The following is a 66,693-nucleotide window of genomic DNA, read 5'->3' on the forward strand; positions in this document are numbered from 1 at the left end:
TATTAGCTCCTCACCTGTCTGCCTGGCCTCGTTCTTGCCCACTGGTAACCAATCCATTCTCCACATCGCCAGAAAGGACTTTGAAAGAGGAATTTTGGATCTTGTCACTAACCTGCTTACATCCTCCGGGGGTGTCCCTTTGGGGGGATCTAAACTCCTTGGGGTGGCTCAGTCGTTAAGCGTCTGCCTTCGGCTCAGGTCATGATCCCAGGGTCCTGGGATGGAGCCCTGCATCGGGCTCCCCGCTCAGCGGGAAGCCTGCTTCTCCCTCTCCCACTGCCCCTGCTTGTGTTCCCTCTCTCGCTGTGTCTTTCTCTCTGTCAAATAAATAAATAAAATCTTAAAAAAAAAAAACAAACAAACAACCTCCTCCCAGGCTCACAGAGCCCATGTCAGCAGGCTCCTGCCTGACCCCATGCCTCTCTCAGCTCCTTCTACCCACTCCCCTCCAGTCACACACAGTTCCCCAAACACACCAGTCCCTGCCTCTGCCCCCAGAGCTTCCTATGCCTGGGTCCTCCTTATTATTGTTTTGTTTTAAAGATTTTTTTAAAAATTTATTTGTCAGAGAGAGAGCGCGAGTACACAAGCAGGGGGAGGGGCAGGCAGTGGAAGAAGAAGACCCCCTACAGAGCAAGGAGCCCGATGCGGGACTCGATCCCAGGACCCTAAGATCACAACTTGAGCGGAAGGCAGACGCTTAACCAACTAAGCCATCCAGGGGTCCCAAGGGTCCTCCTTATTTAGGTCTGGACTGACATAATCCCTCACACAGCCCAGGAACCCCAATCCAATCATCTTCTCTCACATTTCCCTGGATTTCCCTCTCCAGACCACTTGTCTGAATTATCTTGTTAGGTACTGCTTTCTTTATGTCTGCTCAGGGCCTCAAGAAGGTAGGACAGGCTATGCTTGGGAATTTGGGGGTGCTGGAGAAGTGTGGACATGCTGGCCTGGAGCTCCATTCTAACCACTCGCTCAGATCTCCGGCCTAAGCCATTTGCAGGTGTGGCCTCTTGAAGTCTTCACAACATTCTGAAAAGGTTGGTATTCTTTCTTTCTTTTTCTTCTTTTCTTTTCTTCTTTTCTTTTTTCTTTCTTCCTTTCTTCCTTTCTTCCTTCCTTCCTTTCTTTCTTTCTTTCTTTCTTTTTCTTTCTTTCTTTTCTTTTTCTTTCTCTTTCTCTTTTTCTTTCTCTTTCTTTCTTTTTCTCTTCCTTCCTTCCTTCCTTCCTTTCTCTCTCTTTCTTTTTTTTTTAATTTTTAAGTAAGCTCTATGCCCAGTGTGGGGCTTGAACTCATGGCTCTGAGATCAAGAATCTCATGCTCTACTGACTGAGCCAGCCAGTGCCCCAGGTTGGTATTCTTATTCCCCTTTTACAGGTGAAAAACTATGACTCAGAGATTAAAAAAAAAAGTTTGGGGTGTATCCTTCAAGATTCCTTTCTATGCATGCAAAGGTACACCCAAAGCTTGTGTGACACAAGTGGTCAGTGTTAAGTCAGCTGGATTTTGAATCCTGCTCTGATGGCTTCAGAGCAAGTGGTCTTAGCCATATCACACTGACCCCCCTCTCTATGTGGAGTCCCCAAGCCTCAGTGTCCCAAACCAAGGCCAAACTGCCAATGTGCAGCAGAGCCAGGATTCTAACACAGATTTGTCTCACCCCAAATGGAGCATCCTGAACTGGCACCAGGCTCTCTCCCTTCTCCAGGCACCATCTGGGAAATGAGGAACGGGAAACTTCCTGGGCTCCCAGCCCTGAGGCTACAGAGAGATAAATACCCGACCGAGCTAAGTCTGGTGGCCAGGCCCACCCTGCTTCCTGTTAGAGCAGTCTGGGGTTACTCGTGGTCATAGCTGAGGAGCCAGCCAGGCCTTGAGACCTCCTTGGCTGGTCCTCTCCTCTGAAATCCCCTCCTGGGGTCAGGTGGGCATGGGCTCTTCCTCTGTGGAGCAGGCCCAGCTAGGATGAGTGAGGAGAACACACCCCACAGAGTAGGTAGCATAGCTTAGCCTCTAGTACCTGTGCTCCAAGTTTAAGACCCATTCCAATGATCTAAACTCTCCAGGCCTCAGCTACCCTAGGTGTACGTGGGGGTACATAATAGCAGTGGGAGCTGCTCTTACTATTTTTCACCTATCTGGCTTGTGTTTTCTAAATTATGGGACCAATTGGAGGGAAGTAGAGGTCATCACCCCATTTTATGGCTGGGAGGCAGAAAGAAATCAGAAATCTGAGCCCTCAGTTACATGTCTGGCCCTAACTCAGCCCCAAGTCCAATCCATTTCTGTCTCTCAAATGCCTCTCAAATCCATCCTCATTTTCTCTCAGCTCAGAGGTTCTGCCTTCATCATTTCTTGCCTGGATCCACAAGGCCCCTCAGCCCTGTTTCCCATATTCTCTCCTCCACACTACAGGCTGCCCGAGCCAGCTTCTTACAACAAAAAAACAAGTCTAGATCATCCTCCTGTTCAAAATGTGTGAGTGGCTCCCCTCCTTATTCTGCTCTACAAGACTCTGTAAGATCCAACCACTACTGGCCTTCCAGCTCTTGCCCCCTGCCTCTCTCGAATCTCAATGCAGCCAGATGGAAGTACTCACGGCCTCTGCGGGTACCACATTCTCTGTCCTCCAGGCCTCTAGAGGCTCCCTCTCCATGGCCCCTGCCTAACTCAGGGCAGGATGCATCCTGCCTCTAGCGAGCCTCTCCAGTTGCTGTCACAGTTCTCATCTACCAGATTTGTGGCTGCCTGTGTCCCTGGCTGCTCCTTCCTCCACCTGATCTTGGGCTTAGATGGAGGCTGAAGAGGGGAGGGCCACCAGGAGCTCACTGCTGGGTCCAAGCCTGGTTTCAAGCAGATTGCCCCTTAACATTTGGGGACTGAATGAATGAACTACAGTGTGTCCAGGGTCTGGGAGGTACGAAGCTCTGGAAGCGGTCTCTGTACCCAGGGCAGTTAATGTAGTCAGAGACCAGCAATAACTAGCTAAGAAGCTAACCGACAACAAAAGGCTTGGAAAGCAGCTTGGGGGAGAAGCTGGGTCTAGCACAGTTTGCAGTGAACTGCTCCAAGTCACTCCCTCGGCGAAGCCTTTGCAGACACTTCCTTCTCAGTGCTCAGAACTAGAGATTCCCAGGCGGAAGACCTGCTTGGTCTAGTTCTGGCCGCCTCTCTGGGTGTTTTTGGAAAAATGGGACTCACTGCCTCTGGGCCTGATTTAGTGGCTAATGAACTCAAGTCTGGGGGTACACTAGAGGGCCGTTATAGCCAGCGCTCATATTGTTTCCTCTCTTCATTGTTTCTTCTTTTCTTCTGCTCGCGCCTTCCTCCTTGCCAGACCAGCCCGGGCTTCCCGCCCCGCGACCTCCCACTGCCTTTTCGGGGCCCCTCTCCCTTTCCCTCCGCTCCGCCCCGACCGAGGAGGCGGGTCCAGCCGCGCGGCACACCAATCCAAGCGTCCTGAGCCCCCTCTGCCTCCCGCGAGTCCCGCCCCACGCCGCCGTCCGCCAATCGCGCTCCGCGCCTGCCCCGCCAGGCCGCCCAATTGCGGGCAGGCTGGGCCGCCGGCGCCCCGCCCCTCCCGCGCTTGGCTGCTGCTCCGCGGGCGGCCGCGCTGGGCCTCAGCATTCTCCCAGCGGCGCCGCATAGCGTCGGGCTCGGGCGGCTGTGTCCGGCGCGCAGAGGGCGGCGCTGCTGCTCGCGGGGTGCTGGGCAGAGGCGGCGAGCGAGGCGGGTGCCACCGGCCGGCCGGAAAGGCGCCTCAGCTCCGCCGGGGCCCGCGGCGCGGGACCCAGGACTGAAGAGAAGGCGGCGCCCCGGCTGCCTGGGCCCGGTGTCCGCCCGGAGGGGGCCGTGGCCAGCCGTTCCCGGGGCGGACTGTCCCCGCCGCGCCTCCCGGAGAGGCCCCCCAGAGCTCCCGGTCGCCCCCTGGGGGTGCCCTCAGCCGTCCCGGACTCACCTGCGCGGGCCGCCGGGCGCCCAGGTGCGGGGGCGTGTGCGCGGCTAGGGCACGTCCCCCAGCCGCCAGCGGGGCGGGGGCGGGGTCGCCCGCCGCCCTCGGCCTCACCGGTCCGCCAGCCGCGCCCGGTAGCGCGGCCAGAGCTCCCCGGAGACCGCGGTGCGGGATGCTGCCCTCCAGCGCGGCCGCTCGCGCGCCGCCCGCCACCCCTGCCCCTGCCTCCTGGGCCATGCCCCGCTGTTTACATGCCGGTGAAGCCCCCGGCCACTCCGAGCCGCTCCGAGCCCCGGCTCTCCGACGGTGAAGGCAGCCGGCCCGCGAACTGGACTGGTCGCTCAGACCTGGGCCCTCCGGACTTAGATCCCCGCCTGCTCCGCCGCCTTCGCCACCATCTGGGCGGGATCCGGCTCTGATGTTTTGAGGAGGGGGTGTGGTATAGGGAAAGGAATCCTGGGGATTTCTGGCTTCCCCCCCTTTTTTGGCCTTCGGGGCTTCAGACTCAGGGAACTCGCTCATGGCTTTCTTGATGAAGAAGAAGAAATTCAAATTCCAAACCACTTTCACCCTGGAGGAGCTGACTGCTGTCCCCTTCGTGAACGGAGTCCTCTTCTGCAAGGTCCGTCTGCTGGATGGCGGGGATTTTGTCAGCCTGTCGTCAAGGTAGGAGCTGGGGCAGCCGCGCCTGCAGGGGAGGAGGGCGATGATGAGCTAGATCTAGCCACTTGGCACGTGGAAGCGCCCCTGTGGGCCCAGGTAGTCCTGGGGATTATGTGTGTCTGGGGCAGGTTTACACAAGGCAGGGCTGAGTGATCTGGGAGGTCTGGGCCTGAGGAAACTGGCAGGGTGCAGGGCTGCAGGTGACCAGCTGGATAGGTGGGGGTTTGTTCTTTCAGCCCCCTCGTGGGGCCCTGCACACAGGCCCATTCCTCAGACTTGCACAAAGAGCCCACCAGCGTTTGTGCCTGGAGGGGCTGAGATGGGGAGGAGTATTCCTGGCCACCTTGCACCCAGCTGGCTGCTTGGGCTGTCATATGATTTAGAGCCTGGGCCAGCCACAGGTTCCCAGGCACCCCCGGCCTGGCTGGAGGGAGGTGGCTGGATTTTGGCCTGCCCAGCCCTCTCTTAGTGTCCGTCCTCTTCTGGCTGTGGCTGGGCTGCTTTGCATTGCAAATGGCCTTGTCAAGGAGGCTGCCACCCTCTCTGAAAGAGGCTCAGTCCAGTTTGGCTAATGGCTTCTTCCCCATCCTGCAGGTCCAGCTGTCCAGCTCATTGCCGAGGGTGACTGAGTTCCTGAGCTGCACCCACTGACTGTGCCCACCTGGGGTCACATGGTTGGGGCTTGCTGGGGGAAGAGTGTCTTGGAGTCGGACAGATGGGGGTTCAAGTCCTAGCTCTGTCACTTTCTGGGCCCAATACAGGTCTGTCAGAGTTGTGGAGAAGTTTCAGTAGATAGAATGCAGTACAGGGCCTGGCCCAGTGCCTAGGACATGCTGGTTCCCTTCCCTGGTCTGTCCCTTTGCTCCTCAGGACTCCTTGTGGGCCCAGTTAGCTGGAGCTGCCTCACAGTTCTGAGTTGGAGAAACTGAGGCCCAGAAAGAGGAAGTAAGTGGCTTTCCAGGGACCTCACAGGAGGCAGTTGTCAACAGAACTTGGCCTATTTGGAGACCTGTTGGATGAATCTGGTGGTCTGGGAGGATGCGGGCAAGGGGATGGGGGGTGGGTGGGCATACAGCCTAACCCAGATTTAGGAATCTCTGGTGCAGACAGGGTGGGGTGCCCTTTCTCTGCACTTGGGCCCACTCAGGCCTGGAGGCTCCCCAGTCTGCCGGGAACTGCTTATCTGAGGAATTCAGAGAAAGGCTGCCCTTTGCTGTGGGGGCTGGTGGCAGTCCTCCGCTGCCTGGGAAGGCTGTGATCCCGATCCCATGGCCACCCACAGAGCTGCCCAAGGTTTTGGGGAAAGGTTGTGCTCAGAGCTAGGGTCTGGGGTCAGCCACTCACTGACTGGGTGACCTTGGGCAAGTTACCTACCCTCTTGGATTCCAAGAACCAGCGACTGTTGGTGCGGTGCTTTCCATTTTACTAACACTTCTTCCTTAATTCCTGGACTATGCCATGGAGTGGGGTGGAGGTGGGGTGGGGGGAACTGTAGGATTATTATCCCCATTTTACAGAGGTGAAAACTGAGGCTGAGGGAGGGAGTGATTTGCATGAACTAATACAGCAGAGCCCAGATTCCTTCAGGGTGTGCTTTTAACCACTATCCTGTTCCACCTTTGCGCCTTCGTTTCCTTGTCTGTGAAATGGGAGAAGTCACACCTGCCCCTAGAGTTGTGAGGAGAATGGATAACGGCTGTGCCACATCTGGCTCAGGCAAATTGTTGCAGTGGTTGTGGTTACTATGGCAGAGGGGTCCAGGCCCCAGGCCTCCCATTTCTTGGAGGGACCAGCCAGAGTCAGCAGAGGGCCCGCACGTGAGCTACGGGTGGAACAGGGTCTTAGATCCCACTGAGGAATCTGTATCTAGCCCCAGACTGAGGCCTCCTCCCAGGCACGGGGGCCACTGTCACCCTACCTGTCCGCCTTTCCATTGCCCTAAACCTGCCCCCTCATCTGGGAAAGTCTGGAAAGTTCCAGGTTTCGGCCCACAGTGGATTTCACCTTTGCCTCCCCTTCTTCCCTCCTGGCAAGGGGCCATAGATTCCCTGAACCCAGCTGAGCCCAAACAGCCTTTCCCAGCGCTCATCCTGGTTGAAACCTGACAGGGTTGTGGAGGGAGGAGCTGACATTGAGCCCCCAAGGCTGGGCACTTAGTGGGCTCTGGATACCTGTCAGCTGCTGGGCAGGTGTGGCTGGAGGGAGCACATAGGGACATTGGGACCTGAGGCTGCTTTAGAGCTGCTTTGGCTTTTGCCCAGGAGATAGGGGTTCCTGGGCTCCTACCTCCTCCACGCCCATCCCGCCCATCCTGTTCTGCAGCCTGGGAGCCTCGCCTCACAGCCCACCCCTCCAGATGGCCAAGGCCCCGTTGTTTTGGAGTTGGGGTAGGGTCAGGGGTGATGACACCTGCTTAGACCTTGGCCCAGATCCAGTAGCATACTCTTCCCAACCCCAGGGATCCCTGGGATGGCCCAGAGACTGCTGGTGGCCGCATAGGTGTTGTCTGAGTAAAGCAGGCCTGAGGCCCCACCCCTGCAGCACCCGCCTTCCTAGCTGGAGTGTTTCCTTGTGTTGGGTGCCATGGCAACAGCCGGGTACACAGCTCTAGCCTGACCCAATTTGAGCAGGTAGAACAGGTGGTATGTTGCACTGTTCCCCAGCCTCATCTTTTTGAGGCCTCCTTACAAACCATAATCCTCACAGCTACCGTGTTCCGAGGGCCCAGGCTCTGTGCCAGGGTTTTGCAAGTGGTATATCCATTAATCCTCTTGGCCATGGGGCCGGGGGGTTGGGGGGCGCCGAAGCCAGAGAGGTGAAGCCATATGCCAGACGTCACCCAGCTGGTAATGTAATTTGGAAGATAACCTTTTTATCATTAGGGTTTAAACTGCCTTGATGTGCACTTCCTGGATGCTAGGGACCTGCCGAGCACCTCGGACTTGTGATCAGTTGAGCCCTGGAACCACTCCATGAGCTGATGAGGACACTGGGCTCAGGAGAGCTGAAGCGATGGGCCCATTTCTCTCAGCTAGGGAGTGGCAGGGCTGTGATTTAAACTGGGTAGGCCTAGCTCCAAAGTCCTGCCTTGCCTTGGTGGCAGAGGGCTGGAAGCAGCTACAGCCCCATGGGATGCCCCAGACGTTTGAAGGTTCTTTTTATTGGGTGGGGTGGTGCAGGAAAGTCCAGATTTGAATACTTTTGAGGCATCAAGCTAGATCCTGAGACAAAGGGGCCCTAGGGCCACAGGTGGGGGTGAAGCTGAAATCACTCCCGTGCATCTGGGGCCAGGCACAGGCTGCCCCAGGGGCACATGGGCGTTTGCCAAGGTCCCTGCTTGGGGGCCCTCCAGGCACATGCATCCACATGGCATCTGGGAGGCTTTCCCAGGGGTCCTGGGAGGGAGGCAGACGTCCCAGCCAAGTCTGGTGAGTTGGGAGGCAGCAGGTCGGGCATTAGTCTCTCAGGGCAGGCTGGGTGCAGGCTTCCAGCTCTGAGCCAATCTATCCTTCAGGCAAGAAGAATCCCAAACATCCCGAGAGGTCTCTGTGCCCCACTGGCATGAGTCCTGTGGCCTGGCCCATGCATGTGCTGGTGGTGCCAGGGGAGGGAGCGAGAGGGAGGCGTTGATATACCTTCTAGCAAGTCCTCTCAGGAGACTGGCGGCCAGTGCGGTAGGGAGGGACTGGTGCAAATGAAGATGGGGGGTGGCCAGGCCCTGGCCTTGGGGGCCCAGCTGAGGGGCAGGGGCAGTGTGGCCTAGTTTGCCCATTAGGAGGATGGCTCTTGGCTGCTGAGTGGAGAAGAGGCAGGGGGGCCTGACCAGCACCCCGTAAGGGACAGTGGGAGTTGGCTGGGTGGGTTTTGCCAGCACGGCTACGCGGTGACAGGCAGAGGGAGAAGAGCGGGCAGCCTGGAGAGAAGGTTGGCAGGCAGAGTGGACAGGTGGGTTTCCTGGTCCTGATGCCCCTGGCACCACACCTAGTGCTTAGTGGCTGCCAGAAGATGGAGGTTCACTGGGCGCACAAACGTAGTGAGGATTTTGCTGCCCCATACTGTGCTCTAGTAGTTTTTGACAGAATAAAAATCTAGACTTTCGGTTTCTTTTAAATTGGGTATCTGGCAGCAGTGCACATGGCAGCGTTTGGCCCCAGGGGCTTTGCAGCTGCCTTCTCCGCGGGATGCCCGCTCTGGGCTCCGGACCCCACTGCACACCTCTGGATCTCCGCCATAGTCTGCCTCCCTCATTTTACCAGGTCCTGCCTGGTCCCTGGGGCCCCTGTGGAATGCCTTCTGCGTGCAGGCTGAGGAGACAGGCAGCTGTGGAGAAAAGTCCTGCTGGCAAGCCGCAGAGGCCACTGCAGGCAGCCAGGGGGGCACCAGGCCAGCCGCTGGGTCCCTGTGGGGTCAGACTGTGCTGCTAGTGCCCGTGGTGAAGCCTGAAGCTGCCCAGCCTGGGCCTGTCCTTGACGTCTGCTCCTTGGACCTGGCCTTTGCCGCCAGCTGGCCGCACCTTTGGCAGATGCCACCCTGGCAGGCCCTGCCACCTGTCTGCCAGTCTAACAGTGGCAGAGCCTGACCCGAGGTGATCTGGTTCTGTGGAGCTGAGGCTATTCCCTGAGGCCTGTTCCTCCTGTTGAGCTCTGTCCTGGGAGCCACTCTGGCCACAGGTTCTCAGCAGCAATGACATCGTGTGTCTGAGCTCCGTGAGTGCCCTTGAACTCTGCTTGCTCAGTACCTGGAAGTCCCGACTCACATTTGGGAAGCCGTGCTGAGCCTTGTGACGGCTGTTAGTTGCCTGCTCTCATGTCTCAGGAGCTTGGGCACTGTGTGTGTGCAGTCTGGTGACTGCCGTGTGGTGACCCTGCAGTCACCTGCCTGTTGCTGGGGATGGGCAGTCTAACACCCTGGCAGCCAGGGGAGGTTTATCTTCACCTGCCAGACAGCTACAGTGAGGTTTGAGCAGGGGAGAAACATCAGACTTGCTCAGAAAGAGACCCGGGTGGGGGCAATGGGAGGTGTCTCTCTTCATCATCCAACTTGTCTGGCAAGTGCTTCTGGTCATGGGCACACCAGGCCAGCCCCCATCGCTTCAGATGTGCTCTGTGACCTGAAGTCTGTCGTCTCCTGGGCCTCTGGCTCTCCGTAGGTCACACTGAGCCAGTGGTGGCCTTGGTGAGACCTGAAACTGCCCAGTGTGCCTGCTAGTGGTGTCTGTTTAGGGCTATTCCAAGACCTTGGGCTTGGAATAGCTCTCACATGCAGGCTTGGAGCCGCTGACCCCTGACCCTGCCCAGATGTCAACCGAGAGCCGCCAGCCAGCAGCCCCCTCCAGCCAACTTGGTTCAGCAGTTGGGAGGAGGCAGCTCTGATGGAGGACTCGCTGCCTAGTTGGTCCGGCTGGTGCCCTGCCCCGGCCGTAGGACTGGGAAGGACGTTCCGTCCTGCTTCTTGCTCCCTGTGTGACCTTGGGCAAGGAACTTAATCCCTTAGATCTTACCAAGGGGCCTGGTGGTGCCTGCCTGTTCTTGGGAGGACACGGTGAGATAATGCCTGTTAAATGTCCAGTTTGGCTTCTGGGACATGCTAGAAACACAGTACACACTGTGGTCCATCCTTCCGTCCCGGGGCTGAGTCACAGCGGTGGGCTGGGTGGCACACCTCAGCTCCCCCCGATCCCCCACCTGTCCCATGGCAGCTGGTACTTCTCTGTGAGCCAGGACTGACTCTGGGGCGCTGTCTCCCTCTCCTGTGATTCTGTGGGGTGCTGTGGGGAGAGGGCATTTTCGCCATGGGACTCTCTGCCCTTCAGAGGGGTGGGAATGGACCAGGAGCACACTTACTGTCTAAGAGGACTGTTATCTTGATGGAGCACAGGGTCCCCAGTGCTTTTTTTTGCCCCTACTGCTTTGAACCTGCCCCACCTTGGCGTGCTTGGCCCTGAGCCAGTCCAGTCTGGGGCACTCTCCCCAGGAGGGCCTGGGCTGGGGGCGGAGGGTGAGGTCTGCCTCTCCACAGCCAGCTTTAGGACCCACTCTGACAGGCCGACAGTAGCCCCCTCACTTGAGGTGGGGGGCCCCGGTGTCAGACTCTGCTGGGGACAGGCGGGTGGAAGCCAGGGGCCCCTCAGTGGGTGGGAGGCCCCTGCCTCTCCTGGTGCCCCCCTTGCTTCCACCACGCCTTACTCTTCTAGTTGTTTGCTTCTGCAGTTACCTCGACCTCAAGCTCCCTTCCCCCACTGCTTCACTTGGCTGAACTCCTGCTCAGCCCAAGAGTTGCCTCCTCTGGGAAGACGTCCCTGGACTCTTTTGCCTTCTCTACCCACTGTGGGCCCTCATGTCAGGACACTACAGTCTCTGTCCCTGCGTCTTAGCTCCTTCCCCAGACCGTGGGCAGGAGTGGCCTCCGTTGCATCTTAGTCCTGGGGCTTCTGCTGCCGGTTGGTGCTGGCACGGGGCGGGGACTTCTCTCCCCTGGCAGTGAACCAGTGTGGGCACTGGTGGTGCTGGATCGTGTGCCAGATCGTGTGCTGGCCACTGCCAGCTGCTTGGGTCTGGCCCCTCCCCACCCTGGGGCCAGAGGTATCAGTCCGTGTCAGGAGCAGCCCTCACCCGCACACCAGGCAGCTGGGCACCGCCATGGGCTCAGAGGCCGTGATTGAGAGGCAGCTGGGGGCACCGATGGCTTGTGTGGGGTGGACCCTCTGTGGGAGGTGGGGATGCTCCTGGTGGGATGGGGAGGAGGAGGGGGCTGGGGCTCACCCCGGGCTCTGCTGTTGGGCCTTGGCAGCTGCTCGCTGGCTCTCTGACAGTGGCCAGAGGCCTTGTCCTCTCAGCCTTGGCTTCTTCCTCCATCAGATGGTGTGGGGGTGCTCATGTGAGGGTGGGAGGGGTACCTGTTCAGCACAGGCCCTTCCACCTGGCAGCTGAAAGCAGACCAGACTTGCTGAGCGGGGAGAAAGTGCATAGCCCAGTGCCGGGGAGGGTTCTGGGGAAGGCAGGCAGGGCATCCTCTCCTGCTACCTCTTCCTCTCTGAGAGCAGACATGCGGGGGCAGAGCACACCTGCGGCTCCCGGGCCCGCAGGGGACAATTTCCTGAACACCTTCCATGTAGGGGGCCTGTGGTGGCTCCTGGGTGCAAAGCCCTGCCATCACAGGACCCCTCCCTAAGAAGCAGTGCTGGGTTTGGTCCCAGTTAGGAGTGGGCAGGTGATGGGGAGAAGAGCAGCCTGGGGCAGAGGGAGGGCAAGGGTGAGAGGGCTGAGCAGGCTGGAGCCCAGCGGCCCCGGGGGCCTGGAGTGGCAGGAGGCCATGGGGAGGGGTTTGGACCTTTTGGAGAGGGGAGCCCCAGAAGGGTCAGATTTGTATTTTAGGACCACCAAGGGCAGCCTTGGGGTTGTCCACTTGGGGCTCCAGTTTGCAGAAGGGGAGGTGGCTGTCAGCTGTCATGGAATGGTTCCAAACAAGGCTCGAGCCTCCTCCGCAGTGGGAATGAACAAGCCACTGCTACTCACAACCAGGACGGGCGTCACAAACAACGTGAAGGGAAGGAAGCAGACAAGAGTATGCTGTGTGATGTTGTTGATATAAAGTTCAAAAGCAATCTGATTCAAAAAACCCACCCTAATATGAGTCAGGATGATGGTATCTCTGTTGGGGTGGCAGTCATGCCTGCAAGGGGCCTCTGGGACCTGTCCTGCTTCTTGGGGGCTGGTTATAGGTTCTGAGAATCTGTGAGCTGAACACTGACAACGTGTGCACACATGTGTATCAGCAACAGCCGTGAGACATCCCACGCCCCTGGGAGTGCTGGGCACCTCTAGACAAAAATGAGGCACTTCCTTGGCTGCCTAGAGGTCTGGAGGAGGTCCTGTCTTTCCAGGGTCTTGCTTGGTGGGGCAGTGTGAACCGTCCTGACCTGATAAGCATCGCTCCTGTTTATGAGGCTGTAACTCATCTTGGCAGCTGCCAACGGTCTTCTCCGGCAGCAGATTTTCCTTCTGCTGCTTGCGAAAACCCCAGCAGGGGCTGCTGGCCTGTGGGGCTTGGCAGTTCAGAGGGAGGATGGGCTCCTGAGGCTGCCAGACCCGAGATCTCTCTGAGCCGTGCTTTCCTCACCTGTGAAATGGGGTGGTAAGCTGCTTGGTGTTTGGATTAAGTGGATTAACACCGGTTATGTACCCAGTGTAGCCCCTGGCACAAAGTGCTCAGCGAAGGCTAGCAGTGATTGGTATTAATCCAGGACGGTTATTGGAGGGAACCCAAGGGCAGGAGCAGAAGGGAAGGGTCCACGTTCCTGTCTCTCCTTTTAATTGTTTCTCTTCTCTCTTCCTGCGGTTCACCCAGTCAGCAAACATTTGTGATTAGAGCCAGGCTGCTGCCCTGGCCTTGCATTGGGCACTGGGCCCAGCAATGACCAAGACAGCTATGGTCCCTGACCTGGGGCCCATGGGCGGGGTGGGGTGGGGGGAAGCGGGGGTAGACACCATTAGCTGCATCCGCTCTCAGAGTTCTGAGCACCATGGGGGAGGGGAGGCATTGGCTTATCCCACCTGCTCTGGCCCTGACCCCTCTCTTTGGAAATGACTGACTGGGTACTCTCCCTGAATGCCAAGAGAAGGCTCCAGCACCTCCTAAAGGTTTTGAGTTGGCTAAAGAGAAATCACATGGACGTGAATGAGAATGGCCACATGCATTTTGGATGCAGACAAGAGAGGCCCTGGCTTATTCTGGATGTATCTCCAGGGTCCTCCTTGGGCCTGGCTCAATGTAGTAAATGCTCAGTTAATATGTGTGGCATGAGTGAATGATGGAGGCAGTGATTGGCCCAGGGTCCGCATGAGTCTGTAGGAGAATCAGGTATGGAGGAGGCGGTAGAGATTGGTGAGTCAGGGCCTCATGGTCCCACCTGACCCTGAGCCCTTTGTCCTGTGGTTGGAATCTTGGGGAGATGCTGAAGATGGCTGGAAAAACACGTCTGAGTCTGTGAGGAGATGTGACTCTGAATGAGCAGTCTCTGAGTATCCCTCAGTCACCTCAGAAGACCAGGGAGCCATGTGTGGGGCAGTGGGAACATCTGGGGACAGATCCAGAGGTGGCAGTAACCCTTGACCCCTTGGACTCTACAGAGAGCCAGAGGACATGGCCCAACCATAGCTGGAAGAGCCCTTTCCTGGAGAGGGAGGAGCTTTGTAAGAAGGCCTATAGCAGCCCTTGTTGGGAGCAGGGCTGTGCAGGTCACTAATTTAATCAGACACTTCCTGAGTACCTACTATGTGCCCGGTGCCGTCCTCAGGACTCAGAAGCAGCAGCGAGTGAGACAAGGGCCCTGCCTCTAGGAGCTCCATGCTCAGACACGGGAGCCTTGTTCTGTTCTCGCCATATACCTAAGACCCAGGCCCAGAAAAGGAAGTGATTTGTCTAGCTGCAGTAGTTGGGGGAGGGGTGCTTTCTGGAAAGGCCTAACGGGGTTGGGGAAGGTCCCAGAGGATAGGGACATCACCCTGGCTCGCTTAAGACCAGCCATTCAAGGAACAGGGCTCTGAGGATGGGATTCACTCCAGCCTGTCTCTTTCCTTCCTTGGATGATTCAAATGCCACCCAGATGTGAGTCAGCCAGGAGCGGCCCAGACGTGCCTGCCTGGGATAGCCCAGCCAGGTTCAAGGCTGGGGGAGACATCCAGATTTGTGGTCTTGGGGTGGGGAAGGGAAGGCTTCATTAGGGGCCTGGCGTGCCTGGCTTCCCACTGGACCATCTGAGTTACTTCTGATGGTTGCAGCCACGTCCTCCATTCAACGTGAGTGCCCTCTGGGGGTGGCTCCTGAGGTAGGGCTTGGGAGGACAGATCAGCCCCTCATGTGTGACCAGTGGACTGCGTGCGAGTTTGCTCATCTGTGAAGTAGGCGGTGACCATGCCTACAGAGTTAATGCCTGACATATGGGCCAGGATGCCTAGGAAACAGGAGCCCCGCTGGGACACACTGGGTACTGGAGGCATCTTTGTCCAGGTGCCTGGGATTGGACCAGTACTTGGTCAAAGCGAGAAGTTTACTTTGGATCCTTTCAATGGCCTGCTCTCCTCTTGGGCTATATGAGCAAGAGGGAGTGACCCGTTGTTGTCAGCTGAGAAGAGCAGCCACAGGCCTCCCCTGGGTGGTGGGGAAGCCTCGTCCATGGCCTGACTGGGTGCAGAAGGCCGAGCAGGGAGGCCATGTAAAATGGGGAAGCTGGCACCTGCCTACTATGGGTTTTCTGATACAGCTCAAGCTTTGGGCTGGTGAGCGGCAGGATTCAAACTCAGGTGCATCTGACTCCAGAATCCTTACTCCTGACCCTGATGCTTCCCCACCAAGCCTGAGTGATTGGTTGGCCCCCTATTCCTTTTTCATCTGGAGTCACTGCAGCCCCCAGTGGACTGTCCACTTTGTACTTCCACGGGTCACTCGCTGATGCCAGGAGCAGGGGAGCAGAGAAGGGAAGGGGTCTTGGGGTGGCTGGTGACACCCCCCCAGCACTCCCACGTCAGCACAGAGTGGCCGGCTTCTAGGAACCGACTGCTGCCTCATCCTGTTGCAGGAGGAGTGGCTGGCTGTGGCAGAGCTGCAGCAAGATGCTTCCCTTGCGCGCGGCCCTGAATTCCTGGCAGGAGCCAGATGCTGCTGGGCTGCCACGTTGGCCACGTCGCTGGGATGGAAGCTCTACCGCCCCACGGCCCCTGGATGGACGCCTTGGCTGGTCCCCGGGGTGGGCCCCTCCCCAGGCGGCTGTACTCTTTTCTCTTCGGGGAAGCACAGGCAGATGTTGTCGATTTAAATTGTTTCCTTATTAGACTCTTGCCTCTCCCGGCCTGGGCTGGGTTTCATCAGCCTGGAACCTTGGCTGCATCACTGGGACTGACTGCTCGCTCTGCCAGGAACCCAGCCAAGGACTGGAGATCATGGAGTGGGTGTGGCTGAGGAGGCACTGGCTGGGCTCTGTGACAGCCCCCTTTGGCCCCCCAGGGCTGCCGGACTAGCTGGGAGGGACTTAGGGGATGCAGCCTCGCTCTGGTTACCTGCGTTGTAGGGGCCAGATGGGAAGAATCCAGGGACCAGCCCTCTCAGAAACCCAGGAGCACAGCTGGGGCTGGGAGGTCCCTGGGGTGCCCCTCAGTGCTCCTGGGTATGCCCCTCTTTGAGCTGGGGGCCCACCTCCTGCATCAGAATCCCAGGTGAGCTTGTTTAAGAAGTTTGGCCCATGGGGTGTCTGGGTGGCTCAGTCGGTTAAGCGTCCTACTCTTGATTTCGTGCTCAGGGTGCCCCCCAAAACCTCCAGAATTTCCATCTCCAAATGTCAGTAGCACTAAGGTTGAGAGAGACACCCTGCCCTGTAGTCTAGTTCTGGCAGCGCCTGGGAATCTGTGTGATGAGCCAAGGGTTTTTCAGTGTTCCCTCGAGTCTGAGAAGCCGTGTTCTGCTGGGCCTTGCTTGTGGCCACGACTGAGCCACTTGCTGCCAGACCAGGGCTCCGTGCTGGGCAGTGGTGGTAATGAGACAGGCGTGCAGACAAGGCCATTTGGCTGGGAGGGTGAAGTGAAGACGTGGGTGTGGGGTCGCGCTGGAGCCCGTTCCAGGGGCTGCCCCACTAATACCCTGGGTTCCCTTCTCCTAACTTTTTGTCCTCTGATGACTGCAGGCCATGCTGCGTCTCCACTCTGACTGCAGGGAGAGGCACCAAATGGCCTGTTTAGTCCCTGTCTGCAGGGATCCTGTGGGTGTGGCAGCCTGTGGCCAGGAGGTGGCTCCCACTTGCACTGACTCCTTGTCACCCGAGTGATGGAGACCCTGGGGGTGCTAAGGCTCTGGGATCTTGTTGCACTTTCTGGGTGGTGATGCCGGTCTGGGCCAGGCGCTGGGGATATGGCAGTGGGCTGACCTTGGGGAACCACGGAGCCTGGACTCTGGGGTGGCTGCTGCCGGGGATCCTGAATTTCTGATCAGCCCCTCAATGTGAGAGGCTGAGGATGGTGGCTCACATCAACCTGCCCATCCTTCACAGCCTTCGAGGCTCTTTGATTGATGGGGCATGGGAAGAAGCGTTTCCCTTCTCCCAGGTGCCCACTTACCTTCGTGCTTCTGAGGGGAACTAACACGGGAAAGATGCGGCCTGGGTGTCAGGTCGGCATCCAACCCTGTTCTGTGACTTGAGGCCCATCCTGTCGTCTCTAGATCTCAGTTTCTTCGTCTGTAAAATGGGAATGATAATGGCACACATCTCATAGGATTGTGGTAGAATTCAGTTGGTCATATATGTGAAACATTGATCCTGTAGCACGAGCCCAATGAACACGACCCGCTTTTACTGTTGATTAATTAAAGATGAGCTTGGGGGCGGGGAAGGTGGTCTAGAGTGAGAGTCCCACTCTTCAGCTCTGTCCTGGGCTCTGGGGACACAGTGGTGACAGAGGAGATGCTGTCTTCATCTGTGGGGCCCCAGTGGTGGCCAGCTGCCTTCCTTGGTCTCTGACACACAGCGAAACAGATACCAGGAAGACATGGCCACACACACTGTGTTGGCAGAATTCTTTGTGTTCCCCATCCAGCTCAGCAGGAGGGAGAAACCAGACACAGCACCACGGAGTTATCCTGACAGCCTCAAGTGATGGGCAGTGATGAAGAAGTGAGGGCTCCCTGAGATGGACCTCCTGGGGTCACTTGCCAGCCTGATCCACGCCCCACCCCCCAGGCCTTCTCTCACCTCTTTCTGGGCCCCACCTCCTTCCCTTGGGGTCTTCTTGGGCTATTCTCATTGCCTGGGACATCCCATCTAATCTGCACCTGGCCAGCCTCACCTTGAGGTCCCAGCTCTCGTGTCACTGCCCCAGACCAGGTCAGGCCCCTGTCTGCACTCTCGGAGGCTGGTGGCAGTTATCAGTCACTTGTGAAGTGTCTGTCTCCCCCACTCAACCGGGGCCTCCTCCGGGAAGTCTGCCCCTGCCATGTCCCTACACCCACCTGGGCCCCGTGCCAAGCCAGCACCCACAGTGAGTCTCTAGGGATGCATAATAGAGGCCTTGGTTGGGATTTGGGGCCAGGGGTGCTCTGAGGGAGTTCTGCCGGCCTGAGGACATCAGCCTCCTGTGGTGCTCTGCCCTATTTTAGGACAACCCAGAAATAACTGAATTCTGCCACTGGGCGGGCCACAGTGGGCTGTGGTGGGTGGAGGGCTCGCCTGTCTCTCTGGGATTCGGACGTCTAATTGTATGTCTTAAAGCTAAAAACAAAACTCCCCTGAAAACGTAGTCTCTGTAATTACCTCTCCCTGGCAGCATGGAGCTGGGGACTCATGCCTGAAACCCCAGGCTGGGGCGCCCTGGGGTCCTAATCACCATTTCCTGGGGGTGGTGCCTGGTCCTGCGGGAGGGGGAGTCTGGGCCCAGGCCTTGAATCAGGGAGATGAGGGGTCACACCCCCTTTTGCTTTTGACTAGCCCTTCTAGCCTCACACCCTTTACTCATTTTTCAGTTTAAATTTCGATTATAGAAATGATTCTTGGACAGAAATGAAGATGGCCCTGGTGTCCCTCACCCTAGCCAGACCTACTGTGAGCTCCCTCCTTCCTTTGACCATTGTCCTCTCATGCCAGCGTGCCAGTGAACAAGCCCCTCGCCTGGGAGCCTGGGCTCCAGGGTTCTGGATGCCTCCTCTCTGGGCTTGGCTACATCACCTTTACGGTTCTGCTTTCCATCCTGTCCTGAGCCATATCGGCAGGGCGAGCCATGGGGACGCCCAGTCCTGTGTTTTCTTAACAAACGTCTTATTTATGATTTTTCTTCATAGATGCTCATTGGTTTTAATTCTTTCACGCTCCCCCTCTTTCTAAGACAGGCGCTCACTGTGCCTCCTGTCATTGCAGATGGACGTGAAGGCTGAGGGTGCCCAGGCAGGCCGGGTCCCTGTCCCCTGGGCCCACGGTCCATCGAGGTCACAGTGGTGTGAGGTGGCACTTGGCTTTCAGGGTCCTAGTCACCCTTCAGGTGGGCATGGGGCCGCTGCTATTCCTGGGGGTCGTTCCCCACAGTGGCTTTGTGGCCTCGGACCTCACGGCAACGTTGAGCCCTCCCACAGTTCATTTCTCCCCGAGTCGTGCTTTTGAAAGAAGCCATATTGGTAGTTCCAGTTCAGAAGGAAAAGAAAAGGACACAATTCCCCTCCCCTCATCTCTTCTGGCTCCCCTACCTACCTGTGCACCCATGGGGCGCCCACGATTGCTGGCACTGCTCCACAGTTTGGAGGCTGGGCGCCGAGATCCCCTCTCCGGCCTCCCTCCCAGCACCCACCCCCCTCGCTTACTCAGCTCCGGCCACACTGGCCTCCTTGTGCTTCGGTAGGCCTGTCGGGCCTCTGTGGGGTGGCTGGCCCTCCCGCCCGGGCTGCTTCTCCCCCAGGGCGTGGGTCACTGCCTCACCTGTTTCAGCTCTTTGCTCAGATGTCCCCTTCCCTGGTCACCTTCCCTCACGCTCTCCCCACCTGGGCCCTGCCTGCCGCCTTGCCTGGTTCCTTTTTCCTCCATAGCACTTACTGCCATGTGGTGTGTGTTTGCCTCATTTTGTCGGTCTCCTGCCCGCTGCCAGACTAAGCCCCTTGAAGGCAGGAATTTCAGTTTTGCTCGCTGTTTATACCTCCAGGGCCTTCAGCAGTACCTGGCAGCTACTAAGTGCTTAATAAAAGGTTCACGAGGGAATCAAGCTCCTGAGATTTCCACAAACCTGGCCTGGCCAGCTCCCACTCGGGCGCACAGCCTCCTGCTTGGCATCCTTATTCCTGCCCTTTTTACGAACACCCCTCCCCTGCCCCAGAGCCTGAGGTCCTCTCCCTCCATTGCCCCTGTCCTGAGCCTGGAACTCCCTCTCTCCAGGGCCACGTCCTGGCTGTGTCATCTCTAGTTCTGTGACCTGGGCTCCACCCTGGCCCCTGCTCGTCACAGCTCTGCCGCTGGGGGTGAGTTGGCCTCTCTGAGCCTCACTTTCGCCACCTGCGAAGCGGGCATGGTGACACCCACCTTTCAGTGTTGAGGAGTGCCAGGTGGCACACAATAGGCCTTCGGGAAAGGGCCGCTGCTGGGGCATTTGTTTTACCCTTGCTGTGACCTCCTGGGCTGGACCGGGGTGGGGCTGTGAGCCTCGTCCCGTGGGAGTGGTGGCATTTAATCGTGTGTGTTTAGAGCCCTGTGGAAACAACGGGGAGGCCCAGCGTTGATCCTGTGAGCCCTGCCGCGGCCCGTCTTCCTGTGGAGGGAGAGGAAGGTGCCTGTTACCGGAGCCTGGGAGGGCAACGGGTGGCCCCACCTGGTAGGCCCACAGGAACCCGGAGAGGAGCTCAGGCTTCCTGGCCCGAGTTCCCAGGGCAGACTCACAAAGGGGAAGGGAGAGAGCCTTCAATCCCAGACACTAATCCTAATTCCTCTGGGTGTTTCGACACGTCCAGCACTGTGAGCTTCCTCCTCAGGTCTCCAGCAGCTGCTTCCAAGTCCTGGGCTGAGCTGGGTGCAGGGCGTGGGTGGAGATCCGAGGGTCCGTGTGGGAGCCATGGCTACCCCCCAGGCCCCTTGTTTAGGCTTGGGCCTCTGGCTACTCGGGAAATGTTTCTGCGATTTTTGGCCTGCCACCCACCTACTCTGGGGTTGCTCTCTGCCTCTGCCTCAAGCCAATGTGGCAAGACAGAACCACCATCAGAGTACAATTCAAAGACCTCACCATGGCCCGTGAGGTCGCGCGTGACACCTAACCCCCTTCACCCTCCCCAGCCACGTCCCCTCTGCTTTCCTCCCCAGTCCTATTCAGCCACTTGCTCCAGGCCACTTTTCCATTTGCCAAGCATGTTTCTACCTCAGGCCCTTTGCCTTTGCTGTTCATGCATCCGGACAGCTCTCCCCAGTCTCCATGTCTTTGCTCTGCATGCCGGCCCTGCTCAGATGTCACTGCCTTCGGCGTTCCCTCGCCATCTGCCTGAAGTAGCAGCCCTCAGCTTCTTAGCTCTTCTCAGCAGTCCTGACCCGCTTTCCCCTCTGTTTTCTCTCTGTTTCTCTCTTTACCCGACCTGTCGTGTCGTTTGGTCTTGCACCTATTCGAAGCGTGCACTTCAGTGGTTTTTAGTCTATGCACAGAGTTGTGCAGCCATCAGCGCCATCCCTTTTAGAACATTTTCATCACCCCGAAGAGACCCCATACCCATTAGCAGTCACTCCGCATTTCCTCCCGACTCCCCCAGCCCCTAGCAGTCGCTAGTCTTTCTGTCTCTTAGGGATTTGCCCATTCTGGACGTTTCGTGTCAGTGGGATCACACCATATGTAGTTCTTTGTGACTGGCTTCTCTCACTTAGCATTTTCCAAGGTTGAGCCACATTTTAGCGGGTATCAGGGCTTCGTTTCTTTTGACTGCTGAATCGTACATACCCCTTCGTGTATGGAGGCGTTCACCGGTTGGTGGACATTCAAGTTGCTTTCCCTTTTTGGCTATTACAAAGACTGTGGACATATGTTTCATTTCTCCTGGATATACACCTAGGAGTAGCATTGCTGAGTCCTAAGGTAACTCTGGGTTAAACCTTTCTAGGCAGTGCCCAGACGATTTCCCAGAGTGGCCACACCCCCTTATGCTCTGACCGGCAGTGTGAGGGCTCCAGTTTCCCCTCGCCAGCTTCTGTTATGATCAGTCTTGATTATAGCCTTCCTAGTGCGTGCAAAATGGTCACTCATTATAGTTTTGATTTGTGTTTCCCTGATGGCTAATGACGCTGAGCATCTTCTCCTGTGCTTACTGGCCACTTGTGTATCTTTGGAGAGATGTGTGTTCAGATCATTTGCCCACTTTTAAATTGGGTTGTCTTTTACTGGTCAGTTCTAAGTGCCCTTTATATATTGTTAGCAACAAGTCCCTTGTTATATGTAGGGTCTGCAAATATTTTCCTTCATTCTGTGGGCTGTCTTCTCCCTCTCTCGATGGTGTTCTGTGAGTCACAAAAAGGTTAATTTTTATAAAGTTCAGTATTTCTATTTTTTCCTTTGTCACCTATTCTTTTGGCATCATACCTGAGGAACTGTTGTCTCATCCCAGAGCACAAAGAGTTATCCTGTATTTTTTTCTAAGAATTTTGTAATTTTAGCTCTTATACTTAGGTCTTCGATCCCTGTTGAGGTACAGTATACTGTATGAGAAGTGGGTCCTCCTTCCTTCTTTTGCATGTGAATATCTCATTGTCCTAGCAACTTTTGTTAAAAAGAGCTTCTCCCCTCCCTTCCCCCCATCCTTTTGAAAATCAGTCGACCATAAATGTGAAGGTTTATTTCTGAACTCCTAATTCCATTCCGGTGATCTATGTGTCTGTCCTTATGCCGAAACCATCCTTCCTTGATTTTGGTAGCTTTGTAGAAGTTTTGTAGTCAAAGAAATGTGAATCCTTTATGTTCTCTTCTACTTTTACTAGATGCTTTGACTATTCTGGACCCTTAAATTTCCAAGGTTTAGAATCAATGTATCAAATTTCTACAAAGAAGCCAGCCGAGATTGTGTTGAATTTTTAGATCAATTTGGGAGTATTGTCCTACCAGCATTAGATCTTTGGAAACATGACTGTGGGATGGGATGTCTTTCCATTTACTTAGATCTTGAATTTCTTTCGGTAATGTTTCCTAGTTTTCAGAATATATATTTTGTACTTCATTTGTTAGATGTAATCCTGCTTATTTTATTCTTTTTGATGCTGTTGTGAATGGAATTATTTCCTTCATTTGATTGTGGATGTTCACTAGGATACAGAAATAATTGATTTTTGTATATTGCTCGTGTATCCTGAAACCTTGCCAAACTCTTGTAGTCTGATAGTTTTTAGTGGCTTCTTTGTGATTTTCTACATACAAGATCAGAGTATCTGCCAGGAAAGAGAATTCTCGTTCTCCCCTTCCACTGCTTTTTCTTGTTTGCCTGACCTCATTTTTCTCCTCCCACCACAGTGTAAGTTGGTCACTGCTGGGGTCCCAGGGCATAGAACAGGGCTGGCACGTGTTTGAATGAATGGATGGACCCAGCAAGGTTGGGTCCGGTGATGCTCCCAGCCCCGGGCTGCAGCTCCTCTTGTGACACCTGATCCTGACAGGGTCCCTGTCCCTGTCTGCCTGTGGTTGGGCACTCTTCTTCCTCCCCCTCATCTCTAGCCCTCACATTTTCTGCTTGTCCTGTCTTGGGGCTGCAGGGAATTGCTGGAGTCCCCCGTGTCTTCATCAGATGAGACACGTCTTTTTTTTTTTTTTTTTAAGATTTTATTTATTTGACAGAGAGAGAGAGAGAGAGACAGCGAGAGAGGGAACACAGCAGGGGGAGTGGGAGAGGGAGAAGCAGGCTTCCCGCGGAGCAGGGAGCCCGTTGCGGGGCTCGATCCCAGGACCCTGGGATCATGACCTGAGCCGAAGGCAGATGCGTAACGACTGAGCCACCCAGGCACCCCGGGACGAGACACATCTTGCAGACCTCCCCAGGCCAGGCCCTTCGCGGGGCTTGCGGATGCTCCCAGGTACCCACGAATGAGTGGGTGGTGTTCCTGTTTTACCCATGAGGGTGGAGAGGTCAAGCCCTGGTTGAGTCATTCGGTGATGTGAGGGCTGTGAGCCCAGGTCTGCCTGACTTGCGTCCTGTTGCCCCTGGTCAGGGCCCTGGCGGGATGTGGGAGAAGCCTCGTGTGGAGCCGGGAGGGGGCTTCTCATAGATGCTCGGCACAGGTGAGGCGAGGCCAGGCCAAGGAAACCAAAAGTGTATTTGTTCCTCACTCATGCTGTTTGCTCTGCCTGGAACTGTCTCCCCCCACTGGCTACGCCCCTCTCTTCATTCCCATTTGAGCTTAAATGTCACCTCCCTGCGGCCAGTCACCTACTCTGACTCACCCTTTCCCTCCACCCTCTCCTGGTGACACTGAGTCATCCCAGGGGTAACTGTCAGTGTTGATCTGTGAATAAAGTCCCCTGCAGAGCCCCGTGCCTGACTCGTACTTGGCACTCGGAGACGTGGGTGCATGTCTCAGGGACATGGCAGGGCATCGCTGGCCCGGAAACCCTGGTGGGTTCTACCTGCCAGGCTTTTCCAGGCTCTGTGGCCCATGAACCAAGGTGAAGGCTGAACACTTTGACTGTAGTCGGGTAGTCCTGGGATCGAATCCTGCATTGTCGGTCACTGGGGTTGTGGTGGTCTGGGGGTCTCTTGGAGCCTCAGTGCCCTCAGCTGTGGAGCGTGCTGTCTGAGGCTGTGTGAGAAGCAGACACGCCCATGTCAGATGATGCTCCATTTGTGCTGACCCTCTCCCCTCAGGCCCCAGTCTGGCCGTTAACCTGTGATCCTGGGGTCCCCAGGGTGTGGAGCGGTCACTTCCTCAGCTGTCCAACATGGCCATTCCTGTTAGAGGGGTGATGGGGCAGCAGATATCATCTCTCACGCCACCCCTTCCCTTCCATGGCCATCCCTTCCTGAGCACGGGCTCTGCCAGGCGGGCTGTGGGGGGACAGGGAGCTGCGCAGGGCCGTGGAATTTGTCACTGCCATCCCAGATCCTGCTGAGCAGCTGGGAGAGGCTGGGTGAGTGCTCCCTGAGGCTCCACTCACTCCCAGGGCCCAAAGCATTTCCCTGTTAAGGGGGTGCTGAGTTTTTCAGTGCGGTAATCCCTTCCCCGCTGGTGCAGAAAGAACTTGGGCTGAAGACCAGCTCCCCACTTAGGAAGCTGAGGACCCCAGGTTGGTGTCAGGCTGGTATGCTGAGAGTGAAGTGTGTGGCACCGGGAACCCACTGCTCGGGTTCGAGTCCCTGTTCTGCTGTGCGTGCGCTGGGCCTCTGGCCAGGGTCTTAACCTCAGCTCCCGGAGTCTGTGAATGTGGGGTTGTCCTAATGGTAGTAACTGTCCCAGGCAGTTGCTGGAAGCAGCGGCGTGATCGTGGGTCTCTGGACCTTGGAGCAGCACCACTAAAGTGCTGGAAGTGCTGTCTGGCACAGGGGAGGCGTGATACGAGCCTTAGATGCTGTTACTGTTACTATTAACGCTGTTGTTGTTAGTGGTAAGGAAGGGGTCTCTGCAGCCCGGCAGCCCTGAGTGGAAGGCCAGCTGTTTCCTAAGGGGGTGACACCAGGCAGTTTACCTCGCTTTTCATCTGTAAAACGGGCTCTGGGGCCAGTTTGAGAAGACTGTTGTGAGGGTGAGAATGACTGGCCAGGGGTCAGGGAGGTAATGGCAGAGGAAGGAGCCCCCCAAAGCCACAGAACAAGGGACAGGGGCAGCGCTGGAAGCAGGGGCAAGGAGTGTCCTCCCCTCTGCTTGGCCTCACCCCTACCTTGTGTTTTTTCATTTTTTATTACTTTTTTTTTTTTTTGGTTTTATAACACTTACACAAGCATGTCCTTTTTATGAAGATACAGTCACTTTGTGATACAAAGTAAAAACAAGAGTTCTGCTCCTCCTCCTGTCCCCTCCCTAAAGGCCGGTCCTGTCCCCGATACCTGTGTTCACCTGCCTGCTTGTGTTCACCTGTCTGTCTGCCCTGCAGGGAGGAGGTGCAGGAGAACTGTGTGCGGTGGCGGAAGAGGTTCACCTTCGTGTGTAAAATGAGCGCCAACCCGGCCACCGGCCTGCTGGACCCCTGCATCTTCCGCGTGTCGGTGCGCAAGGTGAGGCTGGGCTTTGGGGCTGGGGCTGGGGGCTGCGGGCTCAAGGCCAACGCGGGGGTGTGAGGCCACTGATCCAGCGGCTTTAGCCCCATCCCCTGACCTGTCCCCTCCAGAGGGCAAGGAGTGAGTCACTCTGCTCCTTGGCTTGACTTACCCCCAGCAGTCAGATTCGGAGTGGGGGAAGTGCTGGGGAGATGCATGAGGTCCCTGGGATTCCCTAGTCACACTGCTGCTTCTGTCTGTCTCTCTGCAGGAGCTGAAAGGCGGGAAGGCTTATTCCAAGGTGAGTGGGGCTGTGAAGGGATAATGGGGTACAGTAGCCTTGAGAGAAGAGCTTCAGCCCCCTCTCTGCACCAAATAGGAGACACTCGGCTCTGCAGGAGATGTATTCTTTCTTAGAAATATCTTTACTGATAGGCTTTGCGCTTAATACAAAGCTACCATATGCTTGTTGTAACACAAATGGTACAGAAGTTCAGAGTGAGGGGCACTTGGGGGGCTCAGTCGTTAAGTGTCTGCCTTTGGCTCGGGTCATGATCCCAGGGTCCTGGGATCGAGCCCCACATCGGGCTCCACATCGGGCTCCCTGCTCTGCGGGGAGTCTGCTTCTCCCTCTCTCCACCCCCCTCCCCCCCCCTGCCGCTTGTGTTCCTCCTCTCGCTGTGTCTCTCTCTCTGTCAAATAAATAAATACAATATTAGAAAAAAAAAAAGTTCAGAATGAGAAGTGCAGTTTCCACCCCCCTCCTCTGCAGGCTTCCTCCCCAGACCCAGACCCCATCCTTGGATTTGTTAAGGTCTTCCCGGAACTTTTAAGAAAAAGAAAATTAGGTCATTTACACACACAGCTGTGAGTCAAACCCATGCGCATGCGGTGTAGAGGAACAGAAAATGAGCACCTGTGTGTGGACTTGTGTGCGCGCAGACAGTAGGAGTTTTACATACACAAAAGGGACTTGTTCTAAACAGATTCTGCAGCGTGGTTTTCACTTGCCATACATCGTGGGCACGTTTTCACAGATTTCCTTTTGCTTTCTAACCGCAGCAGTGCCCCCCTGTGCTGCTGGGTGGTGGGCGCCTAGCCGGTCCTGTGCTGCGGCCCATCTGTGTTGTTGCCACCTGCTCAGCACTCACGGGCACCAGCAGGAGAAGGCGGCTCTGCAGGGGTTGGCACTGGCTCTGAATAAGCCCGCTCTGCCCTAGACCCCCTTCTTGGTGGGGACTCACAGCCCACCCTCTGTGGTCCCAGGGAGGTGGCCTGGCGGCAGGCGGTGGACTTAGTCCGTCCAGAGGGGAAATGCCTTTGCCTTACCTCGCCCTGCGTGGAAGGCGTGTCCCTTCCCACTGACTGGAGCTCAGGAAGCTCGGTGTTCTGGGCCGTCGCTCTGCCCCAGCCTGGGCGCTGGTGGCCCTCTCCAGAAACAGAGGGCAGGGTGGCTAGAACTGGGCTGTGGAAGGTGCCGCCAGAGTGGAAATTTCTCCTCCCATGAAGTCACATGGGCGTGGGTACCTGCAGCCCCCACCTCCACCCGGTGGGCACTTACTAGGTGCCCAGCGTGTGTCAGCCCTGCAGGCCCTTCCCTTCTGTCCTGTGATCAAATGCCCTTGACAGGCCCTGCTCCCATTCTTCAGGGAAGGAAGCTGGGGCAGCTAGACTGGACGCTGGTTGGGCCTGGTCTTGGGCCTGGCTCTGCTGGCTGGGCTGCGTGGGGCTCTGGGCAAGTCACTTACCCCCTGGAACCTTAGTTCTCTTCCCTGCCAAATGGGGGTCCCTCTGACTCGATGGCAGGGCTGGTATTCGAACCTGCCAAGTCTCTGATTCTGGCTTGTGTGCCCCTAAACTGCAGTAGAGATTTGCACGTAATAGGTGCTCAAATGCCCCCTGTCGATTTGGTTGTTCCCCAAGACCCTAATCCCAGCACCCCCCACCTTAACTCAGTCCCCCACCGAGGAGGTATGGAGACCTGGCTTCTTTCGAAGGCTTTCCCAGATCCTACACCCTGTTCTCGAATGTGCTCCCACTTCCCCCCGCATCCCTGGCGCCTCCCTCTGTTTCCCGGGGGCAGCCAGGTGTTCCTGCCAGCCCCTCATTCTAACCTCCATGAGGGACTCCTGCCCGCCCCCCACCCCCATACCAAGTTCCCACGGGCCTTCCCTCCCCCCTGCCTGCTGGCCTGGCGGCTCCCACAGCACAGCCTTGTGTCCCAGGGAACAATGCCTCTGTGTCACAGACAACAATGTCCTTTCATCTCAGGCGCTGCCCCAGTGCACACTGGGACATGGCACAAAGGGCGCTTTGTGCGGCTCAGGGATGTGAGCTCCAGACCAGCCTCTGTCCTTGGGTGCCATTATGCAACACTCAGTCTGGGCTGTGGGGCGGGCCCAGGGGATCTGCCTGCCCCTGCCCCCCGCAAGTTAACCCTTATGCCACCCGCTGGATGCCCACACCCCCTTGCAGCCTCCCACACTCTCTTCTGTCCCTCTCAGCTGGGCTTCGCCGACTTGAACCTGGCTGAATTCGCAGGCTCAGGCTCCACAGTGCGTTGCTGCCTGCTGGAGGGATATGACACGAAGAACACTCGTCAGGACAACTCCATCCTCAAGGTACCAGGGCCCTGCCACCTCTCTGCCCCTTCCCACCAAGGAGCGGGGGCCAACCTGCTCCTCATCAGAGTCCCCTGGAGCGTTGTTAAAAATACAGGTTCCCGGGGCGCCTGGGTGGCTCAGTTGGTTAGGCGACTGCCTTCGGCTCAGGTCATGATCCCAGAGTCCCGGGATCGAGTCCCGCATAGGGCTCCCTGCTCAGCGAGGAGCCTGCTTCTCCCTCTGACCCTCCCGCCTCTCATGTACTCTCTGTCTGTCTGTCTGTCTGTCTCTCTCTTCCTCTCCCCCTCCCCCCTCCCTCTCTCTCTCTCTCATTCTCACTTTCTCAAATAAATAAATCTTTAAAAAAAAAATACAGGTTCCCATCCCAGACACTGGGAAGATGTGGTCCCGGGGTCAGGAAACCACCCTCAGAAGCCTGGCTCTGCCACTGGCCTCAGTTTCCCCATCTTTAATCTGGGATCAGGGGTGGATCCCAGCAGTCTCTATAAGGGTTTGATGAAATGAGCATCCCTGAGTGCTCACCACCTCTCATCTCATGATGCCTGACAACAGCCCCGTGGGGCGTCTGTTCTTGGTCCTAGTTTTGCATAGGAGGGGGTTGAGGCACAGAGGTTAGACAGATCATTTGCCTGAGGTCACAGGCAGAGCTGACACTTGACCCCCAGCTGTTCAACTCCACGGTCCAGCTCCCAGCCATTGCCTCATGTGACATGAGGCTGCCTGGGCTTGCAGTGGAGGATCAGTGAGTGAGTGAGTGGAAGAACCTGTCGTCCCTTGACCCGGGCAAACTGAGGGTGGCTGCTCCTAGAGCCCAGCTGCGTGCAGCCTTCCAGCAGCCGGGGCAGCTCCCTCCCTCCAGGCAGCTGGCTCTTGGCCCTCTCAGGACGGCATCTGCCGCTGCCAGCACACCTCTCTTCCCTGTCCCCCATCCTTCCACCTGGCTGAGAAAACAGTCTTGTCCTAACCACACCTCTACAAGCTGACCCAGCGGGAGTGTCTTGTGCCTGAAGCAGAGCCAGGCAGCAGGTGACGGATGGGGGCTCTGAAGCCTCTTGGACCCTTCGCAGAGGGAACCAGAGACACCCAAAAGGGTCCAGGCTAATTTTGGTGGGGGCTAGGGCCTTTCGGTCTCGCCCCAGTGGCCCTATGTACCCCTAGGCAAATCACAGCGTGAGGGGGATGCAGGTGGCCTCAGCTGCAAGGTGAGCTTCCCCACGTCCTAACTGCGGGGCTGTGGGCCATCACTTCCCTTGAGTCTGTGTCTGAGTGCTGCTTCCCTCATCTACAGCCTGGGGCCATCACCTACTTGTAAGGCTGCTATCACAGCCAAATGAAATCATTAAAAAAAAAAAAAAAAAAACACCTCAGGAGGCGCCTGGCTGCTCAGTCAGTAGAACATGCGTCTCTTGATCTCATGGTCATTAATTCAAGCTCCAAGGTTGGACGTAGAGTTTACTACCAAAAATGGGGTCTGGGGGGTTCCTGGGTGGCTCAGTCAGTTAAGCGTCAGACTCTTGGTTTCAGGTCAGGTCATGATCTCAAGGTCGTGGGATTGAGCCCCATGTCAGGCTCCACTGTGGGCTTGGAGTCAGCTTGAGTTTCTCTCTCCCTCTTCCTCTGCCCCTTCCCTGCTCATGTATATTCTCTCTTGCTCTTTCTCTCTAAAATAAATAAATCTTGGGCGCCTGGGTGGCTCAGTTGGTTGAGCGACTGCCTTCGGCTCAGGTCATGATCCTGGAGTCCCGGGATCGAGTCCCGCATCGGGCTCCCTGCTCGGCGGGGAGTCTGCTTCTCCCTCTGACCCTCTTCCCTCTCATGCTCTCTGTCTCTCACTCTCTCTCTCTCAAATAAATAAATAAAATCTTTAAAAAAATAAATAAATAAATCTTAAAAAAAAAAAAAGTCTCAGCCCGGTGATCTCTATTTTTGTCAGTGATGGTACTGGGATATGAGCATCCATTTCCTGTCGCTCCATCTCAGCCCAGACTTGGGCACCCAACCCTGCCTTGTTTGGGCCATTGCCAAAATCTCTGCCCAAGTGGATGTTGAATTTCTGATGGCTTCTTGCTTTACTTTACTCAACTAACTTTCACCACACCCCCACCCTCCATGTTGGACTCTGTGCAGTCCATCTCCCACCCCCGCCCCCTGTGTTATACCTGGTGAACCCCCTCCCCACCAGGTGGGCTTTGTGAGCCTCCCTCCTGCCTGCCTGCCTGCCACGTGGAGCTCGTGTGCCCTCGCTCTGAGGCTGTGAGCAGGCCCTGAGGCTGGAGAGGGACTATGGCCCCTCTCCTAGTTGCAGTTCTAGAATAACAGTAGGTAACTTCTGCTTGCGCTGTGTGCTGGGCGCTGAGCCATGCAAAGCCTCATCTCCCCTAGTCCTCCCCACTGTCCCAGGAGGCAGGTGTCAGGATTGGTCCTATCCTCCACCCAAGGAGACAGGGGCTCAGTGCATTTCGATGGCTTCCCCAGGTTCAGCAAGGGGCAGAGATGGGATCAGAGTCCAGCCCCTCGGAAGCCAGAGCAGAGGGGCCACTGGGAGGCACCTGGGCTGCAGGTGGGTGTGGTTTGGCTGATTTCTCCCTCTGTGTAGGTCACCATCGGAATGCTCCTGCTCTCTGGAGACCCCTGCTTTAAGACGTGAGTGTGGGCGCAGGCTGGGAGGGTGCTACACAGAGACTTTTCCCTCCTCCGGGCTCTTGGGCTCCCCTGTCTTTGACCCTGAATGTGGGGCACCCCAGTCACAGCCATCTGTCCTCCCAAGGCCACCGTCCACCGCCAAGTCCATCTCCATTCCGGGTCAGGACTCCTCCCTGCAGCTGACACGCAAGGGCGGTGGGACCAGCGGCAGCGGCAGTGGCAGTGGCTCCCGGCCCCCCAAGGCGAGGCCCACCATCCTCAGCTCAGGTACCATTCCCCTTCTGCCCTCCCTGCTCCTCCCCGTGGCCCAAGGCTCATCTCCGTATCCCCAGGTCCCCAGGGGGATGCTTGCTGAGAGGACAGGTGGTGGGGTGGTGTTTACGCCCGTCCATGCCTCCACTAGGCCCACGTCTGAGCCCTTCCCACGTGCTGGGCCCCAGGATCACAGCAGTGCCCTGACCTTGAAGCCATGTCTTACAGGAGAGACAGGAGCCAATCGGGGTAATTAAGTCCACATCACCTACAGGTGTGACAGGAGCGGTGCCAGGCATGAAGTGGTGGCACTTGAGCTGAATCTGAGCTGTGGGGGGCAGTGTTCCTGGCAGAGGGATGTGCTGTGAGCTCTCACTCTTCCACCGGCTGCGCTGCTGGGACTGGCCGTTGTGCGTGCCCAGTCTCGGCATCCTCCCCTGACCAAGGGGGCAGAAACCATAAACTACAGTCCGGGTTGCCGTGGAGATGAGCTGAGCACACGTGTGTGCCTTGCCTGGCACACAGTACGAACTCTATGTATTTCCCAGCGCTGGGTTTCTACTAAATTGTCATTATTATGAACGTTATAAAAAATGCAAACATCTGAGGGCACCTGGGTGGCTCAGTCGTTAAGCGTCTGCCTTCAGCTCAGGTCATGATCCCAGAGTCCTGGGATCGAGCCTGCTTCTCCCTCCCCAACTCCCCCTGCTCGAGCTCCCTCTCTTGCTGTGTCTCTCTCTGTCAAATAAATAAAATCTTAAAAAAAATGCAAACATCTGAACCCCCAGAGGAGACCTCATGGAGATTAAGATAGGAGGTGCTACAGGGGAAGGCTCCAGCCTCCCCTGCCACGCTGGGTCTAGAGGTGGGGCCCCCATACTCTGTCCCTGGGGGTGAGCTCAGTGCCGGGAGGCAGACTGCCCCGAGCTGACGAGTCACCCTAATTTGCACCACGAGAGCAGTTAGAGAAGGTGCGGGGCCTCGGGCGGCTCAGCGGATGTTTGCGGAGTGATTCTGCCCCCAGGACGGCTGGGAGCAGTGAGGGCCCTGAACTCAGGGGCCAGCTTTCTTCCACTCCCATTTTTCCTGTAGCTCAGCTAGGTAAGGCCTGGAGCTGAAAGCTGGGGGTGCCTCAGCCTGGTGACTGCTCGTAAAAACCAGAGCTTCCCAACACCATTGCTCTCTCCAGCTTCTTGTGGGGGGGGAGTGAGCGACACCAGGCCACCCCGGCATAGATGGTGTGTTCTTCTCTGAGGAGGGGAATGGTTGAGATGAGTTCTTCCTTCCTATCACAAGAACTGGTGGGCAGGCACTCGTGGGGCCCGGAGTGGATCCCCCTGAGTCCCTTGCGCCTCCTGCTGGCGAGGGCCGGGAAGTTTGTTTCGAAGTTGGCCTCATGGGTGACTTGGGACAGGACTGTTGCCATTCCCCATTCCCCTTATTCGTTCCACTCCAGCCACACGGACCTAAACTTGTTCAAGCCTCAGGCCTTTGGTTCTGCTCTTCCTCTGTTTGGAAGGCCCTTTTCCTGAGGCCTTCTGTGGCTTGTTCCCTCCCAAGCCTCCTGAAGGCCTGCCAGTAAGGCCACCTCCTCAGAGAAGTCTTTCCTGATCCCAGACTGGGTCAAACCCCCATCCACACTGCTCCCTGCTCTCTACCGCTCACCTCAGTTGTGGTTAACTGTGGGTCATTTTTTGTTCAACATTCTCCCTTCCCGCTGGCCTGGGACACCCCATCTCCTATTTACGGCACCCAGCGGAGTGCCCCGTGCAGAGGACGTCCCCAGATATTTGTGGAATGAACAAACCTGGGCCGCGGGGGTGGACTGCGGTGGGAGCAGGGCCTCAGGTTTTTGTCTGTTAAATGGGAAACACCGAGCGTACCCTCCCCCGCCCCCCACCTCCCACCCTTGCCGACTCCGGACCAGTCCCACTGTTAAGCCTGCCATCTCCCCGCTCCCCAGGGGTGCCGGAGGAGCCCGAACAGAACCTGTCCAGCCCCGAGGAGGTGTTCCACTCCGGCCACTCCCGCAACTCCAGCTATGCTAGCCAGCAGTCCAAGATCTCTGGTGAGTGCCCGCCTGGCCCCCTGCCCATGGCCTTTCGCACTCCTGGCCGCCCCCCCCATCCCCCGTAACGAGCCTCCCAAATGCCCAGCAGGCTACAGCACGGAACACTCCCGCTCCTCCAGCCTCTCAGACTTGACGCACCGCCGCAACACGTCCACCAGCAGCAGCACCTCCGGCGGCCTCAGCCTGACTGTGGAGGGCCCCGAGGGCAGCGAGCGGGAACACCGGCCCCCTGAGAAGCCTCCGCGGCCGCCACGGCCCCATCTGTCTGACCGTTCGTTCCGGTGAGCACACCGGCCCCATGCTCCTGGAGAACAGACCCCTCCTGGGGGCTCCCTGAACCTCTGCTCCTTTACCCGTAGCACGGGGACGGCAGGGTCCCACTCAGAGGGTTGGATGGTGATGATTCAGCCAGTGGGTGGACGTGAAGGGCACAGCCTGGGCCTGGCAGGCACATGCTGTTGTGTGTGGCTTAGGGACCTAAGTCCCCCGTTTACACGCAGCGGCGGCCTCTCAGGCTAAGGTTAGGTAACCTCCCAAGGCCTCCAGGGCCTCATCCATAAAACCAGGTCACGGCACCTGCCCTGGGGGCTGAGTGAGGGTTAAAAGAGCATGACTGGGAATAGGTTCTCACGTGCACTCAGAGCAGCCTGAGCGCTGTAGGTGCTCCCCACTGTCATCCTTGTACCTTTCCCCGGCCCAACCGCTATGACTCTGCCCTGACCCACCCCAGGCGGAAGAAGGACTCCGTGGAGAGCCACCCGACCTGGGTGGATGACACTCGGATCGACGCGGACGACATCGTGGAGAAGATCATGCAAAGCCAGGACTTTACGGACGGCAGCAACACTGAGGGTGAGCTGCCTGCGCGGGGAGCCCTGGGGGACAGTGCTACCTGCTCCAGGGCTGCCCCTGCCCCACTCAGCCTCCATCCCCCCACTGTGTCCCCACAGACAGCAATCTCCGGCTGTTCGTGAGCCGTGATGGCTCCACCACGCTGAGTGGCATCCAGCTGGCAAACAGGTAGGAGTCGCGGTCGTGGCCTTGGGGCACACTGCTGAGAGCATGGTCTCGACAGACACTGACCTGACTTTGAATAGCAGTTCTTCCCACCACAGTGTCACCTTAGACCACTCACTTCTTTCTGAACCTCAGTTTCCCTGTCTGTCAAATGGCATGGACCACACCGTCTCACCTAGAAACCTGGGGTTGGTTCCAAGGGTAGCTTGGGAAGTGCCTAGCACGGGGCTTGGCACACAGTGCGGGCTTTATCCGTCTTTATTTGGGACCCTGCTTTTCCCTTCCTTCTGGATCTGGGAACCCCTAAAAATGATGGTAATGACTTGTTTTATTTGTTGAATAAATATTTATTGCGCACCAGCCACACACCAAGCACTGAGCTAAGTGCTGGGGATACAGCAGTGAGCAACACGGATTTGTGCTTGTGTGATGTTTACCTATGAGGGTGTGGTAGGCTGAACCTGGTGCTTCAACTCTACAGTTTGTAGCATGTTTACTGGCTCACTGAATAAGTGAATGAGTAGAGGAGCTCCCTCTGTGCAGGGCTGTGCTGAAGCCTTTGCCCCTGTTCCCCTGGGCTGGCCAGGAAAGTGTGCATTTAACATCCAAGGGCCCAGGGGCGGGGCGGGGGGGGTGTTGGATGGAGACCTAGCTGGGCTGGGGGCGGCGGGTGGGGGATGGGGGGCGGTGGTCCCCAACCTTCCCTCTGGTGCTGCTACACTGACACCTGCTGGCCGAGGCTCAAAATTGCATCCACTGGCTCCCCGTGGCTTCCTGGGCTGTCCCCCGTGAGGTGGGCAAGAGGAAGACAGAGGGCACCTCCTCCGAGGTTTACACACCCCTCCCTAGCCCCCTATGACAGTGAGAAAATGGGTTCAGGGGATGGAAGAAACCAATTCAATCAGGAGCAAGGTCTCAGCAGAGCTGCACACCGAGCCCTGAATGTCCATGACCCTATGGGTGGGTCTGGCTTCAGCCGGAAGAGCTCCCCAACGTTCTCTCTGCTTGGTAAGCTTCATCATCCCTCTGTGCCTCAGTTTCTTCATCTGTCAAACGGGGCAGGATGCAGTCGTTCCCTGCCAGGGTTGCCATGAGGATGGGCGCAGCACACCTCTGTGTGTAAGCCACTAGTGCTCAGGAAGGGCTCAGGCACAGCTCACACCAGCTCTGAGATACCAAAGGCTTCAGTACTTAACATCTGTGTTACCTTGGGCAAGTGACTCAACTTCTCTGAGCCTGAATTTGTCCCTCTGTGAAACAGGGCCAGTTAGTTCACAGGGCCAACTTATGAAGTCCTTTCCAGGGCCTGCCCCACAGGAGCATCTAGGAGGACAAGCTGACCTGTTTCTCTCTTCCCCTCCCCCGCAGGGTCTCCTCTGGGGTCTATGAGCCTGTTGTGATTGAAAGCCATTGAGGAGCGGGTGTCCAGGCTGGAGAAGGGCCCCGCCTCCGCGGGCATCCAAGCCCGCATCATTCCACGAGGGACCTTCCCCTTCAGATCGCCATCCAAGCTGCATCTCATCTGTGCCTCCTCCCATGTACTCCAGCCCCACTCCTACCCCAAAACATCATTCCATTGTCCTCCCATCCATCCCGGGACTCTCCTGGCCCACCAGGCCCCAGGCACCACTGTGAATATTCTCCTCTGAACCACTAGGGGGCAGGGCGTGCAGGTCCATGAAGCAGGTGGACAAGGCAAAGATGGCCAGGCCTGCCTGGGCTGGAGACCAATCTGGCCCCTCGACGAGGACATGCGGCAGCACCTACATGCAGGGATGCTTGTGGCCGAGGGGCCACTTGCCCTGTGTCCCTGCTCACTCCGGCAGCATTGGCTCAGCCTGCCCTGGCAGGGCCTTGCTCTACTGCCCCCTCCTCGCCCTTGGGAGAGCCAGTCTGCCCCCAGAATCCTGCCACCACGGCCCTCTGACTGCTTAGTGCTTCAGCTGTTCCTTCCCTGTGTCCCGGGGGACCTGCTGGCGGCCTTCTCCTGGGAACCAAGACCTCAGACCCATCCACACTCCAGATTGAGACCCCCTTCCCCAACGAATGTTCTCCTGCTGCCTTGGCAGCCTGCACTTTGCACATGCTTGCCTCCAGCACAGCCCCACTGGCCCTTGTCTGCCTTTCCCTTGAGCCCTTCGCAAGGGTTTCTGAGCACTGCCTGCTGTGCAGTCAGCGCCTGCCCCTAGCAGCCCGGCTGGAACGTGGCACTGCCTCTCCCCCAGTTAGCTCCAGCTCAGGCCTGACGCCCATGCTGAGAAAGGTCTGAGCATTGATGGTGGCTCTCCTCTGCTCGGGGCTGGATCCTGAGCAGCTGGTTTCCTGTAGGAAGCCACGGAAGGTGCCTCCCAAACCCTTGGAGGTTGGCAGTTGGGCTGGGCTGGGCTTGGCAAGCAAAGGCCCCTCTCTGTCCCTGCAGGGTTGCCTAGCCCAGGCTGGGGCTGATGCTGGAGAGGCAGGTGGGCTGAGACTGGACTGGCCTGGAGCTGGCTTCCTGGTCAGAAAAGCCTCAGCCCTCCTCTGGAAGCATCCCTCTCTCTGGGCGAAGGAGAGGCGGGGAGCAGTCTGGCCCTGCCCCCGCCCCTCACTAAAGCCTCTGCTGTCTGCCACGCCCCCTCCCCTGTCTTCCTTACTTGCTTGAAGGTGGGTTCTGGCTGCCCACCAGTCCCTGGACAGACTTCCTGCCACTCTGAAGTTTCACTCGTTTTGTGTGAACCCAGCAGGCTGGTGTTTACTTAGTCCTGTACCTTTTTTCTTTTTTTTGAATTTCCCCTTCTTTTCTTTTCTTTCCTTTTTTTTTTTTTTTTTTTTTAATTTTACAGTTTGGGTATTTTCTCCTCCCCCAGGTGAGGGGAGGTGGTTCTGTTCTCTGCCCTACCTGCTGGCTGGGTCCCAGCAGGGCTGGGGATCTGGATACTGGTTCTCTCCCTGGTAGAGGTGCGGGTGCCAGTGAGGTGTCCTCCCCAGGCTGGGAGGGCTCCTTGCTGTTATGCTCCAGCTGGCAAGAGTTGGAGCCTTTGTCTTGGAACCCCCTGGCCTTGGGAGCAGAGCATTTCTAGGATTCTTTGTTGTTGTTTTTAATCCCCTAACTCTTAGAAAATGAATGTGAGGAGCTGCCTGCTGAGACAGGACAGAGCATTTGCTCGGCTGGAGAAGGCTCTGGTTGGCCCTGCAGGTCTCTTCCTGCTCTGCAGACACCTGGCACTTTAAAAGGGAGCTGGCTGTGCTGTCTCCAGATGAAGGGAACCCCAGAAGATGGGAGAGCACTCTCCTTCCCTTCTGTGTCTGCATGACCTCAGCCCAGTGGGGAAGGGCATTCAGGGTGTATTTGGGATCTGGCTCAAAGTTCTGGGCTTCAGGTATAAAACAACTAGCTCTGGTGCTGTTGGAGAGTCCCCCAAACCAGGAACCCTAGCCCCACCCAAGGCAAGGTCTGGGCTTGACGGTCGCCCCAGAAGGACACAGAGCCTGCCACAGCCTCCCCTGCCAGGCCCTAGGCCAGGGTAATTAGACTGAGAATTTGGCCATATCCAAATTAACGCTAGCTGGAGCCAGAAGCCTGAAGCCCCAGCCTCATCCCCATGTGGGAGCCCTTTCTTCAACCTCTGGGTCCCCTCAAGCTCAGTGAATTCCTGCCAGGCGCACACAGCTCCTGGATTTAAATTCTATATATAGAGAAAGATGGACTATATTAGAGATATTTTTGGAAAGGAATCAGTCTATGCAATGCCAGTTTGGAGTCTTCTTGAAAGGCAGTTTAACGTTTTTACTAGGAGATTTAAAGAAAAGAAAAGTCTACAATATTTTTAGGTTACTTTTTTTCTGGTCACCCCAAACTGACCACACGGTGTGATCTGCTGGGATGGAGATCTGCCGTGTTCTCCTCTCTCTTGAGCTGGGAAATGGGTGGGGGTGGGGGTGGGTTTGTTTTTGTTTTTTGATCTTAAAAAAAAAAATCCCCTCCTTTCTAAGAGAATGTTGCCACCACCACCACCCCTTATTCAGAGGGCTGTGTTTGTATCTCTGTCCCGGCTTCTGTTGTAGAAAATCACATTGTAAGGGGAAATCAGCCTAGTGTCAGTGTCTTGGTTTGGGGGAAAAAATTAAATGTTGCAGTTTTTGTTTGTTACGGCATGTTGAGTTTTGTTTGTCTACGGCGTGGTCAGCATCAGAAGAAAGCCGGATGTGTAGGTTGACATCTGGGCATGGGGAAGGATGTGGGTGGCCAAGGTCCTCCCTGTCCTGGCCGCTGTCACAGTCATTACCACCTTTATTACTCCAGGTTTCCAGGGAGGAAACTGAGGCCCAGGAGGGCCATTTATTGCCACCCTCACACCTAGTTAAGTAGCAGCTCTGGTCTCAGCACAAGTTCTAACCACCGGACCTTCCCAGCAGTCAGCCTGAGACAAATAACTGTCTGGGCCTCAGTTTCCTCAGCTGTAAATGGGCCTGTGGTTGAAAGAAGAAAGTGGGTGTACAGCCTGGCACAGGAGGTGTTGAGTTTGTTCCCCGACCTCTCTCAAGTCCCAGGCCACTGCGGTCTCCAGGCCTGAGCCCCTCACTTCCTGCCCCCAACCAGCAGGGGGAGCCAACAACTTAGCCAAGCTCTGAGAAAGGCAAGTCAGCCGGGCCCTTTAGCTCAGACGTGGCAGGAAGCCTCAGTGGCTGTGGACAGGCCAGAAGGGACCAGGCCTCCAGGCCTCCTCCCTGCTGCAGCTTGGCATTGTCCGCACCCCCTTCTCAGGGCCGACACCCACTGAATGGCCCCTTTAAACCCTGGAGGCTGATTTTAAGTCTCTTCCTCTGTTCTGCACAGCACACCTGGGGAGGGGAAAGTTGGCTCCTGGCTGAGCCCAAAGTCTGTCCCGAGACTGAGAGGGAAGGCACTTGGCTGTAGGCCAAGAAGAGTTGTTCCTATCAGCTTTGAAGAGTGCAGTCCCCATAGAGATGGGCTCAGTGACTCAAGGAGACATGCTGCCAGCACGAGCAAACCATGGCTGGTTCAGAGACATCTCTGCAAGTGTGTCCGCCCCTCCCCCACTCCCCATTCTGGGCACTAAGGATACAGCCGTGACCGCGGACCCTATCCCCATGGAGCTCACAGGCCAGATCAACAAGGAAATGAGCTAGCTAAAACGACAAGCGTTATCCACGGAGACACTCTGGGGGCTGTGGAGGACAGGAGGGAGCCCGTGCCCAGCTGTGAAGGGGCCCCTCTGGGATGTGTGGCATCCCAGTGAGACCTGATGGGTGAGGGGCAGCCAGCCCCGCAAGCTGTGGGAAGACAGTGTTCCAGACTGGGAGGGACCTGCGTGCGGAGCCAGTCCGACGATCCATCTGTGCTGCTGCCTGGGCTGCAGCGACACCCAGGGCCCAAAAGGCAGATGGTGAGGAAAGGGAGGGTCACCCTGACCTCCTCATACCTGCAGTGAAGAGAGGACACCCAGGAAGGGTCGCCTAGGAAGCCAGGCGATGGTAAGGGGGCGCTCCCCTCACAGCCAGTGGGAATCCTCCCATCCCTGGGGACCTGGGCCACCCCACCCCACCCCCGCCCCGTCATCCCACCCCAGGTGGGGCCTCGATACTAGGAAATAAGGCCCCCGGGTTCCGGTCTCGGCTTCACCACTGACTCGAATTGTGATCTCCAAGTCTTCGCCCCTCTCTGAGCCTCATTTTCCCCATCTGAAACCTGGGACCTCTGACCTCCCACGCCATCCCGCTCTGGCTTTGGGATCCTGGGATGTTTGGAGATGGACTTTTGCTTCTGGGGCGAGTTCGGCAGGACTGACGGCACGAGTGCCAGCCAGTCTGGGTCCCCCACTCGATTCCATTCCTTAGGGAGAGTCGGGGAACAGCCTGACCCACGATGCCCTTGGAAACTACATTTCCCGGCATGCGAAGGGGGAGGTGGCACCCTCCTGTCCAGGGACACGTAGTCCCCGGCCCGCCTAAAGACTACGACTCCCGGCGTGCCCTGCGGCCCAGGGCCTGAAGGGCCCGGATCCGGATCTGCGGTGGCTTGCAGCTCGGGTGTGCGAGTGCCGGGGAGATGGTGAGCTCCGGGCCGAGTGCTGGGGGCGTGGGGTGCGTCTGGGGGTGGGGTCTGCCCGGGAGCCGGGGCTTAGGCACTCGAAGCCCTGATTGCTGTCCCGCGGGCCCACTGTACTAGTGAAAACCCCGCGGCCCCGCACTCTCCGAGCCTAGAAAGTGATACCTGGTCAGGCCTGTCTGCTTCTGTTGAGTGAATGGGAAGCTAAGAGCGCAATAATTCTGCGACGCCACCCGCCAGTAGTGCACCTAAATGGGGAGTTCCTTCCTCAGTTGAGCCCTCCTTTTCTTCAGGCCACGGGGACAGACCAGGTGGTGGGACTCGGCCTCGTCGCCGTTAGCCTGATCATCTTCACTTACTACACCGCCTGGGTGATTCTCTTGGTATGTGTGCTCCGCCCCCCTCGTCTCACCTTCGACCCCTGCATCTTGAAGCTGACCCCTCGCATCATTTAAGCAGCTGCTGTGTACCAGGCGCTGTGCTAGGTGCTTTCCCTGCCCTCATCTCCTGAAATCTTCAGAACAGCACTATGAGGATGCTGGAGGTGTCCCAGTTTATAAGTGAGGAAGCTAAAGCTCAGGAAGAAGGGTCGGGCCCTTAACGCTACACTGTAAAGCCCTATTACTGATTCACTTTTGCCTTTGATTGGAGTTCTGGTCCTTCTGGGATATCCTGCTGGCTCCCGGGCATGATGAGTGCCAGTAGATTTTGTGAGGGCTTTTAGGGTTTTTTTTTTTTCTTGTGGGAAAATTTGTTGGTTACTGCTTAAGAAGTGCAGTGTGTTTGGAGGGCTAAAACTTAAAGAACTTTGGAGGAAAATGTTAGTAAAGAAGACCTTGGAGCCCACTTGAGGATTCCTCCTGTACCTTTGCCCCTGTAGGGCTGTGAGTGCCTTAGGGCAAGGCCCTCGTCTTCTGTTCATTGCCAGGTCCCCCGCACCATCTTAGGGCAGGCATCAGGCAAGTGTGCAGTGAACAACTATTCAGTAAGTGAATGAAGGAAACAAACCAGAGCGCCCCACATTAGCATCATCTTAAAGCAAAGCAGGTGCTGTCACGGTGCTTTGGGGTTAGCCCCTCAGATGGAGGAAGGGCGGTGTTTGGCCTTGAGGGGCTGGGCCAGGCAAGGAGCGCTCACCAGAGCTCTGTCCTCGATACTAGCCATTCATCGACAGCCAGCATGTCATCCACAAGTACTTCCTGCCCCGAGCCTACGCTGTCGCCATCCCTCTGGCTGCCGGCCTCATGCTGCTCCTGTTTGTGGGTAAGTCATCAGTCCCTCAACCCTGAGCAGGGTGTCTGGGGGTTCCCACAACCCTCTCCCATCCCCTGAACATGCTTCCACACTTTAGCACTTGCAGTACACCTGCTTGGGGCCCCTGGCCCCCAGCTTACCCCCCGGGGTTTTCCTGTTCACCCTTCTGGGCTGCTCGTCCCCATGCCTCAGACTCATTGGTCTCAAATGTGATGGCCCTAATGGGGTGTCTCCCTTCTTCCTGCTCCCTCTGCCACTACCATCATCACTCTGCTCACACTTCAGTCACCTTTCACCCCCTTGTCACCCACTGGCTCATGACCCCTGCCCCTCTCTGTCTCCCAGCGTTTATGTGTGGGCTTTTCTGGGCCAGGGACTGTAGGTTCATCATTATTATTATGTCCTCAGCTCCTGGCACCGAGTCGGTGCCCAAGAAAGTGGTTTGGATGAGTCACTTGGATGACTGGGTGGTGGGGTGGGTGGTGGATGCGGAGTAAGCAGGTGGGTGGGTGGACAGTGGTTGATTGGGTGGGTAGATGGATAATTGAGCGGGCTTTGTGCCCTGTGGAATCTAAAACACTAAGTGTAGCCACTCACCTGTGTAGGCACTCCGTTGGTGTTTGTTGAATACACGGGGGTTGGTATGTGGCTTGCTGAGTGACCCGGGAGGTGATGCTGGCCTGGAGGGTGGTTGGGCAGGTGCTTGGCCCCGTGTGCGGGTCGTTCCACCACGCTGTGCACTGCTCTGGCCTCCCAGCAGCCCCAAGCCTGGATCTTACTTGGCTTTTCTGGTCTGTGTATTTCCAGGACTGTTCATTACCTACGTGATGCTGAAGAACCAGAAAGTGACCAAAAAGGTTCAGTGAAGGCCCAGCAGGGCTGAGGCTGCTGGCCCTTCCTCTGCCTCCCCTCCAAAGGTGGGGTGCATAGGACCCATCCAGGCACTGCAGCCCCCTCCAGCCTGGCTGCCCTGCAGACATCCCCGTGGGATGGAGCTGTTTGGGACGTACCACACAGGCCTGCTCCTTCCCTGCTCAACCTTCCAGAAGCCAGGAGGGAGGATTACCTGGAAACCTCCCCCTCACCCCTTTGTGGCTCAGGGCCTGAAAGATGCCGGTCATCCCTACCTCACCTTCAGACTCCCTGTTGCCTTTTCCCCTGGGTTCTACCCTCTTGTTTCAGTTTCCTTCCTGTCACCTGCTGATGTTGGACCTGGTAGGTTCCGAGGCATCATGCGACCTTTCCCCACATGTCCTGCTCCTCCTCGGAGACAGCTTTCCCGGGTCTGACATAGCCCCGGGCCCCACAAAGCCTAAGCGGAGAACTGACAGGCTCTGGGGTTACCACCAGGCCTCAGGGTCCTGGGAGTGGATGGCCACAGTGGGCCCCCAGACCAACTGCTTCTCATAGAGACCCAGCCCGCCAGCCCTAGCGCTGGCCTCTTGGGGAGAGCTGAACAATAAACACTGATGATGTGTTTGTCTCTGTGCCGTCCCTGAGCGGGTGGGGGCTGGGCTGCTCAGGGGCTGGAGAGGGGCTGGTCTCAGGTCATGAGACTTGTTCGCGCAGTGTGCCTCAGGTGCCTCCCAGATTGTCCCTGTGCCGGACCCAGGATAAAGTGGGGACTGAAACAGATGTGGTTCCAGCGTGGTGCAACTCACGGATGGGGAGTCGGCGGAGGCCTGGCAACGTGCCACACACCACATCAGCCTCTGCTATGCCTCCCCTGCACCAGCCCAGCTAGCGTGCACTGGTATTTTAGGGACCCTCGGGCCAGTCCCCTCAAAACCCAAGTCCATCGTCCATCTCTTGTACCCAACAGCCCAACCTAGTGTGGCTCTGAGCAGTGAGAGCTGGGGAACCAGAGCAGGGCTGCCTCTGGTCAGGTTGAGTGATCTGGCACAGGCCCAGCCCCGTCTCCCTCCCGCAATCCCAACACACCCCCCGCCCCACGCAGCTGGGTGTCCCGTCCGCAGTGCCTAGTTTAAGCCTCTGTCACACCTTGGATGATGTTCACTCCGGTTAGCAGAGATGTCTCCCTCATCTGAGAACAGAGGCTGACTACAGGCACACCTGCCCCGCCCTCACCTGTCCCATCTTCCCCTGCTTATAGCAGTCCTGTCTCCGATGGTCCCCTTCTCACGGGGACAGCCCCTGCCTCTCACCAGGCTCCTCCGGGTGTGTCATGAGCATGCCCAGGCCCCCACGTAAAGGACCCTCCATCAACCCAATAATTCCCTCCAGGTCTCCCCTTCTCCCCTAAATAGCCAGATTCCCAAAAGGATGTCCAGCCCGCTGCCTGCAGCTCCTCACCTTCACTGTGTTCAGCATCACTCCTGGAGGGCTGCACCCACTCAGACCCCCTGTTGACCCCATGTTGGCCTGTGACATCCCCGTGGATGCACCTCAGCTGCTCTCAGTGTCCGTGAGGATTCGTTCTCATACTTTATGTCTCCCACGCTCCACTTCCGCCGCGACACGGTGGACTCCTTGGGACTTGGTCACAAGCCTCACCCCACCCTTCTCCTTACCCAGGCCCTCCTCCTGAGCCCCGACGTATTGCCCATGCACCAGTTAACTGCCATCGGATGTCATAGTGGCTCCTCAAATTCATCCTGTCACGATCTGAATTCTCAGACTCCCCCTCTCCAGTTTCCCCTCCCAGCCTCTTCCATGACTGGCATCATCCTGTGGCCCTAACCCCCGCCAGAATCCTGGCACACATCACTGACCTTGACTTCCTCCTCCTAGCCCCCATCTGCATGACCCCAAATCCTGTCAGTTCTCCCCTTTTCTCTCCTCCCCCCACCAGTCACCTCTCTGATGCAAAGGCTCCCTCCTCTGCGCTAACTCACCCTAAGATTCCTCCCCCCCCATACACACACTCTGGCCTCTCCAACGTGACTATACATGACAACCATGGCCTTTTAAGAACATCTGAGCATCTTTCTCATTCACATAAGAGAACCTGAATGCTTGTTCTCTTCTCACTCCAGCTGCCCTGGCCTTTCATTTCCTGGGATTCACTGAGGCCCTTTGCACGTCCTACTCACATCAGTTCAGCATATGCTTACGAAACCCTGGTTTGTGCCAGACACTGAGCCAAGAAGGGAGCCCAGCACGGTTCCTGCCTTCCTGGTGCTTCCATCCTGGGGCGGGGGGGGGGGGGGGCGGGATACAATAAGTAAGTGAACAAGATGATTTCTGGCAGTGTTAAGTGTGATGAAGAAAATAAAACAAGGTAATGTGATCAAGAATGAGGGGACACTGGGGCGCCTGGGTGGCTCAGTTAAGCATCTGCCTTCGGCTCAGGTCATGATCCCAGGGTCCTGGGATCAAGCTCCATTTCGGGCTCCCTGCTCAACGGGGTCTGCTTCTCCCTCTCCCTCTGCCACTTCCCCTGCTTGTGCTTTCTCTCTGTCAAATAAATAAATAAAATCTTAAAAAATAAAAAGAATGAGGGGACACTTAGAGTCGGGCAAGGTGACTGGAAAGAATAGGTCAAAGGAAAGCCTAAGGGAAAGGATTTCAAGCAGTGGGAAGAGCACCCGCAAAAGCCCCAGGTGCGAAAGAATTTTATGCCTAAGGACCAGCCGGGGGCGCCCCTTGTAGCTGTCTGGTGAGTGTAGGCAGAGTGGTTTGAGATGGGCCTGGGGCCGTGGCAAGGGGTGTGGATTTTGTTCCAGTGCAGAGGGAAGCCACTGGAGGCTTTAAGCATGAGAGTGACATCATCCGATTTATGCTTTTAAAAGATCAGGCTGGCAGCTGTGTTCCTCCCTCTCGCTCACCGCTGACCCCCCAGGGCCTAGCGCTGCTCCCGCCGTTGGTGAGTGGTCAAAACAGGCCTTGAATGAATGCATGCCCCGGACTTCCTGTGTGACCTGGAGGTACTCACTTCTCTCTCTGGACCTTAGTTTCCTCACCCGAGGGACAGTCGGTGGGAATTTCACGCCAGAGTGGGTGGGCGGGACTTGGATTTAGGTTTCCCGCCTCCCCAAACGGCCCCGAGACCCAAGCCCCCCACTTGAGGAGACGAACTGGGTGGGGGGTGTTCCCTCCTGGCGACCCTAAGTAACGCGCGGCGGCCCCACCCCGGCTTGGACCGCGGTCTGAAGGATGCTGCAGCCCCGGGGGCGGGACCCGCAAGCGATCGCCGGCGCCTCCCGCGCGGATTGGGTGCAGCCGTGACCGGCACCGCGCTATTGGTCGGTCCAGAAGCAGGGGCGGGGACCGGCTCCTGCAGCGCGGCGGCGGGGACGCGGCCGGAGCCCGGGAAGCTGCTGCGGGGGCGATGGCCGCACCGAGCCCGGGACCCCGCGAGGTAGGTGCGGACCCAAGAGAGGACAGGAGAGGGAAGGGTTGGGGGACAGGGCCCAGGCCTCTCCTCCCCGTGCAGCGCGGACACACCCCCATCCAAGCCCTGGAGGGGTCCAGCCCTCGGCGGGGACAAGGACACGCCCCACACGGGGCCGCAGGTATGGAGGGGGAAGTCTGGCGGGTGTCCCCAGAGAACTTCCTCGGTTTTCTCATCGGGGAAAAAGCTCCTCCTTCATAGGGCTGTTAGCAAGTCAAGCCCTCGGCCAGTGCTGGGCACATGGTGGGTGCCCACTACGAATGGGTGAGCTGCTGTGAGCTCAGCTTCGTGCTGACCCTCCGCTCGGCCTGGAGGAACTCCGCATAGACCGGCAGAATAGATGACCGAGTCCCTGTCGTCACAGCTCCTAGTATCAAGGGTTCCTGTGCTTGGAGCAAATATCAAACTGCCACGAAAGAGTTATTATAGTTGTCATTTTACAGATGAGAAAAGGAGATGCAGAAAGGTTAGGTGACTTACCTAAGATCATACAGCTGATGAGAGACAGGTTTGGTTGCGGAAAGCATTATCTACCTACTGATAATAATTCTATTCTGGGTGCTGACCGCATGCCAGGCACTGCGTGGCCCATCACAACACCCAGTGAAGTGGGTACCAGCATTATCGCTGTTTTACGACCGAGGAAACTGAGGCAGAGAGCAATAATAGGAGGGCTCACAAGTATTGGAGGTGGGACTCAAACCCAGGTCTTTCCCCTCTGGGATGCTTCCATGCGCTCATTGCTTCTTGTGCCTCCTGCCATCAGGTCCTGGCCCCCTCCCCAGAGGCTGGATGCAGAGCAGCCACCTCGACCTCCGGCCGCCGTGGCCTCCTCTGGCGTCTTCGAGACAAGCAGACTCGCCTTGGCCTGTTTGAGATTGGCCCGGGGCATGAGCTGCACCAGCTGACATGCATGATGCAGACAGGGCTGTGGGCTGCCACCCAGGTCTCCATGGACCACCCACCCACAGTGAGTGGCCCATCTGTGTTATGCACCTCCTTGGTACCAAGGGCAAGACTGCGCGGATGCCAGGTCCTGCTAATACCGCGGGGTCGGGGATCAGAGAGGACTGTACGAGGAGGAAATCGGGGGCTTGGTGCAGGGAGGGAGGGACATGCTGGAGTGGGGGCTGAGGCCAGGAAGCCGCAAGGCCAGGTGTGTACTGGGGATGTGAGGAACCCCTTGACCCCAGGTGGTTGTTGTGCAACTCTAGATGGGCCTCTGCTTCTTTGGACCTCAGCGCCCCCATCTGTATAATGGGTGGGTGTGAGGGGGATTGTACTCCTCCGTCTCTGATGCCCTCCTGGCTCTGCTAGGGTGTATGGCTGAGAAAGGACCCTACCCCCACCCCACCAGCCTGGCCCATCCTCCCCGGAGCTCAGGCTGGGGCCAGGCTGGCTCAGCAGAAAGGGTCGCCCAACTGCAAGCTCAGCAGCTGGACAGGCCAGGGCGAGCATGTGTGTTGTTTGTGTGTGTGTGTGCGTGCACACACACACACACACGTGTGCACAGTGTGACCACATCCCACAGGCCAAGTCCTGGCACAGGGACCTGGAGGTCCAAGAAGAGTGTAGGAGCCTGGGTGGGGGGGAGGGGGGGCACGGTCTTCTAAATCTCATAACCTGCTGACAATCTTCCATGGCTCCCCAGTACTCAGCATGGCCTCAGGATTCTGCTGGCTCAAGTCCAAGGGCCGACTGTCCAGCTGCATTCACTCTATCCCTCCCTTAATTATTTCAATCACTTGAGCTCTCCTGCCCTTCCGGTGACCACCAACGCTGTTCTCCCTGCTAGGAGCACCACCTTTCAGATATCAGCTTAGAGGTCACCTCCCCCAGGAAGGCTTCTCTGATCCTGCCCTTCTCACACTGAGTCAGGCACTTCCCTTGGCTTTAAGGCCATCCCCTTTCACTGGGATGGCATCTGGCCTCACTAGGCCAACATGTGCTTCTGGGTCAATGGATGAAGCTCTTGAGTTCTGGTCTCTGTTTGCTGGAGCAAGCACACTGAGGGAAGTGGGTGAGGCCAGGTGCAGGACTCTTGAGATCCTGGAGCTGGCAGTGTGGGGCAAAGACTTGACCCCTCCACTCCTCCCTGTAGGGACCGCCCACTGAGGAGGATTTCTCCGAGGTCCTGACCCAGGTTCACGAGGTAGGAAGCCCCAGACTGCTGCATGGGAGGGGCGTGTACTGGTCTTCCTTCTCTGTCCTCCTCAGTTTCCCCATCAGTGCAGTAGGAGTGCTGGCTTGCCTCAGGGCTTTGCAGGACCGGTGTGGTAACCCTGACTACACCCTGACTCTCGCGCGCTAGGGCCTACTGCACACACCTGGGCCCCCTGTGGACACTGCTGGGGCTGCTCTTCCTCCCCTGCAGGGCTTCGAGCTGGGCACCCTGGCTGGCCCAGCCTTCGCCTGGCTGCGCCAATCCCTAGGCCTGGCCGAGGAGGACTATCAGGCGGCGCTTGGCCCAGGTGGCCCCTACCTGCAGTTCCTCAGCACCTCCAAGAGCAAGGCCAGCTTCTTCCTGTCGTGAGCTGGCAGTAGGGGTGGGGAACGGGTGGGAGTGGTGTCCCTGGGTGGAGGGGAGGGGGGTGGGTGGGAAAGAAACAGAATGGCCAGGTCAGGGATGGTCAGGGCCAGATAGAGGTCTGATGGAGGAGAGTGAGGGCGGGAGGTGACCGGAGCGGGGGTGAGGAGACCTCGAGCCCGAACCGGGGGAGACAGAGCCACACTCGGGTAGAGGGCCCGATGGGGGCGGCTCCAGCTCCTCCTGACCAGTGACCCCTCCCTCCACCGCCCAGCCACGACCAACGCTTCTTCCTGAAGACCCAGCGGCGTCGGGAGGTGCGGGCCCTGCTCGCCCACCTGCCCCGCTACGTGCAGCATCTGCAGCGGCACCCGCACTCGCTACTTGCGCGGTTGCTGGGTACGACCGGCCGGGGACCGGGGATTGCGGGGCGGGGGAAGGGGGGGGAGTGAAGAAGACCGAGAACGAGCAGGGGAGGGGGGCTAGGGAGTGGGGCGGCTCCCAGGCTGGGGGGCGTAGGGGACCTGAGCCCGAGCCTGGGCTGGCAGCTCCGGGCAGGGGCCGCGTTCCGTGGGGGGGCGTGTCCTCGACGTCGGTGGAGGGGAAAGGCGGGCTCGGTGGGCGCGGGCCGAGCTCTGGGGCGGGGCCTCCCGAAGGGGGCGGGGTTGGGTCTCCCAGTCGCGCGGCTGGAGGGCATAGGGGTGGGGCACGCCTGAGGACTGCGCCTCTCCGGGGCGGCCTAGAGGCGGGTCCCGTCCGGACGACGACCCGAGCTGAGGCAGAGGTCCGGGGGCGCGGCCTGGAGGGGCGGGCTCGGGAGGCTGTGGACCTCGAGGAGGAGGCGTGGCCTGGAGCTGGGCCTAGAGGGAGCTGGGCCTAGAGCGGGCTGGACCAGGGGTTGTCGAGTTGGGGGCCCCTCACCTGGCGCCCTCTCCCCTTCCAGGAGTGCACAGTCTGCGGGTGGCTCGGGGAAAGAAGGTGGGTGAGGCCGAGGCGAGGGGGCCGGGCTAGAGGGGGCGGCTGGAGGGTGAGATCCTGTCCTCCCTCACTCCCTACCCCTGTCCCCAGGAATTCTTCATCATCATGCTGAGCGTCTTCTATCCCTCGGGCCGCATCTCTGAGAGGTGAGTCGCCTCACAGGGCCCCGGTCCCACGCGGGATCTGCCACCTGAAGCACCCATACTCACTAGATAGATGCAAAACTGAGGCCCAGGGAGGAGATGGGAGGGACATCCCTGGTATCTCCTGATGGATCGGAGACAGGGATAGGCACGGCCAGCGTCTCTTGAGCACTCAGGATGCCCTGGGCGCTGTGTCGAGGCTTTGCAGTCATTGCCTTCTTTATTCCTGGAACCACTCTGAGGGGTAGGTGTGGTTATCATGCCCATTTTATAGATGAGAAGCTGAGGAGGGGGAGGGCCACGCCGCTACTCTGTGAGGAGCAGGGATTCAAACCCAGCCTCTTATTGCACATGGCCCTTTCTGCCTCCTAACAGTGACTCTGCCTGAAAGCTCCCCATGAGTGCTCCCCCCTGGTGCTGCAGTCTAGGCTTGGACCCCTGTGTCGGGGACATTTCCAGGGATGACAAGGGGCTGAGAAGCCAGCACAGGCAGGGATAAAGCCGGGAATGGGCTCCCAAAGGCCCGAGTTCGAATCCCAGCTCTGCCCTTTACTTACCGTGTGGTCTTGGGCAAGTCAAAGAAGCTCTCTGAGGCTTTTTCTTCATCTCTGACATGGGGACAATAATGGAATGGCTTGTGGTGAAGATTCGAACATCCACCCAGTGGAAGCTCTTGTTTCTTGGTTCCCCGTGTGCGTCAGTCTGTATAATGCTGAATTCTGTCGCCCCCTTTCTGTCATCCCCCACTCACAGGTATGACATAAAGGGCTGTGAGGTGAGCCGATGGGTGGAGCCAGCCCCTGAGGGTAGCCCCCTTGTCCTGGTGCTGAAGGATCTCAACTTTCAAGGCAAGACCATCGACCTGGGTGAGCCATGGAGGCAGTCTGTGCGTGCTCTTTCTCCATTCAGGGTGAAGTTAGAAGGGTGTCCCTGGCCCTGCCCTCTGCCTGAGTCATTTAGAGCCCGGATTCTAGAGTCAGGCAGAGCAGGGTTCAAATCCTGGCTCCACGACTTACTAGCTAGGTGACCAGGGCAAATTACAGATGAATTTCCTCATCTGTGAAATGGGACAGTTAATGACACCTGCCCTCTTGGGGCAGATATGTGTGGAGCCCTCAGCACCTTGCCTGACACACGAGGAGCGCTCAAGTGGGGGCACTGATGCTCTGGCAGGGCCCCAGCGGAGCTGGCTCCTCCACCAGATGGAACTGGACACCGCCTTCCTCCGGGAACTCAACGTGCTCGATTACAGCCTCCTGATGGCCTTCCAGCGTCTCCATGAGGATGAGAGGGGCCCGGGCAGCAGTCTCATCTTCCGCACGGTCAGGTGGGCCCCCCCGCAGGGGCAAGGGCAAGAATGAGGTGACGAGAGCAGGAGAAAGATGGATGATGAGGCGGGGCAGGTGGGGGGGGACACCACAGACAAAGGCTCAGAGACTGGAAAGTGCAGTGTTTGTGGGTCCGTGCGTGCATGTGTGTGTGTGTGTGTGTGTGTGTGTGTGTGTGTGTGTGGAGGGTGGAGGGCTGGAGAAGCCTGGTTGGCAGGGTTGGTGGGCACGTGTGGACCACACACGACCGAGCAGAGGAGATCCAGCTGGACAAGGGCTTCAGTGCTGATGGAAAGAATCTGCCCATTTTCCTGAAGGGGATGGTTGTGGAGCCAGTGAAGTTTTCACAGCAGTTTTCAGACCTATTTAATTTTTCCTTTAAAAAGAGCCCTTGCCCTTTATTAATAAAATAAAAGGTTTTATTTATTTACTTGAGAGAGAATGAACATAAGCAGGGGGTGGAGTAGAGGGAGAGGGCGAAACAGCCTCCCTGCTGAGCAGGGAGCCAGATAAGGGGCTCGATCCCAGGACCCTGAGATCATGACCTGAACTGAAGTCAGATGCTTAACTGACTGAGCCACTTCGGTGCCCAAAAGAACCCTTGACCTTTAAACCAGTCGTTCCGCTTCTAGGACCCTAAGGTCATCACCACTGGCCCCATCATCATGTTGTCCCCTGCTTCATAGTAGTAACTGTCGCTCTTTGCATGCTGACCACGAACGTCATTAAGGTAGGCTCATTCCTATTTTAGAGATGTGAAAACTGAGGCTCAGAGAGGGGAAGTGAGGTTGCAGAATGACTTCTGAGGATTCATGTTAGTACTTGGTCAGTTACTAGGATTTCAGTCCTCCAAGGCTAAACAGAATGATGTAGGGGATAAGGAAGGCACATTAAGGAAAGAAGTCCAACCACCTGATGGGTGGAAAAGTGAAAAATGGCATACTCTCATCCAGCCCCCAACCTACCTTTTGGAGGTGGGTGAGGCTTGGGCAGAATCCAGGTTATTGGCTCCCCACATATTGTCTGGACACATCCTGACCAGAAGGTAGAATTCCTGCCATGGGACACAGACAACCCCCCCCCCCCCCAGGTCTGCCCATCCAAGCTAGGTCAGCTTCTCCCTTGCTCCCTCTATCCCCAGCTGATGCTTAGATGACCGTTGTCATTCAGCCAGTAAACCCTAGTTTGTTTGCATATAATGGTTGTTGTCATATTGAAATATGCTGGCTGGTAAATGGCCACTGCCCCAGTCCTCTCTACCTGTTCCCAGTCCCTCTTTCAGAACAAGCCTTTTCCTAACCCCTAGTACCGAACGGCAAAGGGTTATCAGTGTTTTTGCCCCGGCACCCAGACCACTGGGTTCTGATTGGTCGATGCCTGGGCAGGGCTTGTCTCTCATTGGCTTATTTCCCTCAGCGACACTTCCCCAACTCCCCTCCACCTCCTGGAGGACAAAATTAGGGAATTGAACCTGCTTCTGGCTGGGACTGGGGCCCAGCCAAAGGCATCTTCCCATTTGGAATACATTTAGAAGGCAACCCCCACAGCCCCCTCCCCCCACACCATCTATAAAATGAGGTTGGACTTTGTTCACACGATTTCAGCTCTGCCACCCTGAAACGTCCAGGGTTGGACGACCTCAAACAGAAGTTTAGGAAACACCCCAATACCAGACTTAGCCAAAGTGATGTGGCAGATAAGTGCGGAGCCAGTCTGTGTGACCCAAATGCTCTAGAGCAGCACCACCCAATAGAAATGTAATGCGAGGGGCACCTGGGTGGATCAATTGATCAAGCGGCTGCCTTTGGCTGGGGTCATGATCTTGAGATCCTAGGATCGAGCCCTGCGGCGGGCTCCCTGCTCAGTGGTGAGTCTGCTTCTCCCTCTCCCTCTGTGCACTCTCTCTCTCAAATAAATGAATAAAATTTTAAAAAGAAGAAAGAAATGCGAGTCACACATGTAGTTTTAAATTTCCTTTAGAAAATTTAGCCTCTTTAGAAAAGTAAACAGAAACAGGTAAAAATAATTCTAATAATACATTTGTTACTCAATACACCCCCAATTTTTATCATTTCGTCATCTAATCAATATAAACATTTATGAGGTATTTACACTCTTCTCATACTGTCTTGGAAACTCAGTATGTATCTCACACTTACAGCGCACCTTAGTTGGGATTGGCTACATTTAAATGCTCCACGGCCACATATGGCTAGTGGCTATGTAATGGACAGTGCGGCCCTAGACCATCATTTCCACTTTACGCAGCCTCCCAGTTTATCCGACGTCACAGGCCTGGCACACAGGAGTTGTGGGAATGAGCGGAGGAAGAGCAGGGTCAGCGCAGAATGCTCCCCGGGTGCCCCGTGGCTAAGCTTGCCAGAATCCCTGGGCTGGGGCTCCCTGGAGGAGGCAGTAGCCTCACCCTCCTGCCGGTCACCAGGTCTGTGCGAGGGGTACAGAGCCCGGAGGAGCCGGGATCCCAGAACCGCCGGCTGCTGCCCGATTCCCCCAACGCCTTACACATCCTGGACGGGCCGGAGCAACGCTATTTCCTGGGCCTCGTGGATCTCGCCACGGTGTACGGGCTCCGCAAGCGGCTGGAGCACCTATGGAAGACGCTGCGCTACCCGGGCCGGACCTTCTCCACCGTCAGCCCCGCTCGCTACGCCCGTCGCCTCTGCCAGTGGGTGGAGGCACACACCCAGTGACCAGCGCCCGCGGCGCTCTGCATCTGGACAACGGGCGCACGCCGGGAACCAGCGTTCCAGCGGGGCCCCGGCGGCGGGTTGGGCTCCCCTCGCCTGCCGTTCCTCCCTTTGGCCTCCAGAGGGCAGCATCTCCTAACTAATACCATGACAACACAGCCTCATTTGGCGGCGATGCCGTGTTTGGCCTTGTGCCAGGGACTCTCCTATGTTAGCTCATTTAATCCTAAAAAAAAAAAAAAAAAAAAAAATCTATTATTCTCTTTTTACAGACCATAAAATGGAGGCTCAGGGGGTGAAGGGACTGAGCAAGATCATTCAGCAATAAATGCTGGAACCAGGACTCGACTATGCCTTTTGGACTCAGGAGCCTGTATTCTTACCCACCAGCTCCCTCAGCCCTGGCCTCGTGCTCTGGGGAAGGGGGGAGGCTGAAGGCTCCAGCCAAGCGCCTTTGTCGTCCAGATGGGGAAACTGAGGCCCAGAGACTTTAAGGGGCTTACCCATGGGTAAGTGGAAAGGCCAGCCCAAGAACCCCAGGCCTCCTTACCTTCTGCCCACTGGTCTCCTTTCGGGGTGGTCCCCCTCGCTCCTGCTCCTCAAGGGATGCAGGTGGGAGAAGGGGAGGTATTGCAGGCCTGCATTTCTGGAAGACACTATGTTGAGGCCCACCATTGATCTTGAATAAGCTCTTCCCTCCTCTGGGAGTCACTTATCTGTGGAATGGGGGTAGGGGTTGGTGGTCAGACCAAGGGTATGGCCACACAGAAATTACCGGGGGCAAAGAAGTGCAGTGCGTGCATAGCCCCTGATCATTCCTTCTCCTCCCTCCAGGAAACTCCAGCCTGGCCTCTGACCCTGGTCCAATCCAACCATACCCAAGTGGGCCTTTCCTCTAGAGCTGCTCCGGGGCCTGGCTGTGTGTGTGATCAGGGCAAGGTGCTAAACCTCTCTGTGCCTCAGTGGTCTAATCTGTACAACTGGAAGGATGAAAATGGACTTCATTAACTCATTAAATATTTATTGAGCACCTACCATGTGACAGACCCTCTACTGGGTGATGGGGACCTGGGAGCAAGACTCACAGATTCCACCTTCACAGAGCTCACGGTCTGGGGAGAGATGGTGACAAAAGCAGCCTGGCATGACACAGCCTCATGAAGGAGCATGGGGCCATCATGCTGAGGAAGGGGCCTCCACCTAATAATTTGATGAAGATGGGGCTCTACCATCTCAAGTGAGACCAGAAGAGTCAGATGCGGGCCTGGGACCCTCCCAGGGTCCCAGGCCAAGGGCACGGCAAAGGTCTAGGGTGAGAGAGAGCCTGACACTTGAGAGAGAGAAACATTTCACTGTGGTCAGAGTTCAGAGTGGGAGGCACAGTGTGGTGGTGGGGGACATTGTGCACCAAGAGCTGACCCCCAGGACTAGAACCGGACCTTGAGAGACACTCAGCTAATACCAAACATTGCCAGTCCATTAGCCTTCAGAGAAAATGAAGCAAAATGGTGGGTAGGGAGGGAGGGGTAAGGGAAAGTTAATGCCCCAGCACTGGAGTGTGGGCTCCTGGAATAGGTATACAACTGACTTCACCCCTAGTTGTCTGGGTGACCTTGGATGATTATTCAAGATCTCTGAACTGGCACAAGTCACAGAGAATTTCTTGTTTTGGCTCAGCAGGAAGTTGACACATAGAGCTTTAAGGTCATCACTCAGGAGGTGGGTGCAATGAGGAAGCTCAGCAGTGGTAGGGCTGCAGAGCAGAAAACAGGGGTTTGACCCTATGTTTCCCCAGGGTCTGGATCTGGCAGGATGAGTCAGAGCCTGAGAGTCCTGCACTCATAGATAAGGATGGCTCAGCCACTCACCTACCTTGGGTTTCTGGCAATGGGCTGAGCCAGAGCTTGAGGCTGGAGAGGGACGTGACTTATCCAAGATCTCATGGGACCCAGGATTCCTGGTTCTCCTAACTTGGTCATTCAACAGACATTATCTAGCATCTAGTGTGTGCTGGGTGTTGTGCAAGTGCTGGAAATGCCTGAGAACATGACTGGCCTGACTCTGCCCCCATGTAGCTGAGAGTCTAGTGGGTGGGTGGACTGGTTAGTACACAGGATGATTTCAGACTGTGACCGGTACTGTGAAAAAGATCAATCAGGTGGGACTTAGAGGGATGGGCATGCAGTGTCACATAGAGTGGTTGGCAAGGGCCTTTCTGAAGAGGTGACATTTGAGCTGAATGACAGGAGGGAGCTGGTTATATGAGTAGAGCAAACAGCAAGTGCAAAGGTCCTGAGGTAGGCATGAGCTTAATGTGATTGGGGGTCAGAAGGGTGCCCAGGGTAGGTAGAAGGTGATTAAGAAGACAGAATTTCCCACCGTACAGGGCCTTGTAGGTCAGGGTAAAGAGAGTGGACTTTTGCCAAAACCAAACTGAAGAGCTTTATCTGAGCCTGCAGAACTTCCCACTGGCAGTTCTACTGTAGATGTGTGATCCTCATCTGCTCCGGGAGTCCAGGACATTTGGGCATGTCCCTGTCTCCATGTGGCCCTAACAAGGAGGGAGTTGCCTCTTCGGGGAAAGAATGGTCACTTCACCAGCCATTGTGGGTGACGAATGAATCCTTAGGGAATTTTCTCACCATTGTCCCCTTGGGGTTGGGGCTATGAGGAGAGAAACCCGAAGGATGAGGACTTCGGGTGGGGGCAGAGGAACTCTGGTTTTGGGGACCCACTCTGTGCCTGGCCTTGAGTGAATAGGAGAGCACAGAGAGAGATTGAACTTGGACCACTACCTTTGAGCTGTGCCCAGGCTGCGGGGGAGGGACAAAGTAGGCCTGTGCTCAAAGGAAGCTCAGGGGCAGGGCTGCTTTAGTGTGCCCCCCCCCCCCCAGGACAGAGAGAGGCATGGAGGACTTGGCTTTGCACCGGAACAGGATAGGTAGCCTTGGGAAGTTACTTATCTGGGTGCAGATACCCAAACATGGGTACCTTGGCATTGTGCCCACACCAGAGGCTCTTAGAAAAAGGCAAATGGAGTTTGAAATGGGGTGGGAGCAGAAACCTAGCCTGGATCCCAGGGGAAGATCCTGTGGAGGGAGGTGTGATGGAGGTGGTAAGATGAGCTTTCTGGCCCATAGAGCATTTTATAAAAAACACTTTAGCTGAGAGGCGTGCTCTCTACTTCTCCGCAGGCCCACTCCTCTCTATTGCCCTATAGCTGCTCTTTTAACCATTTCTGACCCCTGAAGGCACTTGAGTTTGAACTCCCCAGGGGATCCCATCTGAGCCTTCAAATGGGATACATTTCAGCATCTGCAGGGATGCAAGACTGAGTTGGTTGGAGTTTGGAGGACACTTTGGGGAGGGGGAGGTGAAAGTACGCGGGAGTGAGATAGCTCAGGGTTCAATCCTAACTGTACCACAGCTGCCCTGCACTACCTCACTGGCAGGAAGGTGCTGTTATTATACCCACTTCATAGAGGAGAAAAACTGAGGCTCAGGTGGAGGTCACACCACTAGAGACAGTCCCGTTAGGGTTGCCAGAGAAAATATAGAATGCCCAGTTACACAGGAATGTCAGATTTTTAATATAATTATGCACTGTTTATCTGAAATGCCAATATAACTGAGCGTCGTGTATTTTACTGGCTAAATCTGGCAATCCTACAAGTTTGAAACCCAGGGCTGCCTGACCCCAAGCCCCTGCTTAATTTTCCTACCCATCCCCCAATTTCACAAATGGAGAAACTCGAGTCCGAACCGCTAGGCAGCCACGGCGCGCCGGTTCCCACACTCCCTAGGTCTTTTCTCTGCGCGCCTCCCACCCGACCTCCGACCGGAGCTTGGAAGAAATGTGGGAGAGCAAAAAAAGGGAAGATGCGCGCCCTCCGACTCCGCCCCTGGCCCGCAGGCCCCGCCCCCATCCCGGAGGTCCCCGCCGCCAGCCACGCACTTCCCTCCCCCGCCGCGCCGGCGGTGCTCGTAGGTCCCGCCCCCGTCGCCCGGGACCCGCCCCCAGCGCGCCTGTCTCCTCCCCGTCCTCGCAGACCCCGCCCCCGGTGCCGGCGGCTCCCGTTCGGTTTCCAGCCTCCAGAAGCCGCGGCTCCGGTGCCGCCTCCGCCCCGGGGCTCCGGCTTCCCGCCCGGCCCGCCCGGTTTGCGGGCCATGGAGCTCCGAGCAGCGAATCGAGAGCAGCCGGAGCGCCCCAGCCCGTCCGCCCGGTTAGCGCCTGGCCAGGGGAGGGGGCGGTGGAATCTGGGAGAGGGGTGGAATTATCCCGCCCCAGGCCTCACCGTTCATCCCTCTTGTAGTGAGGTAGGAGGGTATAGGGGTGGCAGTCGGGGCTCCTGGCTCCTGGTTCTAACTGACCCGGACTCGACGGGTGACCTTGAGCCGAGGGCCTCCCCTCCCTGCCTCTCCTTCCCCATCTGCACAATGGGAATTGGGTTGGCGGGAGGTTTCCCCGAAGGTCACCCGATACCAGCTCCTTTAGGATGAGGACAGCTCTGTCCGGTGTTTGGGGGCTTTAAAAGGAGTTTGATTCCTGGGAGTCATCTGCCTTGACCCTGGCCCATACCCTCCCCTGCCTCAGTTTCCCTGCGCCGTTTCCTCAGAGCCCCAGGACCCAGCTCTGAGTTTCTGGATCTTGGCAGGTGCCTGGCCCGCACCCCTTCCCAGCGGGAGCCCTGGAGACGGCAGCGCGGTGGCTGCTGAGCAGCGGCAGCAGCATGAAGGCCCCGGTAAGTGGTGTAAGGAGGAAGGCTCTTGGGGAACTTCCGGCACAGCAGCCTCCTAACCTGTCCCACCCCAGGACTGACTCACTTCTGACCCACTGCTCCTGAGCTAAGAAGGGCAGACTGGCTTAAAGCCCTGCTGATCTGGTCTGGCAGGCGGTGTGGCTTCAGGCAAGTGGTGTTCCCTCTCTGGTTTCAGGGCCTTGCACATCTCCATAGTACTATCTCCTGTAAGCACCCAGAGGCCACCCAGGTGAGGCACCCACCTGGGAGGGGGACATGGTGTGAAAGTGCGGTTTAGCTGCTCTTGACTTTACTCAGGAGCCCCTGGTTGTGGGAGAGGGCCCTGGATGTTGGGGGAGTCCACCACGACCACCTGAATTCAGATCTCTGGGTTCCTTGTGGGCAGAGGACCAGGTGCCAGGCAGAGCCTGAGGCCTCATGGGCTGAACCCCCTCCCCCGCACAGCTGGCCACAGAGAGATTTATTTTTAGAAGCTGATGTGGCTTGTGGGCAGAAAAGGGTAGGCCTCTGGTAGGATATGCCTGGGTGGGGGCGGGGGGGCTGCTTTGCCCCCCTCTGGTTTTCAGCACCAACAGCTCCTAGGTGGATTCTGAGGGGGGACCTGTGCCTTGGGCAGGCTGGGAGAATATTAGAGCCCAGAGAGACACACACAGTGACCATGGTGGCCCAGCACATGAGGGCAGCCCCGGGTCATGCCCTCTTCCTGGTGGCCCCCCCTTGAAGGCTTGGTCACTAAGCCTGCCAGCAGGGCCAATGGGCCTGGAGGGCTTCCTGGTTCAAATGGCCTCTGGCACGTGTTTTGTGGAGGTGGGAGCCTCTGAGCGGCAGCTTTCAATTATTGGAACCGTTCTTTGAGTGACACTTCCCTCACTTCCTGGGCCGCTGACCCAGATCATGAGCTAGGAGGCTGGTCACTGAGCCCCTGGGGGAGGGGGCAGGACGTGGGCACACTGGCAGCCTCGGCCCCGGGTCTGAAGAAGGATGGCTGCTCTTCTGAGGGGCTGCTCTCCTGTCCTCTGTGCACCACTTTGGAGTACACAGAGCTTACTGTACGTTCACATTGCAGGCATTATGCGCCCCAATTTTTTAGAAGCAGAAACAGGCCCAGAGGGGTGGACAGTCATACCCAAGCCCGCACAGTGCACCTAGGCTTCCGGTTAAGAGCATGGGCTCTGCAGCCTGGTTTTAAAGCCCCGTCCTGATTCTTTATCTAGACTATGGGGATAATAGTAGGGCTCGTCTCCAGGGCCTGAGCCTGGCAGCCCAGAGGAAGCCCTGGTTAACAGAGACCGTGGACTGTGCTAATGTTCTGGAAGCTACTGAGCTGGGGTTTGGACCCATGGGGCTGGGGCATGAGCTTCTAGGAGCCCCAGGGACCCCTGCCCACACCCCACGACCGCTGAATCCCCCAGGGCCGGCTCCTGCTCATTACCCTGTGCTCCTTGGGCTTCTCTGCTGCCTACATCCTGCTGTGCTGCTGGGCTGGCCTGCCCTTCTGCCTGGCCTCCTGCCTGGACCCCCAGCCCTCCACCAACTCCAGGCCCACTGTGCCGGGGCCCCTGCGCTTCAGCGGATACAGCAGCGTGCCAGATGGGAAGGTGAGCTGGCTGGACGATGTGTCGCGCGACAGGGCCGGCAACGGCTGCCAGGGTGCCCCCAACTCTCTGGGCGTAAGTGAGAACCAGGCTCATGCCAGGCCAGCCTGGGCCCCAGGCTTGGCCCCTCTGCTCACCAGCTCTGTGACATTGAGTAGCCACTTCACCTCTGTGAGCCCCAAGTTCTAAGAGGAATTTTTTTTTTTTTTTAATTCAATAGATATTGCCTGGCTGCTCTCAGCTGGGTGCTGGAGGTAAAAAAGGTGAGTCAGCCAGGGTGGCTGGCCATCTGGAGCTCTTAGACCCGGTGGGGGAGACAGACACCATCCCACTATGGTGATCTGTGCATCGTTCTGTGTGTCTTTAAAATTGACTATGTATGTGCATAATCCATTCATGCAGCAGATGTGTATTTGGATGGGCCCTGCCTTGTACTGATGGCTGCCAGGGATAGAGATGACAGAGAGAAGTCATGTCAACCCCAGAGCTCTCCCTCTCATGGGGAGACAGGGACACTGGGGTTCAGGGGTGACGACCCACCTCCCCATGCTTGCTGTGCCAGGCGCGGTTTAGAATACCTTACCCCCTCACCCTGATTTCAGTGCCTCCCCATGGTAGCTTTCTCAAAGGCATCCTGCACTGGGAGGCATGTTCAGGGACCCCGGCTTGGAGGGGACATATTTTGGGTCTTAATTTCTGAGTCTTGGTTGCCTCCTCATCAGTAAGAGACCATCTTGTAGTTCCTTCTCTACAGAGTGGCTGTGCAGATTTGATTGGGTTGAATGGACAGTGTTCGCAACAGGTGCTGTATAAATATTTGATCAAGATGCAAAACCACTGGGGCTTTGGCCAGGTGGGACCAGTGGTGGGGTGGGCCAGGTAGATGCTGTCCTATCTTCCACGCTAGTGGCCACTGAATATTTTAGACACTCAAGAGCTCATGGGGATGTGGGCTCAGAGTAGCCAGATCCAGATCCTCTGGGTTTCTTAAGAGAAGCCAGAAATCCAGGTTTTGGGTATCAAAATGGACGAGTTGTAATTAAATATTTTAAAGACGTTTAAGACCTTGTGGGAGAAGCAGAATGTCTCCTGGGGTTGGTGGTGACCTCAGATCTGAACAGACCCCCATTGTGAAGACAGGCTCAAACTGCAAGCAGAATAAAGAGGTCTTGTTCTGTATTTTGGGGGCTTGGAAAATGGACCCATGAGTCCCTAAATCAACATTATGTTAGATATAAAATGTCCCAGGGTGGGATAAAGGTCACTGTAAACCCCTGTGCTCCCAGGAGGACATGGAGACCTGGAGTGAAGAGCAAGGCCCTTTCTGGGAACATTTGCAGGCATGTTGACTCAGCTTCTGCTCTTCGAGTGATAATGAGATGGTGGTTGGGCCCTCACTGTGCTCTGGGTCTGTGCTGATCACTCTCCAGGCTTTCTTTCTTTTTTTTTCAAGATCTGAGCTGAGTTCAAGAGTCAGATGCTTAACTGACTGAGCCACCCAGGCGCCCCACTCTCCAGGCATTTTTCATTGAGTCCTCGCAACCTGATGAAGTAGATAATATTTTCATCCCCATTTGACAGATGAGGAAATTGAGGCTCCAGGAGAGAGGAAGTGATTGAGCCAGGATTCAGGTTCAGAACCAGGGGTTCTCAATGTTATTGTGGCACTAAAGACCCCGCTTTTACTTATGAACTGGGCATAACGTGAGTGGGGCTTGGGCAGAGGAACAGTGATTGTGAAGAGCTGAGGTTCATGTTTACTTAACAAACACACACATGTGACACCCCGTCTGTGCCAGGCATTGCTCTAAGTGCTTTATAAATATTTGCTCATGTAACTAATAAGGAACCCATGAAGGAGGGCCCGTTAGGGCCTCAGCAATCGGGAAAAGGGCCATGAATATGGCTGAGGAGGAAGTATGGGGCTCTGCGTCTCAGCCCTGCCCCTGGCTATCCGTATAACCGTAAGAAAGTCATGCCGCCTGCCCAGTCTCAAATTCCTCATCTGCAAAATGGGTTGATGCTGTACTCGGAGCTGATACAGGGATCAGGCGAAGTCAGTGGCTGGAGCAGGGCTGTGGGAGCTGTGCGCTCATGCCTTTCTCTCCATTTCTGCCTCTCCCTGCAGCCGCTGGTCCGGGAACCGTGCCGCAGCTGCGCCGTGGTGTCCAGCTCGGGCCAGATGCTGGGCTCGGGCCTGGGTGCCGAGATCGACAGTGCTGAGTGCGTACTGCGCATGAACCAGGCGCCCACCGTGGGCTTTGAGGCGGACGTGGGCCGGCGCAGCACCCTGCGCGTGGTCTCGCACACGAGCGTGCCCCTGCTGCTGCGCAACTATTCGCACTACTTCCAGCACGCTCGAGACACACTCTACGTGGTGTGGGGCCAGGGCAGGCACATGGACCGGGCGCTGGGCGGCCGCACGTACCGCACGCTGCTACAGCTCACCAGGATGTACCCAGGCCTGCAGGTGTACACCTTCACCGAGCGCATGATGGCCTACTGCGACCAGGTCTTCCAGGACGAGACGGGCAAGAACCGGTGAGCCTGGCGCTGGCCTGCCGGGGGGCCTCCCTGCGGGCTGGGGGCATGCCTTCTCCAGCAGCTTCTTGTCCGTCAAGGGTCTGCTCTGACAGGCGCTGGGGGGCAGCAGTGATGGAGGCAGATGTGCTCCTGCCTCTGATGGGGGACAGAAGCAGAAAGACTGTCATTCACTGAATTAGCACAAAGATGAAAAAATCCCCAGCGGTGGTGAGGGGTGTTTGGCTTTGCAAGCGCAAGATACGGGAGCACTGCTGGGTGGGGCAGCATCAGGGAGCTCCTCCCTCTGGAGGGGATACTCCCTGAGATCTGAATTGGTCTCTAAAGTCCCTGCCAGATGACAAAAGTAACAGTTAACAGTAGTAACAGCCCTCTGCGTGCACCAGGCACTGAGTTAAGCACTCTGCATGGAAGATCTCATTTTATCGCACACTCGTTGACTCCCGCCTACCTCCTCTGCACACTGGCTCCCCACCCCCCAGCCCGCCCCCGCCCCAACTCAGGAAATACAGCCGCCAGCCACCAGTCTCCCAGCCAGAAGCTTGGGCTTTGCACCTGATTCCTTTCATTGCATCATCTGCCACATATCGTGGGCTCTTGACTCTCCTGTGCTCACAGGTGCCACCTTGACCTAAGCCACCATTCCCCCCACCCCCCCGCCCCATCCCCCCCCGCCCTTGTGGCACCCTCTTGCTGCTGGTGCTCTGGCCCCCTGTAGTCTGAGCCCCAACCACCCTAGTGAATTCATCCCATTGGTGGCCTGCCCTCAACCACCTGATAGCAGCTTCACTTTCACATGCAGAGTAAAGTGGAGGCTCCCACCCCCTCCCCTCCCCTGGCCTGTAAGCCTCGTATGATCTGGCCCCTGCCTGTCTATGATCGCGTCATCTCCCTTCACTCAACCTGCCCCAGCCATCTGGGCTTCCTCAGAAGCAGGCCTTGCGTATGCATGCTGTTCCTTCCATCTAGAATGTTCTTCCCCCACATCTGCCTATGACTGACTCCTTGCTATTCAGGTCTGGATGGGATGTCACCTCCTCAGAGAAGCCCTCCTTGACCACCCCGTCTGAAGGCGTACCTCCCTGCCTGACGTTCTTTGTCCCCTTCCTTTGTCTCCTTGTCTTCTCAGCAGTTCTGCCGCCTCCCCTGAGAATGTTAGCACTGGCTGTGACAGGTTCCTGGCCAGCACAGGGCCTGGGAGGTATTGAGTTTGAATGAGTGAGCCACCCCATAACCCCTCTGTTGAGGTGGAGGTGAGTGGCCCTCAGCTGGGAGAGTAACAGTGCTGGTGCATTGAGAGGGTTGAGGCCTGGGCTGCCCACACAGCCCCTTGCTCCCAGGTGGGCATGGAGCATTGGAGGGTGCTGAGCAGACAGTGTTCCCTCCCTATAACTACCTATAATTCTCCCCATTTCACAGATGGGTCAGTGAGCCCCAGAGAGGTTTAGGAGCAAAGCTGATACTGTAGAGCAGATTCAGGGTTTGAACTGAAGACCGTCTTGACTCCACACAACCATCTTTTTTTTTTAAGATTTTATTTATTCACCTGAGAGAGAGAGAGAGACAGGGAGAGAGCATGGGCAGGGGGAGAGGCAGAGGGAGAGGGAGCAGCAGACTCTCCACTGAGCCAGGAGCCTGACGTGGGGCTCGATCCCAGGACCCTGGGATCATGACCTGAGCTGAAGGCAGATTGCTCAACCATCTGAGCCACCCAGGCGCCCTGCCAGACAACTATCTTACCCACTTTCAACCGCTGTGCGCTATGACCGCCCACCATCTCCCCAAGCTTGCTCCCTTAGATGAGCAGAGCTTGTGACCCGGGTCCCCACACCATCGTCTGGGGGTTTTCTGAAGTCCTGTGTGGGTGGTAAGGGGCTGAACAGGCCTGGGTTTGCATCCAGCTCCACCTATTACCTGCTGCTGATCTCGGGCTGGCTCTGTCCCCTCCCCACTATGTCCTAAGAGAGCTGAGGCTGGGTCCGCCACACAGCCCCTGGCTCCCACTTGAGTCAGGGGAGCAGCTGGGCTGACTATTCTCCTTCCTGCCAGGAGGCAGTCGGGCTCCTTTCTCAGCACTGGCTGGTTCACCATGGTCCTCGCCCTGGAGCTGTGTGAGGAGATCGTGGTCTATGGAATGGTCAGCGACAGCTACTGCAGGTCAGGCCGGCCGGTTCCTGGGTGGGAGGAAAGGCCGGGGCGGGGAGGACTGTGGGCCCCCTGTCCTGACTCAGCCTGGGGGACCTCAGAGCTGTGGAGCGCAGGGTGTGTGGGCTCCCCAGGGGGCGGCTGGGGCTCAGACACCTGTTGGACCCAGTGGCCAGTGGGAAGGAGCCCAGCCTCGTGACCAGTCTCACCCTACCGTTGTGACTTTGGGCCAGTCCTGCCACCTCCCAGGGCCTCCGTTTTCTCGAGCGTAAAAGAAAATAATCACACCTTCCCTAGAAGGTGGTAGAAACATTTAGAGAGAGAAGAGTCTACCGAAGTGCTTAGAACGGCATCGTTGGGCACCAGCTGATAATGCGTGTCAGGGATAGATTACATCTGACCTGTTGCCGTTGATACTGTAATACTCCAGCATTATTGTAAGTAACACGTGTGGAGCGTGCAGAACAGGTCCCCGATCTTTATCTTCTGTTCTCTCTGGAGCTTGCTTGATGAGCACGTGGGCGAGATGATGGGAGCCCGTGTGCCCTCTGCCAAGGCCCCTGCACTTGGCAGTCTTGATCTTTTTGGACTTGTGCTCTCAGGTGCCCATGTCCATCTTATAGACAGGTTGTTTATGCTCAGAGAGTACATCTCTGGCCCAGTGTCAGCCAGCTTGCCAGAGGCAGAGCCGGGGTTGAACTCTGGCCTTTGAGATCCGTGGACTGTCCCGCTCCTCCCTGCGTGTCCTGACCTTCCCCGGGGCCTGGCATGGGGCTCGGTGGGAGTACCCGGTGAGGGGTGGCCACGGTAGGCAGCAGCAGGTGGCGGGAGGCGGGCGAGTTTCAGACACCCCACCTCTGTCTTTCTTCCCCACCCGCAGGGAAGACAGCCACCCCTCGGTGCCTTACCACTACTTTGAGAAGGGCCGGCTGGACGAGTGTCAGATGTACTTGGCGCACGAACGGGCGCCCCGCAGTGCCCACCGCTTCATCACCGAGAAGGCTGTGTTCTCTCGCTGGGCCAAGAAGAGGCCCATAGTGTTCGCCCACCCATCGTGGAGGACCCAGTAACCCCGTCACCTGGCCGGCCGCCACGCCTTCACAGGGCCTCTGTTCCACACTCCACCAAAAACATTTAATTTATGGGTCATGTCTCCTGCCATATGCCTCGTGGGCCTTCTTGCCCTTCCCTGGGGACACTTGGAGCCCTTTCAGGGCTCCGGACTTGAGGGGGGCAAAAGGAGGACCGTGGCGACCTTTGCGGCCTCCTCCACACCCCACTCCCTGAGTCATCCAAATCTTCATTTGGGGGTTCATCCCTTCTCTGGATCTGTCCAGTGGCCTTTGCCCCAGGGCTAGGGGCCCCCCCACTCACCAGCATCGTGACGTCGATCTTGCAACAGCCCTGGTCCCTCTTCACTCTCCCCCCTCCACCTGCCTTTGGTGCCACACTTCCCAGGGTGGTTGCCCTGGTCAGGGCAGCCTGCAGCTTGCGGTTCATTGGGCAAAGGGGCCTTTGAACTGTGACTGCCAGGGCCACCTCTGGAGTGTACGGGTAAACGTGTGTTTTCTGGAAGCCTGTCTGAAGTGTGATCATGTGTCTGGGGGTGGGGATTGGGGCTCCTCCCCCTGCCACAGTCCCGTAACCTGTTGACTCTAGGGCAGGCTGAGTCCTCGGGCCCCTTCCCAGGCCCACAGCTGGCTGGGCTTCTGGCCGTTTAATCTGCCCACGTGTTTCTTCCCCAGGAGCCTACCTGCTTCCCCACCAGGCCAGGAGGTCTGGCTCCCTGGCTGCACTTGGCTCAGGGAACGCCCCAACTCAGAGGCTTCCAGGGGATCCCTTGTCCTGCACCAGTGGGAAGAGAGTCTAGGGCCTGGGAGGAAATGACTCAGGGTGGGAAGGAAATTCCTCCACCCCATGTTGCCTCCCTGGTCCGGGTTAAATTCCAAGGACCTTACCAGTGAAATCCCCTGTTAACTCTGGAGTTGGTCACACTGCAATAAAGGGAGGCGGAGGGCAGGCCCCAGGTTTTCCGCCCCTGAGCTTTAGTTTCCTCACCTATAAGGTGGGAAAAGCAGACCCACCAGTAAACCGTTAGCAAGAGCCAGTGAGCAAGGCCCTGCGGTCACCCTGGGAGGAGCCCATTTTACAGATAAGGAAAAGCCGCTTGGCTGAGCCACGATGCAGTTGCCTGAGTGCCTGGGCCCTGCACTAGGGGGCTGGGTAGAGCCCACCAGAGGGCTTCACTACTCCTCCCGCCCTTTTTCCTCTCCTCCCTCCCTCCCTCCTTCCTTCCTTCACTGGAGACCAGGAGACTAATGGAGAACCGGGACCCCAGGACCTTGGGCTCTCAGCTGGGATGGAGCCCTGGGATTCTGGCTCCCTGCCCCAGGGTTTGGGGCCTGCTTCACGGGCCTATAACCT

The 66,693-nt window shown here is 57.1% G+C and overlaps 4 protein-coding genes across 9 annotated transcripts; all 4 read left to right on the forward strand.

Moving 5' to 3' along the window:
• The first annotated feature begins 4,070 nt into the window (after positions 1-4,070).
• FAM102A (family with sequence similarity 102 member A) lies at positions 4,071-38,021 on the forward strand. 4 transcript variants are annotated; one of them, XM_027616545.2, is made up of 11 exons: positions 4,071-4,622; positions 25,178-25,298; positions 25,552-25,581; positions 27,785-27,901; positions 30,501-30,547; positions 30,672-30,814; positions 32,763-32,867; positions 32,956-33,151; positions 33,601-33,722; positions 33,821-33,890; positions 35,256-38,021. In XM_027616545.2, exons 1-11 carry the CDS (start codon positions 4,477-4,479, stop codon positions 35,299-35,301), a joined length of 1,143 nt encoding a protein of 380 aa, XP_027472346.1. In that variant the 5' UTR covers positions 4,071-4,476; the 3' UTR covers positions 35,302-38,021. The 4 variants fall into 4 exon arrangements, with proteins under 4 accessions (XP_027472346.1, XP_027472347.1, XP_027472349.1 ...); XM_027616546.2 differs by having other exon boundaries at positions 4,082-4,622; positions 32,959-33,151; XM_027616548.2 differs by lacking the exon at positions 4,071-4,622 and adding an exon at positions 5,241-5,380.
• A 1,801-nt stretch (positions 38,022-39,822) lies between these two features.
• On the forward strand, positions 39,823-42,683 carry DPM2 (dolichyl-phosphate mannosyltransferase subunit 2, regulatory). Of its 2 annotated transcripts, XM_027615736.2 has the most exons (4): positions 39,823-39,939; positions 40,230-40,319; positions 41,097-41,199; positions 41,998-42,681. In XM_027615736.2, the coding sequence occupies exons 1-4, from the start codon at positions 39,937-39,939 to the stop codon at positions 42,054-42,056; spliced, it is 255 nt and encodes an 84-aa protein (XP_027471537.1). In that variant the 5' UTR covers positions 39,823-39,936; the 3' UTR covers positions 42,057-42,681. The 2 variants fall into 2 exon arrangements, with proteins under 2 accessions (XP_027471537.1, XP_035579536.1); XM_035723643.1 differs by lacking the exon at positions 40,230-40,319 and having other exon boundaries at positions 39,853-39,939; positions 41,998-42,683.
• Positions 42,684-45,457: 2,774 nt separating this feature from the next.
• PIP5KL1 (phosphatidylinositol-4-phosphate 5-kinase like 1) lies at positions 45,458-53,778 on the forward strand. The gene is made up of 10 exons (XM_027616373.2): positions 45,458-45,511; positions 46,311-46,514; positions 47,646-47,696; positions 47,919-48,073; positions 48,346-48,470; positions 49,015-49,049; positions 49,140-49,195; positions 49,946-50,058; positions 50,366-50,519; positions 52,964-53,778. Exons 1-10 carry the CDS (start codon positions 45,482-45,484, stop codon positions 53,229-53,231), a joined length of 1,191 nt encoding a protein of 396 aa, XP_027472174.1. The 5' UTR covers positions 45,458-45,481; the 3' UTR covers positions 53,232-53,778.
• A 3,517-nt stretch (positions 53,779-57,295) lies between these two features.
• ST6GALNAC4 (ST6 N-acetylgalactosaminide alpha-2,6-sialyltransferase 4) lies at positions 57,296-65,844 on the forward strand. Of its 2 annotated transcripts, XM_027616984.2 has the most exons (6): positions 57,296-57,451; positions 57,884-57,970; positions 59,401-59,586; positions 61,712-62,124; positions 64,174-64,281; positions 65,150-65,844. In XM_027616984.2, the coding sequence occupies exons 2-6, from the start codon at positions 57,959-57,961 to the stop codon at positions 65,337-65,339; spliced, it is 909 nt and encodes a 302-aa protein (XP_027472785.1). In that variant the 5' UTR covers positions 57,296-57,451; positions 57,884-57,958; the 3' UTR covers positions 65,340-65,844. The 2 variants fall into 2 exon arrangements, with proteins under 2 accessions (XP_027472785.1, XP_027472786.1); XM_027616985.2 differs by lacking the exon at positions 59,401-59,586.
• The last annotated feature ends 849 nt before the right edge of the window (positions 65,845-66,693 follow it).

The sequence above is a fragment of the Zalophus californianus genome, chromosome 13, assembly GCF_009762305.2.
Source record: "Zalophus californianus isolate mZalCal1 chromosome 13, mZalCal1.pri.v2, whole genome shotgun sequence".
Classification (NCBI taxonomy): Eukaryota; Metazoa; Chordata; class Mammalia; order Carnivora; family Otariidae; genus Zalophus; species Zalophus californianus.

Excerpts from the sequence above, each read along its gene's own strand:
- ST6GALNAC4 (XM_027616984.2), top strand. Across the intron at positions 59,587-61,711 it reads GCAGCGTGCCAGATGGGAAG|CCGCTGGTCCGGGAACCGTG; the intron begins GTGAGCTGGCTG and ends CTCTCCCTGCAG. Across the intron at positions 62,125-64,173 it reads GACGAGACGGGCAAGAACCG|GAGGCAGTCGGGCTCCTTTC; the intron begins GTGAGCCTGGCG and ends CCTTCCTGCCAG.
- DPM2 (XM_027615736.2), top strand. Across the intron at positions 40,320-41,096 it reads CCGCCTGGGTGATTCTCTTG|CCATTCATCGACAGCCAGCA; the intron begins GTATGTGTGCTC and ends CCTCGATACTAG. Across the intron at positions 41,200-41,997 it reads CATGCTGCTCCTGTTTGTGG|GACTGTTCATTACCTACGTG; the intron begins GTAAGTCATCAG and ends GTGTATTTCCAG.
- PIP5KL1 (XM_027616373.2), top strand. The coding sequence starts at position 45,482 with ATGGCCGCACCGAGCCCGGGACCCCGCGAG. Across the intron at positions 50,059-50,365 it reads AGGCAAGACCATCGACCTGG|GGCCCCAGCGGAGCTGGCTC; the intron begins GTGAGCCATGGA and ends ATGCTCTGGCAG. Across the intron at positions 50,520-52,963 it reads CTCATCTTCCGCACGGTCAG|GTCTGTGCGAGGGGTACAGA; the intron begins GTGGGCCCCCCC and ends GCCGGTCACCAG.
- FAM102A (XM_027616545.2), top strand. The coding sequence starts at position 4,477 with ATGGCTTTCTTGATGAAGAAGAAGAAATTCAAATTCCAAACCACTTTC. Across the intron at positions 27,902-30,500 it reads AGGACAACTCCATCCTCAAG|GTCACCATCGGAATGCTCCT; the intron begins GTACCAGGGCCC and ends CCCTCTGTGTAG. Across the intron at positions 33,723-33,820 it reads GGACGGCAGCAACACTGAGG|ACAGCAATCTCCGGCTGTTC; the intron begins GTGAGCTGCCTG and ends GTGTCCCCACAG.